The sequence below is a fragment of the Photinus pyralis genome, unplaced genomic scaffold (genome assembly GCF_008802855.1).
Source record: "Photinus pyralis isolate 1611_PpyrPB1 unplaced genomic scaffold, Ppyr1.3 Ppyr1.4_LG3a, whole genome shotgun sequence".
In the NCBI taxonomy this organism is placed as follows: domain Eukaryota; kingdom Metazoa; phylum Arthropoda; class Insecta; order Coleoptera; family Lampyridae; genus Photinus; species Photinus pyralis.
Window position 1 is genome coordinate 9,537,537 of NW_022170509.1, and position 60,193 is coordinate 9,597,729.

Here is a 60,193-nt window from a genome sequence, read left to right on the forward strand (position 1 = left end):
AGCACAATAAACACACGTATGCAACATAAAAATAATAAGTGCAGGGGTTTACAAAGGCGTGAGAGAAGTTTGATGCAGGTATACGGGTCGTAGAAAAGAACTTTTTTTACTATCGTCCGAAAGGTATCCACTAAAGAGGTTGCGATGAGAGAGAATAAGATGAGAAGTTCGAAAAAACGAGATGTCTAAGGAATCAAGACCGTGATTCGAGATCTAAGAAGCTTTTGAGCGCTCAAAGTCGACAACCCCTCGAAGACGCGCGCCTTGCAATAAAGGCGGTTAATTTCACCCCTAGGAAAAAAAACAAAATTCCGTCACGTAGGATTTATGTGCGTTTATAAGATCTTTCCGACGCCACCAATTTGAAAACAATCGGACCAAAAATGTAGAAGGTAAGAATACATTGAAGAATGGCACGCTTGGGGATGGCGCCCAGATGTCGCCGAAACCACACCATGTAGCTCCGTTGTTAATTACACGTCCCCAGTATGTACATACATGTATACTCCTCGTCTTTCTACAAGCGTTCTTTTAAGGACCCGCATTGCTGCCAGCCAGCCAGCCACAACTGGCCAAAGTGAAATTAAAAGCTACCTTTTTACAAATAAATTTGTAAAAATGCGCTAAAAACTGGACAGTTGATCCAGACGCGAAACGAACGCCAAAGCTAAAAAGAAGTTTCAATTAAACCTAAAAAAAACTAGAACCGGAACCGAGAAGCCACAGAACCGGAACCATTAAAAAATAATTTTAGCTAAAGTAGTGCGGAACTGGAACCTCTATTCCATATGGGTCCCTGAAAAAGGCCACAAAATTGTGACAAAGAACGAGAAGAAGCGCCCGCAGTGGGGTGGGAACAACACCGCTTTTGAGGGAGCAATTGCAAATCTTTTGCGGGAAAGGGGCAGGGGGTGTCGACCATGAAGACCAAGGGGGCTTCTTAAGAAGAAAGGATGGAGAGTACTCGCCGACGTGAAACAAAAACCTACTGGTTCTAATCGCCAATAGCCGATTTGGCTATTAGGTTTCGCCGATAAATTGGCGAAGAAAGCGATGAAAGGTAGGTGCTGTGCGGTGTGTAAATTTGAAGCACGGCAATGAAGTGGGGAACAGCAGACTTGAGGCTTCTGGCAATTAAAGTAACTTGTGCTTATGGAGCGGTCCAGCTGGAAGACCTAGTGGTGATCGCAGATGTTCCTCCAGGACAGCGCATCATTAGAGCCACGACCGAGAGATGGGATACTGCGAAACTGAGACTGAAGTACCAGGCCAGGGGAAATCGCAGGGTATCTAGACCTAAGAAATTAATTCCAGATCGCGCACGATGGACCAATAGGAATAGGGGCGAGGTGGAGTATCATTTGACCCAGTTCTTAACAGGTCATGGGAAAAATGAGGCTTTACTTACACAAGAAACACAATGCGATGGATGTGGAGATTGCGGTGAAGACCACTAGGAGCACGCAGTGTTCGAATGAATAAGGTTGGTAAGACTGAGTGCAAGACGGGAAGGAGGATGGCACCGGAAGGTTGAGTGTAACATGAACTGGAAGAAGTTATCAGGATTTTTGGTGAGGGTAATCGCGACAAGAGGGAGATGGAAGGCTGCGAACAGTAACACTAAGATGGAAAGGTTGGCAACGGCAGTGGGTTAATTGGGCTGTTCCTATCCTGAAGGGAATGAGAGACGACAGAACCCACTTCCTGAAAAAGGTATAACGGATCGACGTTAAGAAAAAGAATTGTGGGGATGGGTACCCGGGAGAGGATTAAAAAATCCCTATAGACTGCAATCCCTGAAATTGTTTTTTTGGTATTTAAAATATAGACCTCTTGCATCAGAAAATGAAATTTTGATCTCGGTCATCAGGTGTAATTTCGCAGTTGCACATGTAGCTGGGTAGTCACTAACAAAAATTCTTTGAATTTGATTGTTTTGTTCAGTTGAGATTTGAAGCAGGATGATGTCAGATACACGTCAAGAATTGTCTCCCAAACGGCCTGATCCTGTTTCCAGTGTTGCCAACACTATTATACTTTATGTTGCAATTCCAGATTTGTGTAGCAAACTCTCTTTATAATTTTTCTAGTTGAGCATCAAAAAATATATTTTCTCTATCGTTGACGTAGTAAGTTAATTCAAAGAAAGGTCTATGTCTAAATATGTATGTAAATGCATTCTCACCATAAAGAATATTATCATCATTACAATAGAAAGGAAAGACGACATTGATCCATCACTTTGATTCATCTTTGGTGTATGCATCACAATTTCAATTACTATGTGGGAATTCAAATATGAACTTTAATTATTAGTCTTATTTTTAAACAAAATTCATAAGGTATTATTATTCAAGAAACATTATTTTTGATTTTCCGCGTCATTTACATTGATCAAGATATTATATGCTAATACAATTTTTGTATGTCATCTCTGAAATGTTAATTTCTCTATTAAGCGTCCTTACTTAAGAATTTGTAAGTACTTACCTTGCCTTTGAAGGGCATGACAGACTTACTGTCACTTTTTGTGTAGAGTGATCTTACCATGGTTTTGTACAGAATATTCTCATAGGCTTAAGGATAACAAATTAATGGAAGATCGCCAATATACTCAAATACACAAGGCATTATAATCATTGTAATTGATTGAAATAAAATTATTAGATACAATTGAACTGTTTAAAGAAGTAAACAGTAAGTAAAATCCCGAAATGTATACATCTTTAAAATTACACGCATAATAAGAATTGCGGCAAACATGATAAGATTAAAATCAAAATCGAATAGATTCACAATATTATACACCTCGTTTTTAAATTGGCAATACTTAATGCTCCTTCTTCTCACGTTTTTTCCGTTTTTTCTTTTTGTCCATTTGTAGGACTTCTTCTTTTTTACTAAGACATATGCGGCAATACCAATTCTCGTTTTCGTCTGGAGGAATTTGTATTCCAACACAAACCCTGTAAATATATGGCACTTAAATTTCGAACAAATCAATACACCTTGCAATTAAATTCAAACATCAGTTTTCTATTGGTGGCCCAAGATTTTCATTTAAAACAGAATCGCCAAGAATAAAAAGGAAATATACGATCATCGACAAAAATACTGATAAAGTGAAGCTTACTGCCACTTAGACAACCAACCATACACTATCTACAATGGCAACATTGAAAGGTAAATTTGACCTATTTTGGATTTGTCTTTATGGAGGACGTAAATTTTCTCGCGGCATCGTTTAAAGTAGTATTTATACAATACTCGCGGGGAATCGTGTGGGAGGAGCCGCACGGCGTCGCGCATTGTCGTCTTTGTTTCGGCGTTTCTTCGTCACTGCCTGGAATCTTGATATACACACTAGAGCAGGTACCTAATTACAAGAATTGGAAAAACCGAATTTTATGCATTTAGGCCAGTCATTGGGGATCAAAAATAGGGCTGACCTGGAAATAAGTCCGGAAGTTTTGAAACTGCAGATTTGTATGTCCAGAACTAAAATTCACAATCCGAGACATGCCGCCACGCCGCCATCTTGCCAAGATGGCGCCCAAAAACGGTTTTATTAAAAAAACGGGCTATTCAATTGGTTTCTCGTTATATTTATAATTTACTGACTAAGCGGCACATTCCTAGCATAAGTGAAGATGCCGATGTGCACACCTGCAATAAAGCGCCACCAGAAGGCGCTGGCTATTTACCCGTCATCTCGCTACAAGGCGCCTCGAAGCAGATCGTTTGTCGTCTCGCTTAACAGTTGTACTGATTCGGTAATAAGCGTGTTTGGAAATAGATTCGAAAAAGTGTTACGTTTCGCAACGTATTTAGCGTTTACGTGTTGATTTTACTTGACAATAGTGCAAGTGCAAGTGTAATAAATTGATTGCGTTATTTCTTTTATTATGGTTTCGATTGAAAAGTGTTTTGTTTGTGACGAAAGTCTTTCGGAGAGTAAAACTGTGAAGGTGAAAGAACGGGGTTTGAATACTTTTAGACGATTAAGTTTGAAGAGAAAAGACGGGAAAATAACCTATTTAATTTAAGATATGGAACTCAACGGACAAGGTCCGTCTGATAATTTTAGTACCTAAGTGGATTGGGCCTACAGGGGAAACCTCGTTAAAAAAAACGCGCCGTGTACTTTACCTCTTGGGTGGTGTGGAAACAAGTATATCATTTTAAATCGATATTAACTGATCATAAATTATTAACATGAATTAATTAATGAATTAATCGATTAATTGAATAAAACTACTAGGAACATATTGCGTAGGAAACTTCCAGCCTCTTCAATTTTACGCTCTACATACTTTTCCGAAAAACGCATAGTTTTGGAGATATTTGCAAAAAACCGTTTTTGAGCGCCATCTTGGCAAGATGGCGGCATGTCTCGGATTGTGAATTTTAGTTCTAGATCCCAAAACCTATAAACCTACAAAGTTTCAAAACTTCTGGACTTATTTCCAGGCAAAAATCCCCAATGACTGGCCTAATTATATTCTGGACAAATTTAAGAGACTTTAATACATTACACATTGGTATCTTCAACTTAAGTTTTCTCTTGATATTGTTGCTAGTATTTTTGAACGGCCCCCTAACAATCTAACCTGGAAACATCAATAAATATCTTGTTAATGACTTATTAGATAAGCAGTGTGATATTATGAATCTTCCATTGAAACGTACTGTGATCTTAAATGCATTTCCACTTCATCAGTTTCTTGTTATGGATAAAGTTCGCTGAAGTTGTTACTCTATTTTTTCAATTTAGAGTAAAAAGAAAAGGATTCATGGACAATAATTTTCTCACTTGCGGTTTGGCTGGAAACAACCAATTTTTTTTAAAAACACAACATAGTGTTTTTTATTACTGAATACGCAATCAAAAAACACAAGTACTATTTAAATCTTTCAGTTTTATTTTTTTACTGCGTTTACGTGAGCCTATTTTGTCACTGTGCAACAAAACTGGATCATTTAAACTTAAGAGTATTTATTTAAAAAAAGAAAATTAACCTTAAAAACCAGTTTTTATTTTAAAGGAAAACAAGATTGAAGATATCAATGTGTCCCTTAGGTTTACCAAAATATAATTCGTAAATCTAGGATTTACCAATTTTTGTAATTTTACCTACTGTAGCGTGTGTCTCAAGGTAACAACGAAGAAATATCGAAGCAAAGACGACAATGCGCGATGCCGTGCGGCCCATCCTACACCAACAACTTACACCTCAACGTTGCCATTTTAGATAGTGTATGGTTGGTTGCCTAAGTGGCAGTAAGCTTCATTTTATCATTATTTTTGTCGGTGATCTTAGAAATGTGTATACTACTTTACCAACAGGAAGTAAACTGCAATGGTAGTAAAACAATATTAAGCACATTGTTGACATATTCAGTATTTCCTGCATACTAACATAATTCCCGACCGAATTTTATTTTATGTAATTTGCTAGGGGTGAGCATTAGGATTTACAACCCTAACGTTACAATTTGAAATTTTTTTTCCTTTTGTTCTTTACCGTGTTTATTTATTTATTTATTATCCCTCTCTTGTTCTGGGCCCTCAACAGGCTTGCGCCCAATTACAGAGTAACCCGCATAATGCTTTTTAGAGGTGCCTCTGCAGAAGGTCTTAAGTTGTTGTATACTACTCCGGTATTTACCTTACGAATTAGGAAAACTGCAGGAAAACCTAATTCGGAGTAACCGGCAGAATGCTCGAAACTGGTCTAAGGTAATTCCCATCTCTGCCACAGATGAAAAATTCACCTCAACCCAGGTTCGAACACCCGACCTCAGGATTTATAGCCCAGCGCTCTACCACTGAACCATAAAGCCGGCGGTGTTGTTTGGAAATAAACTTTATTGTTAATATTAAAGCTTTTTTCGGTACCTTGTATATTGTTTTCAAACATATCAGGGACCTTGTATATCCGCCATATACTAATATAGGGAATGTGACAAAATAGTGACTGATTTGACTAGATATAAATTCATCACTACAAATTAATAAACTTCAACGTCACTTACCAATGGTACCAAGCATCACAATCGTCACATCCGATCATGGGACTACCATCGTCTTGCTTTCCGCATGCTGGACAATACCATACGGTATTCCCCACTGCGTCCTGTTATCATTTAAAAGAAACAAAACTCAGTTAATAGGCAAACCTTAGTAATCTTACGGCACAAGGCCAGTATACACGTAATGGTTTTTGCAGTACTGTTTTCAAAAGATATATCAAACTATTTCAAATTTACATTACAACATAGGTACGCATTATAGTCACCGAAATACACGTTTTACACTTTTCCAATGAAGATGGGTGAACAAGTTAAAAGTTCGATTCACTAAAAACAACTGTTTTTTCAATATATTTACTCACTAAATAACTAACAATTACAACTCGCTTTATCACCTGGAAAGTGAAGGTAAATAAATTTAACGATCAAACGAACTTACCTCAAGGTTCGATCATAATTTTATAAACCTTCAATATAAAATATCACTTGTCCTCAACTCATATTCAGTTTGATTAATCACGACCAACCAATCAGTAAGTACCAGCACCATGACAGCATCTACACGTTATCCTCTGGCGATCTTTCGAATCCCACATGTTTGTTTGCTAAATCACCAGTCGTACTTCCAGATATCTCGCCAAATGTTCTGCTTACATTCGAAGTGATCGTTTCAGTCAACCCTTTATGGCATTTCGGTTTCAAGAATTGAACTTATTAGATCCAAGTGTATTTCTGGCAAAATATTTCGAGTTTGTTCTATGACATGGGCATTGAATTTCATCCCTCAAGGTTGGCGGCCCTTCAACGATAGCTCCAACAGAAAATCTAGGGAATATGTGTCGGCTGCTAAGTCAAGCAAGGCATTTTTATATACACTGCGCAGTGTGGCGATTGTCAATAAACAAGTGCACTAAAAATTAGTGGTTTTTTCTTCTAACACAGGTAGGTTTATACTGTATTTATTTCACTTCAACACTACTACATTGTTTATAAATCTTCGACACTGATTTAACTACATTTAATTTTTTGTCGTACAACTTAACAACAGTTTAATGAGGTACCTATCTACGGATCACCATTTCATTAGAGGTTATGTTAGTTTACGCAACCATGTTATCCTTTTTAGTTCTTTTTGTGTACTTAAATGGCGACTGGGAAAATAAGCAAATCTGAAAGCAGTAGTACTATGTAACGATAAAGTTTTCCCGTCACTACTGCTGACACATACTGTACATGTTAAAGAAGCACACACAAACATAACATTTTACAAAGTTTTTGAACTTTACATAATTAGTGCTGGGAAAGTGGACATTTTAAAATCGTTGGTTTACAAGCTTTGTGCATAAAGCAAGCGGACAAACAATGACCTTAAGAAACACAGCATTAGTGTTTTTTGTAAAAAAAAATAAGAAATCATTTTTCGAATTTATGTTTTTGAAGAAGAAATACAAAAAAAACTCAGCATCCTGGTCACAAAAACAACATTTAAGACTCATACTGATCTTTCCTCTTCTTCAGATCCAATGGAAAAGAAACCGAAACCAAATTATATTAACCCTACACCTGGCCATTAATTTTTCAAAAAACTGCGCGTCAAATTAAGATGAATTTGGTTTTTAGTTTTCTTTTTTTCTAATTTCAGACTTTCATTTTGAAAGAAGAGACGCCCCTAAATTTAATGGTGCGTACAAGAAAAGTTAAAAACGCAGAGAAGTATCCAATTAGAAGCAGATATAGCCTATAAAGCGCCACAAGCCACAAGCATAATTTTAACAAAACCAAGAATACTTTTTGTTTCTAATTTCTTGATTTATCACTTCACATTTGGTGAGATTAGGACCCCGTAGTTAAAAAATTGCTTTGATTAAGTCGAATGTCTTCTACTTCTTTGTCCATAGTATCTCGATTTTGACTCCAAACCGTATCAAAGTTGCTGTGTTTTCTTTCACTATCGTACCACTGCCTATTAAGATATTCTCAAGTTGGCAATAGTGATTTATACATTTCTTTCATCCATTGTACAGCTCGCAACACACAGAGTTGTTCAGAATAACACAGGTGGTCCAGCTCAGAATAAACTGCAACATAATTCTGCAAAACGTTATCCTTGAGTTCCGATCCAATATTATCTATTATATCTTATGAAAACAGTAGATATGTATGATATCATAATATGCGAAGGTGCTTACATTAGAGAATCTATTAAATGCAACTAATAGACTTTCCCTTTCAAACCTGACCAATACAAATGTTTTAACCATGTCATGCTTAATTAGTTAGTTATGTTCATGAAATGTTTATTAGTAACATAGAGGGCGTTGCATAAAACTAAGCTGATACCATACACATAGAGAAGAAAGTTCACTACAAGAACTTTAGTAGTTCTTGTAATGCTCACCTTTACCATTGGGTGCTGCTGTTGTTTATTGAGTTTGGTGGGTTTTGGTTTGATTGGATGTATGCGCGGCCTACCTGGACCGGGTCCCGTTCTAGCTGTAGTTTGAGTGTGAATGACCACTTCTTCTTTAGCCAATTCCTCCTCTAGTTACAAACTCATAAACTTAGATCGAATAGATAAATTACACTTTACAAATTTGGCAAAGAAAATCCTTATCCAATGCTTACCTTGCAACTACATGCACGGCATGCACAGTGAACCTAAAGTAATACGTACCATATTGTCACTAAAAGTAACAGCCTAACAGCACACTAAGCCCGAAAGCGGGGGAAAAGGATTATGTACAATGGCTACATGCGAAATCATTATGAATGTTGCACAATAAGATGACGATATTGTTGGATGGGAAGTATCACCGATACTTTGTGCAAGCAGAGATGTTAGAAGAAAATACCCAAAATAAAAAGACAATGAGATGTAGTTTTTGTATGAACAGTATGAAAGGAATAGGTAAAAAATGCAGTTTGGTCAGATTTGATAAGTTCTTCTCGTGTAGTTGATTAAAACCACTCCCATGATTCTCTTTACTTACAGTATAACAGGAGGAAGTATTATACGGATCAATGGCGTGTGTTGTTTCAGGTTCCTTTTGAATTTCTTTCGATCGTAATTTTGGGATAGGTTTGAACATAGGCTTCTTCACATTAAAAGAATCATTGGAAGAAGTAGGATAAGTGTCTGCTGCCAGCAAAAAATATTTAAAGTAGAAGAGGTAACTTAATGAAGCTGTTAATAAATAATAGTAATATTCCACACATATTCTACGTTAAGTTCCTCTATTAATCAAACATGCTCAAAACATACAATACTTCTACTTGTTATGAATCTGCAAATCTAGAGGGCATACTCAGACCAAATTACTTCCATATGTCAAGTGTAATTCAGTAAAACCAGCCATTTCGCATTCTTAGTCTAGATTTGTTCCTGAATTCCTAAATTGATCACAACGTTCTTTTAGGCATCTTCTGTTAGCTTCGGATTTATTCAACAAAATTGTTACGTACTTTAGTGATAATTTAACAGTATCCTTATATTTGGACTTTTTGTATAGTGTTTGTATACAGTCTTTAGTCGCCAACTACAGTTAATCCAGTGAATACTTGGGACTGACTTGAATATGCTTCAACATGATTATATTTATCGAATGCACTCATACCCTTACTTGTGTTCGACAAGACGATTTGCCTATTGAGGTTGTGGCTAGACAGTGCATTGTGGTATGTTTCACATGAAACGTCCAGTATACAGTTAGGTCAATAGCCGCTATAATACATTAATTATGAGCTAGAGTAGAGTGAGGTATACAGGGTGGCTTATTTGCCATACAGTTTCATTATTATGGAAGATATAAAAGATAAAGCAATAAAAAAAGTACTTGATTTTCCATTTAACCAACATTGTGACTCCAAAAATTCCAATGCACGACAACAAACAAACCTTGCTGTACTGCATCACAAATCTCCATGCCATAACAAAGTAAAGTTAGGATAGTGATGTCTACTCTTGAAAGGTGAACATACTTCTTAAAACAAGTATAAATTGTGCACAGATAAAACGCATTTTTTTTAACCGAATGGCTTTTGTTTTGACATCACCAATGGATATATTTGTTGCAGACGTCTCAAGGACGAGGGCTATGGTTGGTAGAAATTAAATCCTTTCGTTGAAACCTTTCATTAGAGCACCATGAAGGATAAAACTAGTTCCCCCCCCCCCCTTCGCCCTGTACTTTGATAAGAGGACAGAAAGAAGAGCAGTAGTTGGTAGAAAACGGTTCCTTTCGTTGAAAAATTAATTTTTAATCCCCCCCCTCCCCCCTCGGGCCCCGACGCTCACTGATCTTGAAATAGAGTCGCACGAGAAAGTTATAGTTTGTACAAACCAATTATTTTGATGAGACCTTTCATTAGAATACCATGAAGGGTAGAACATGTGTTTACCCCCCCCCCCCCCCAATTTTCTAAAGTTTAACTTGGCACCACTAAAGGCATGCGTATGCAAAATCTGAGACCAATTGGTTGTCGTGTGTGAAAGTTATGCACGTTTTACTTTCAAAAACAGCATCTCAGGAAATAATTCGTGGGGCCTAGACAGAGAAATTTGATGGCCGTCTGACACACCTTCAAGGTATAAGCTACCTACTGTAAAAAAATTCCAGGACTCTAGGACCATTCCCCTAGAAGTAGTTCAAAACGGCAGAAGTAGGTCCGGACGAACAAAACGCAAACAATAGCACATTTTTTTTAATTCTTAAAAAAGGCGCTAAAAATAGTATAGTAGCCAGTTATATTTAAAAAAGGCCTATTGAAAGGTTTCAAATAACCACTGCCAAAATGCAAATACTCAACATTTTTGCTGCCAGAAAAAATAGGCGTGAATGAATTAAGTTAGCTTTGTATAATTCTTCGCCGTTTTAAAAAAGTGTTTTATTCAACATGGGAAAGTCTCCACATGTACCGCTTCTAAACGAACGTGAACGCAAGTATGTCTGGCGATAACAAGAAACGTATTGCGGAAAGCGAGCGCGGTTGCCACGATCTCTTGGGACCTAAAAGTTTCGTTCCGTCCTGTTTAAAGCCGAGCACGTGACACAAATGCAAGTTTACTATTCGTCCCGTAAACATTATTTGCATCAAACAGGTTTTGTATTGATAAGCATCGAATCCAATTTGGGGTATTTTGGTACAATGAACAGGATTTGGACATGAATAAGTGAGTAAATTAACCATAGTTAATTAATTGTGTTACGGCAAAAGTCATAAAAATGGGATGTGTTTGATATTGTTGGTAGCGCGCTTAAATACCAGGAATTCTAAGACTGGTCCCAGAATTTAATGAACACAGAGGACTGAATAATTAATTAAAGAAGTTTTAATTTTGAAACTTTTGTTTTTCAAATGCAATGCGTATGTTTTTTAATATCTTTGAAAAGAGCAATCAATTTACTATACGACGACATAAAGTATAACAATGGTTGATATGCAAAAAATGAAGCAATTCAATATTTAGGACCCATGAAATCTAGCACACCGTATGTTGTCAGGATGCACAGTGTCTGGTTATGTTACAAGGGAAGATCGTATCGCGCAAAAGTAAATCTTCAAAACGGATCAAAGATATTAAAACAACATAAGCATTGCATTTGAAAACCAAAAGTTTCTTCCAATGGAAGTTTCAATTAGTGACGCTTCCGCTTCTGCGAGTGCGGCAATATTCTGCTTATTTTTCACTTTCGCTTCCGCTATTTTATAACGGATGTATACCGTAATTTTTGAAATATGGCAAGGCGCGCTGTGCGCTCTAATTGGTCGGACGGGTCGCGTGACGTCTCTGTTTACTTTCATTCATCTCATTAATTCGCTGCAACAATTCGTGCGTTTTATCGCATAGTTTAATAAACTAAATTTTTATGACTAATTATTCTAATCAAGTTTTAATAGTACTTACACTTCCGCTTCCGCAAAAAAAAACATATTTTGCCTTCTGTTTCCACTTCTGCCTTTATTCTCCGTTACAAACATCTCCTTGGAGAAAAACTTAGAGGGAGACGCCTCTCGGGTCCTGCTGACTTACAGGACAAAGTAGATCTTCTTACCATTTGAACAAGCATGTCCTTTGAGCACTGCCAAGACGCCCTATCACTGGTGGTACAGGGCGCTCGAAAAGCGAAAACCCAATTGGGCAAACTGATCAATAAAGCAAAGAAGAGCAAAGCTAATAGCCGATTGGGAGGCCTACAGGGCCCAACAACTTAAAAAAAAAGGCAATGAATATTTAAGGGAGTGCTTCCAGTGTGGTTCTGCAGACTTTTTATGGTAAACTAGCAGAACATAACAAAACTGTTTTTCCTTGGTCTGAGTATACCCCTACTTAGAAATTGCCATAATAGAACTGCGTTAAAAAATTATTTGTGCTTTAAGCATTCAGATCGATTTAGGTACGAGAGAGCATTCATTTGTAAACAAAATGGCATGCAAAACTTCTGCGGGAATGTCTTATTAAGTTTACATGATTTCTTCTTAGACCCACGAATTTATCAGCCTTAAATACGAGACCCGCATTTGTCAATTGATAATTTTTCATGTTCGAACTAACACTCAAGGATAACAGGCTGCTGTATTTTGGGCTGCTAACTTCTCACCAGCGTCACCAAACAAATTTTGCGCTTTCAGTCCTAAAACTGTCAGAAGTGTCCATAAAAATAACTTACCCAGGAACGGCGAACATAGTCAACCACAAGTGTCGCACGTTGCACTAGAAAAACAAACAACATGTGCCTCTGTGCACTCGGCTCATCCAAAAACACCGCCAAACATGACTTTCGAGAACTACATTCGATGTAGGAATTCAAAATTGTATTGGGAAGAAGCTAAGCGAATGGTTTTAATCGAAGAAGTGAAAATGTTGGGGTTTCAAAATCTTAGCCGCCACCACCAAACCGTAATGAGAATCTAAAGGCAGAGTGTACGTGATGAAAACTATAAAACTAAAAAATCTCAGAAAAAAGATTGCTCTCATGCAAGATATTCTTTTTGGACACTTCATGTAAACTTAATAATTATTCCAAAGATTGTTGTATAGCAGAAGTTAGATGTTCAAGTCTTTCAACAATACCTTCAAATTTAAAAAAAAAATGTCGCCAATCGTCAATAAAATTACAGAGACTTCGCGGTTTCTTAGCAACTAAGCAATCGATAATGTAACAATTGACTACAAAGTTAGAACTCTTACTTGTAGGTGGCGGCACATGATTCGTTGTCGTCTTGGGTTTCGGCTGGCCGGTAACCAAAGCCGATATTTTTGCCAGTTCGGGTGACATCTCCCTTTTAACTTCTTTGATTTCAACTGGTTCCTCTTCTTTCTTAACGATCGGTTTTATATTTCTAAAAGTAAATATTATTAATATCGATTAGCAACAAGATGAAAGGTATGGAATAGGTCTCCTATATTCCCCCCCGCCACTTTCAAATCAGTTATCTTTAAAGACGAGTACACAAGTGTGAACGAGGCTGTGCGCTGTGCCTCGTATGGGGAACTGTCCACATGTGAGCCCAGAGACACAGCTTAAGCAAACCACTAAATGCCCCCTAGCGGCGAACTGTTTTGAGATAACAGACTTCTGTTTAAACTTAAATGTGGGGCAATCAGTCTTTTTCTCTGACAGCAACATAATCATGGATCTGGTGGATGTCCAAGGATATCCATGAAAATCTGAGGATGGCCAAGAATATCCCATGGATTTCAGAGGATGTACGAAATTGTATCTAAGATTTTCCCTTATTGGCAGCGTTTAAAAGAATTATACACAAAATTTTAGTTTACAAGTTCCTCCTTGGCTCTTGCAATAAAAGCAAATAGAACACATATAACCAAAGTAACTGAGCACATGCAAACAATTTTACTATTTAACGAGCACTTTCTCAACTGATGGCGCTGCAAACAAAACATATACAACAATTGAACATGCGCATGCGCAGAAATAACTTTATTACGAACGAATTCAATTAAAGCTGAATGGACAGAATTAGGGTTGTCATTTCCAAAAGAGTTTCCTGAAATTTTAAGCCTTTGCCCTGCATCAAAAATCAAACGAGTGCGCATAGGGTCGGTCTGACCCTGACATGGTTATTTCGTGTCTGTGGCGGCGGATTAAAATCATAGTAAGATTTCACCCCCACCCCCCTTTTCACCCCGTTTCAGTCGTACGTCTTGGCAGCCGCACGCTTCGGCAGCCGTATAGCACATACAATTGCCGCCTGACTTTTAGCGACTCTAGTTTCCTCTTCAGATGACATTGAGGATGGATTTGGTACCGCTTTTAAGAGTTGTCTTTATTACCACCAACCGATTCGTCCGATCAAGCCAGGATCTTAGCTCGAGCTCATTTGCCAGAGCACTGACCGTGCGCACATGATGGAAACTCATCTCTTCTCGTTTTGGCCAGAAACTCCGTGCGACAGTCAGTCTGGAGTGTAAGGGAGCGGCCTTAGACCCTTTACACTGGCCTCAGCTCTTAATTAAACTCTCGACGACAAGAAGGAAAGTTCACGCACACCTCAATCGTCTTTTTATTAGTTGTAGTGGAAAAGCGGGACCTGCTTCAAGGGCCATTATCACAGGTTGGATAAAACGGCCCTTTCAGCAGCAGATATTTCGTTTCTGCAAGGAAGTACGCGGTTGGAGATAGCGTCCTCTAGATTTGAAAGTGAGCTTCCTTTCTATTTAATCCTGAAAATGGGCATGGCTTGGAGAGAAAAATTTTATTACAAGGATATTCATTCGGGCTACGCGGTTGGCCATAGCGTCCTCTAGGTTTGAAAATGAGCTTCCTTTCTACTTAATCCTGAAAATGGGCGTGGCTTGGAGAGAAAAATTTTATTACAAGGATATTCATTCGGGCTACGCGGTTGGCCATAGCGTCCTCTAGGTTTGAAAATGAGCTTCCTTTCTATTTAATCCTGAAAATGGGCATGGCTTGGAGAGAAAAATTTTATTATAAGGATATTCATCTGGCTACGCGGTTGGCCATAGCGTCCTCTAGGTTTGAAAATGAGCTTCCTCTCTATTTAATCCTGCAAATGGGCGTGGCGTGGATAGGAAAATGTTACTACAAAGATATTCATTAGGCTCCTACCATTCATCTGTGTAAACTGATGGAGGTCTCTTCCATGCCAATTTAAATTCTTTTGATTCAACACACAAGTGAATTTTTCTTTTCGTTGAACTAGTTCTCATTAAACCTACCTTACTTCAAAGTACTCCGTAGTCGTTAGAAACCATTCACGTCTCTCTATGGTCAAGCCGATGGCACAGACACGAAATAGCCAACGTTTTTGTCCCAAAGGGTCAAAATGATGTATTTCAGTTGCAACCTAGGCTTGACCAAACCGCGCGCTCGGTTAAAGTGCGCATTGACGGGACGCGGAAAGAGAGGGGGGGGGGGAAGAAAGGATGATTTGGAAACCTTAAACACACAAACGGGGGGTGAAATCTCACTATGGTCAAGACTAGGCAAGACCTGTAATATATCGATTTTTACCCTTCGGCGGAAAATCGTCGGGTAATACCTTTAAAAACACACCGACTATGCAGCCAATCAAATGCCTTAACCCTAGGATCAAAAATCCAAATTATTTTTTGTAAAGGGTGAGTGAACGATTGCGCGAAGTAACTTAATGCCTTGAAGATAAGATTTTTCGATGCTTTTGTATTATGATATGGTTGAATATTCTGCACATTTTAAAAATATTTGGAATTATACAGGGTGCGCCCAGAAAGTAGGGCGCCAAACTGGTACAGTTTTGTAAATAGAACCCCCTGTATTTGAATGCATTTTTGAATTCTATGTGTAATTGTCGTCCTTTTTTATTATATGGTTAATATCCAAAAAACTAGCATTTGCAGTATATTGTCAAAATTATTAAAATTTATCTTGGGTTAAGTAAAAGTCAAATAAATACATCTACTATGAAACATTAAAAAAATAGCTTACAGGGTGTTTTTTTGGTAGGTCCAAAGTTGCAAAACTTCATATTAAACAATCTCCCTTTTTTAATGGAACACCCTGTATATTTTTCATCTTTTAGCTCCTCCAAACACCTTCAACTTTTGATAATAATGTCCTACACCTATCTCTGATAGTTTTCGAAATATCCTGGTTTTTATATTCTAATCTTAGATAAGTTATATTTAATTTACATAATAGTGAGGTGGCCATGCAAAAAAAAGGCAATTTTTATCTATCTCGTCCAAAACGAAAATCATATCGGTTGATTTATTTTTCAAACAAGTTCAAAAACTGGAGAATAAGTAAAATGTCATCCAGTCAGTGATATAAGTTTCATTTTTTTTCATATTCACCTCGTTATTATGTAAATTAGAACTTATTTCAGATTAATATAAAAACTAGGAAAACCAAGATATTTGTTTATGTTGTTACTATTACATTTATTCTCCAGTTTTTAGACTTAAATGAATTATTCGAAAAATGAATTAATAAATATGATTTTAGCTTTGGACGAAGCAGATAAAAATTGTCTTTTTTTTGCATGGCCACCTCGTTATTATGTAAATTACATTATTATCAAAAGTTGAAGGTTTTTGGAAAAGCTAAAAGATGACAGAAAAATATACAGGGTGTTCCATTTCCATTTGAAAAAAGTGAAATTTTTTAATATGAAGTTTTGTAACTATAGAAAAAAAACACCCTGTAAGCTATATTTTTAATGTTTCATGGTAGATGTATTTATTTGACTTTTACTTAACCCAGGATAAAAAATATAAAACCTGGAATCAAAATTTATGTAATAATTTTGACAATATACTGACGCTTGCAAATGCTCAATTTTTCTTACAAATCGCATTATCTTTAAAACTACTAGCTTTTCGGATATTAACCATATAATAAAAAAGACCTACAAATTACACGTAGAATTCAAAAATGCATTCAAATACAAGGGGTTCTATTTAAAAAATGTACCATTTTGACGCCCTACTTTGTGGGCGCACCCTGTATAATTCCAAATATTTTTAAAATGTGGAGAATATTCTATCATATCATAATACAAAAGCACTCTATCGAAAAATCTTATCTTCAGGGCATTAAGTTACTCCGCGCAATCGTTGACTCACCCTGTACAAGCAGGTAGGATGCATCCAACCAATGAATAACATCCAACAAAGGAGATGGAGCGCATGCGTAGAATCAACTTTGTTATTTGTGTGATACACCATGCGCTTCTAATAAAAGAAAGTAGAAAGTCATGCGCAGAGTTAAGCACATGGAACACAATGTCTTCCCGGATGGACTGAACAAAAGAATTTATTAAAAACACACAAAATATCAGGCATGCGCAAAACCTATTTCCTTATTAGTGGAAGGATTTTACAGACATTTTAACGTTTCTAACGCGCATGACAGTCAAATATCCTCATTAGGAACTTTTGCAGTACGGTCCGTAAATAGGTCGCATGCATAGATTCAACTTGTGTCATTTGTGAAGCCTTTTCCTAAATTTGTAAAGGCAAATAGAACGTGTGCGCGCATGCGCAAAATCAACTTTCTTACTTGTGGAGTGCGCAATCTTGCATCTTCCCGCTGCATAAAATTGGACCCACCTCTATAGTATTACATAAAGAAACGCGCGCAACTATACTTACAATTTCCGTGTTTCAGGAGAATCAGGATGCGGAGATCCCAGTTTTAAAGTCAACTTCGGGACGATGCTGTCGTTATCACGCAGCTGAAATTGATCGTCAAAATTGAAACGAACAACTTACAAAGCTTACTGTATCTTTTTCCTTCCTTTTCTCACGTTTCTCCTTTTTGATCTTATCCTTTTTGTCTTCCTTTAGCTTCTTCTTTTCGGCCTTATTTTTAACTTTATCTTTCTTATTCTTCTTTTTAAGCTTATCCTTCTTCTCTTTCTTGTGCTCTTTATTCTTCTTGTCCCCCTTCGGAGTCGGTGGATCATCCGTGACTGTAGCAGACATGGCCGGAGCGGGAGCGGGTTTGTCAGCTGAAGGGGACTTCTGGGGTGGTTCCTCGTGTTTGATAGATTGCATAAAGTTCATTGGTAAGTTCGGATGAACGGGCGGAATGTACGGAGGATGACCGAAACTGGGAATTCCCAATGGCGGAATGGAAAGATGAGAAAACAACGGATTTCCCAGAGGTGGTGGAATTAAACCGGGACCTGTAAGAACAATCGTCACATTTTGTCATTGAGCTGGATTTTACAAACCGGCAAACGATGGAAAAAATGGAAATGGTAAAGTCGAGGCAGATATTTCTGGTTTTTCCGGTTTAATAACTACATGAGCTTCTGGAGTTTTCGGCCGTTCCATTTCCATGTCGATTATATCTGTGTCTAACCGTGCCGGGCTACTAATTTTTTGGATCTAAAAATACAAATAGTAACAAGCTACAATGCGATTATCTTACTTTTTTAATCTTCGACTTGTCCTTGCGTTTGCGTTTCTCCACCTTATTTAGAGGTGGACTTTGGGAAATCATTTCGGGTGTTTTGGGCGTCGAGGGCGTACCTGGTGGTGAGTCGTCGTAAAAATATAGACGTTCAGTCTTATCTTTCACCAATGGAATTGAATCTATGAGTTCAATTGTAATGTCACTCGATAGATGATGAACCTTATTAGTAGCTTCGTTTATAGATTCGTCAATGACTAAATCAGGTGAACTCTCTCTTGATTCTTGCTTAATGTCGTCTTTAACTTTGGCCATTTTTTCGTTTTTGACCGATATCTTCTTCAGGATGTTAATTTTCCTTTTATCTGGTTCGGTAAATAATTTATCGACATTCGGTTCTGGTTTAATTATAGGTATAGGGGGTGCGATAACAGGTTTTGTCGGTATCGGTGTTATGGTAGTGTTCAATTTTTCTGTTTTCAATCTTGCTGCGGCTAATGCTTTGTTTATTTTCTGTGGTGGATTCATTGCCATCTTATTGGGTATTAGTGAGATGTTCAAGTCGCCCATTATTGGAAAGTTGGGTGCGGAACTCATCTGTGGAGGGACCTGATACTTTGTTTTGCTTTTTGAATTATCCTTGGATGGGGTTCCTAATTTTTTCGGTACTTTTTGGCCTGGATCGTCGAGCGGTTTGAATAACTCCTTCCCTATCCTTTCCTTTTTCTTTTCAATTTTTTTCGTTGTCTTAGGCAACTTCTTAGTTACAGGCACCTCAGGCTGTTCAGCAGGCAAGGCTGGTGGTAAAATAATGGGTTCCAATGCGGGCATTGGAGTACGTGCTTCGGGTAGTTTTCCTTCACGTGCTGGTGATAGAAACCCGGATGTAGTCATCATTACACTGCTTATTTCTCTTGTCGGACGTCCTTCGTCTTCAAGAAGCAGTCTAAAAATAATGAAGCTCAGTCAGCTCTTTATAGGGAATTGAAAGCTGTACAAAAAATTAACTAAGGGACTTTAATACAACTTACTCATTTTGCACACTGACTGAATAAGTGGCTCCCCCTGGTTTAGAAATGTAATGAGACAGTGCAATTCAATATATTACCTTGGTCTTTTAAAAGAATCTCCTTGAGAAATTTCCTGTGGCCGTTTAAACACAGGACTTGTATTTTCGACAACATCAATTTCCTCTGTAGTGTCATTATTACTATTTGATTCAGTCGGCATTTGAGCAGCTACAAACCAAACATGAATCGCTCAATTTGCGACTCAAACCTCCTACCTTCTAACAATGGATGCATCGGAGGTAAATGTTCATGAATGTGCACTTGTCGTGTAACAACCTCTTTGCTTCCCGGCTTTAAAAAATTTAAATGATCTTCCTTAGGTATCGGATATTTCGGAATGGCTGTACCCGATTCGGCACAGTCCACATTTTTAACATACTCCTGTAATTCTGACAAATTGATGTGAAAATCACGAAAGGTCAATCCCAAGTGATCCAAATTCGGGTCTGTCATGCCAACTGCAACATTAAATACGAATATATACGTAGATCTTTACAGTTACCTTACGTACAGCCGTTGGCATATTCGTTTGTCGAGCGGCCCAACTGATGTAAGTAATTTGATAAAATGTCGGTGAGGATTTCGATAGGGGTCGTCATGCTGGAATGCCATCCTATAGTGATGCACATTTTAGCAACACACAGCTTCAGTTGGTCTCTTGTGTACTGTGAAGTCATTGTTGAGGCTTTATATATGTATTTCGGTCCGAAAGTTACGAACGAGTCTTATGGACTACATAACGCTATCGAACAATGGCCTTCGTATTTGGAAGGCAAGAAAATTTCTTTTAGTAACGTATTGCTTCCTAAACACAATGAAGCAATACTCTACTCTTACAAGTGACACAAATAATATAACTTAAAAGTTTGGTTAGGTTTTCTATTTAGGCGGCGACCAGGGTTGCCAAGTCACCAAACGTATAGGGTGTATAAGAAAAAATACATCCAGTAAAAGCCCCCGGTCGTGTGATAGTGCACGATTCTAAACTTGCTTATATTACGGACAATCACATTTTATAGCTTATTTATAATCGAATAGAAGTTCATCGCCATTTTACAATTGATGGCTCGAGGTGCACAACATTTATTAATTACGTCCGTTTCTTATCAAAAATTCAAAACCGCGTTTATTGAAAGTGTCATAAACGCCATTCCGTAACTGCGATCATCTTTCAGAAATTGAAAAAAAATTGAAAAGTCTATTTGGCGAACGTGTTGGAACCCCCTCCATTATAATGTTAGTAGAAATAGACTTTTTTTGACTTATCATAATCGAGTTAATAATGAATGCCATTTGATCACCGCGATGCAGTATAGGTAGGCCGTCCTGTGTGGCGAAGTGGAGTTAAAACTCGACGCGATGAATATTTGAAAAGAAGCACGAAAGAAATGCAAAGAACGTGAGAATCATGTGAGGAAAGCGTAAATGAGACGTAATGGAAGCGTGGTGGAAATGTGTGAACCATATAATAGGGCCAGGGGTTGGTTATGAAAAAGACACAACGCAATCGCGATACTGGCTTGATGGAATAATGTAATGTATGCTTGAAAAAGGAATAGCAAAGATCGATGTGAAGGAGCGATATAGAGATAAGGAAATGTAAAAGATAAATAAAATAAATAAACAAAAAATTTGCTGTGGTACCATCTGCACACCTGCGCATGCGCGATCCTGCTCCACAGCTTTTCAGCTCTTCCTTTACCAAATGTTGTTCCAATTGGTTTGGTTCAGCCGTTTAGCCGGAAATGAGACCGACATTCCTCAAGATTTTGTTTGATTCGGATCCTGCCTGGGTACTTCAAAACGTGCATTTCCGTTAAAAAATGGAGAGGGTGGGGTCATTTTTTACCCCGCTGCGATACCTCCCTTATTCTAACGTGCAGGTGGTAAAATAAGCCTCGAAAAAGAGGAAAAAATTTAATGAGACATGTAGGAGACGGTAAGGAAGCGTGAACAAGAAAATAATGCAGTGTATAATTATTGAAGGATAGACGCGCAGAAGGGGATAAAGAAGACGCATGAGAAAGTCAGGGATAAAGAATAGGAGCTGCATAAGAGGCGTGAATAAGGCTCAAAAAAGGAGCAAAGAAGGACCTTTTCCTCAAAAACATACTGTATGTGAATATATTTTTATAGGCAACTGGTTTCTTTGGTATTTTCACGAGCCTATATCTGCACAAACGCAGGGCTCAATAAAATTTGAAAAACCTGGTCGTTTTTTTGGAATTTTAAATGCGCTTCCCTTCAAGAATTAAGTGGTCTTCTTCGCCTTACCCCCTCTCATTATGCTTCCATTTCATTTTTCCAACACACCTAATCTTGATCAAAGTGATCGAGACCAATTTATTTGAACATGGAAAATGTTTCTGCAAATCAGAAGGGAGCAATCTCAGAAAGTGCATTTAGCTGAAGGCCGTCCCCAAGAAAGGTAACTTGCGATGAGTTTAACAAAAATTCATTGTTCAAATTTATTTATTAAGAATGCAATGATAGAATAGCTGCAGATTGGTAAGAACACCTACCGTTGGAAGACTTGGAAAATTTGATTACAATAAAAATCGTATAAATGTTTTACATAAATAACATAAGCTAAAAGTTAAAACTTAAACAAAATCACAGTCAATGGTGATATATAAAATAGACATAAACAAACTGTTATAAACACGCTTTCACTTTCATATCTAACTTCTCGCATATAACTTTCTTAAAGTTTTTTAATATGTGAACAAGAGGCACACTTTGTTGATCGTCCAACTCGATGGTCGGTATGAAGGTAATCGCTGGTTTTACTGCGTCCGTCCGAATGCCGTACTCCTTCAGAAGTAGAGATGACTGATCACTATGTGCACATTCCGATATTGGATCGTATGCAATTCCCAACTGTTTGGCGCACTACAAACACGTCAGTTACACACAAACAAAAATCTGTCGATACTGCTTTACCTTTTCCCCAATTTCGTGCGGAAGCATATTATCCTTAATCATACAACTCAGATATTTAAGCTGTAGCCCTTGATCTTTTACATGCAAAATACTGCAAGCGTGAACTTTATTCGCTACACACTCGACAGCGGCATGCTGACATTTAAAAGTGATGACACCGTTCTTCTCAATGGTCTAAAACAAGGAACACTAAGTGCAGTTTTTGGATAAGTGCCACTTACCTTAGCTTTTCCATATGGAACAAAGTCTAGGTCTAAATAACTATGGAAGTCATTATACATTGGCTCTAACTGGTTGATAAAAAAATTACGTGAATCCGAACAAAGTGCTTCGTAATATATCGAGACTTTTATTTTACCATCGAGCAAGTCTTTTTTGATGCTGTCTAGAGACACCTGATTCGATTTCTTGACCAGTATCCAATACTGATAAATTTTCACTAAGAATATAATCACAACTAGAAGCAGTAGAAGAAATAGTATTTTGCGTTTTCCGGTCATATTTGAAAAACAGGTCGGAAACTATAAAATGATAACATGCCTTTTTATTCCTCAAGTGTCAGGTAAAAAACCAAGTACAAGTATTTCTACAGAAATCAGAGGTGTGAGGTGTAACAAAATAAAATAAAAAATAGAGGTTAGGATCATAGTAACGGGTAAACAGAAGTGAAATATTTTTGTTGCTCATGTGTATCTGTGGTTTAGCTCCAATCGCTCGCAGCGCCATCTAAATAATTTGAGCTTAATCGGCGCCCACCTATGACATGAGTCGATTGCCAGAGTTCAAATAAGCAACACCTCCCTTAGCAGAGAAACACTTATTGCCGGTATTATACAGCCGTACTTTTAACTATGTTGTCAGCTGATGTGTTTTTTGCAAAAACATCCTCTCACATACCTTAACAACACCGTTAGCCGACAACAAAGTTAAATATGGCTTTATAATATCGGCTATTAGTCTATTTGCTAACACTCTCCCTTGTTTCTAACGAGGCACTTGTTTTCAGCCCTGAAGTTTCATACCCGAAGTTATGACCATACCGTATATTTGTAGAGTCGACCAGTTTTTCTGAACACCCAGTATCTAGAAGCGTTTTTAATTTGGGCGCTTTGTTACTAAGCAGTTTCTCAATTTACTTAGTTGCTCTAAGAGACGAAGAGTGAGATTTGTGTTTGCATTTTGTAGGATTGAAACTGGCAGGGTAGTGCAGTTATATCAACGTGAAAACCGACTGCACCGCTTGACCTCACATTTCAAGGAACAAAAGGACATTGCTGGACTGCTGTATTTGGAGATTTCGTTTCGACTAATTGGATAAGTATAATTAAGTTAAGGATTACCATTTAAATGTTACAGATTGAATTGAATGATACGATTGAACTGGGCCTTAACTGAAAAGAACGCTCTTAAAAAACGTAAAGTTTGACATCGGTCCCGTATTTTTCCGATGTCGAGGAAAGACAGAATTAATTAAGGTTTAATTGATCGCAACGATACGCCGACCGATTTGGAATTTCCTACGTTCCCTCCCTGCGAGAGTCGAATTTTATAACGTAAAGCCCTTGTTTAGGGGAGATCTTTTCACTTTTGCTGATTCGCAAGCTACATTTTGTAAGTACCGAAATTTTTGAGCTTGATTTAAATCATCGATCTTCTGCATTTTAGTGGTTAACCGAAACGTAAACTTTTTTGCCTTTGGTGTTTTAACCTTGTTTCAATCTTTTGCCTGTTTGCACTTTCGTCCATTACATTTCGTTGTTTCCGTACCGTTTCATTTTGCTTTGCAATTAAATTACCGCACTGTATTTATTGGAATTTGCGACCCATCTTTTGAACCCCTCCGATGAGTTCGGTCCGCCGACTGTCGTTACGTTCATCCGCTCCCAAGATTTCATTATTAGCGCATTTCCACAAAAATGAAAAAAAAATGCGCTATTGTGGCCTCTTTGTCCGTCCGTCCGCTCGTTTTGCGACGCTACTAGTTCTTTATCTTAAGAGCTATTGTTCTACTTTTTTCGCTATTTGGTTCGTTATGGTGTCGAGTCTTGTACCAAGGAAGGAATTTTTTTTGTACCGCTTACAAAAAAAGTTATTGTAAAAAAAACAAAAAACCGTTTTTTTACATGTTCCATAATTTTACACTTTTGCCGTTTATTAACGATCCTAGAGATCGTTTATAATTTTGCATTGCTATCTGTCGTCTGCCTGTTGGTCTGTCCGTCTGTTCCTTTGTCTGTCTGTTCATCTATCTGTCCGTGTGAACGATAACTTTGTTTAGAAATGTTCCATCGCTTTTACATCTCCGTTAGTTATGAACTGAATTGCATGAAATTCAATATGGGCATAGCTTTAGCCATATAATACTCAATGCCAAAAGTTGAATCGAATCGATTCAAAATTCACAGTGCCCTTTTCGCATCTCGACCATTTATAAACCGAATTGCAAACTTTTTTATTTATAAAAGTATTTGAATGAAATTTGATACATAGGCACTTGGAATAAAGGAAAATCAAACGCAAATTTCAAAATTTGGTTTTGCGCATGCGCAGTGCCAACTTTTTTATTTATGGAAGAATTTAAACGAAATTTGATACATAGGCACTTGGGATAAAGGGAAATCAAACGCCAATTTCAAAATTTGGTTTTGCGCATGCGCAGTGCCAACTTTTTTATTTATGGAAGAATTTAAACGAAATTTGATACATAGGCACTTCGAATAAAGGAAAATCAAACGACAATTTCAAGATTTGGTTTTGCGCATGCGCAGTGCCAACTTTTTTACTTATGGAAGAATTCAAACGAAATTTGGTACATAGGCACTTGGGATAAAGGAAAATCAAACGCCAGTTTCAAAATTTGGCTTTGCGCATGCGCAGTGGCAACTTTTGTATTTATGGAAGAATTTAAACGAAATGTGATACATAGGCACTTGGAATAAAGGAACATCTAGCACCAGTTTCAAAATTTTATTTTGCGCATGCGCAGTGCCAACTTTTTTATCTATGAAACCATTTAAGTGAAATTTGATACTTAGGCGCTTGGAACAAAGGAAAATCTAACATTAGTTTTAAAATTTAGGTTTGCGCATGCGCAATTCCAACTTATTTAGAAAAGCATTGAAATTAAATTCTTCTCATAAACTGAAATTGAAGTAGCACGTCAACAATGGATTGCCCATGTGCAACGCTATCTTTCATATTTGTGGCCGGACAACAAAAGTTGCATCTTACAAATGGGAAATGAATGCAAGTGGAAATGCGCTTTATGTAAATCGTTTACGATTACTTTTTAACTTTTTATAACTTGTATTCTTTTAAATATTAAACCGCAATAAATAATTGTTATTATTTCGCTAAATTTATTTAATTTCAAAAGCTCACCGATTGTGCGCGAGTTACCCCAAGTACGTCGCACGTTCCCAAAATGCAGCCAAACCATTCCTTTCTTTTATCTTGTTAGTGGAACTCAACGAGGTAAAAAAAATACTAATAAATATAATATATATAATATATAATAAAAATACTGACTATTTTAAACCTTGCGAGGCGTTTTTGGCGAGAACTTTGTTCGTTTGAATATTAGTACCAAATTTTTGAGGATTGTTTGTTTGGTCAGCTTTATGGTTCAGTGGTAGTGTTGGATTATAAATCCGTAGGTCGGGTGTTCGAACCTGGATTGAAGTGAATTTTTCAGCTGTGGCAGAGATGGAAATTGCCTTAGACCAGTTTCGAGCATTCTGCCGGCTACTCCGAATTAGGTTTTCCTGCAGTCTTCCTAGTTCATAAGGTAAATAATGGAGTAGTATAAAACAACTTAAGACCTTCTGCAGAGGCACCTCTAAATAGCATTATGCGGTTCGCTCTGTAATTGGGCGCAAGCCTGTTGGGGGCCCAGAACAAGAGAGAGATAATAATAATAACAAGTGACTTCTATTGTTCTATCTACGTGTCCTTCGTATTTTTCTCCTAATAATATGCTAATGCGTGGTCCGGAAAATACGCATCGTTCTATTTTAAATGAATATTGTAGAATTTAGTTTCGCGCAAGTATCAAATTTCATTTAAATGCTTTCGCAAATAAGAAAGTAGGCATTGCGCATGCCCAGAACCACATTTTGAAACTGGTTCTATTGCTTTTATTCAAAGTACCTGTGTGTCAAATTTCATTTAAATGGTTTCGTAAATAAGAAAGTCGGCAATGCGCATGCGCAAAATCAAATTTTAAAACTGGGGTTAGAATTGCTTTTATTCCAAAGACCTATGTATCAAATTTCATTTAACAGTCATCTAGAAATAGTACGTGTGACGGACGACAAAGTGCCGCCAATAATAATTTTTCACTTTGAGGAAAATGCGCTAAAAACATACAAATACCCTATTTCCGCGCCTTGCTTTAAAACCGCCGGGAGCACGGAAAATGCGCTTGGTATGTTTGTCGTCACTAGAAGCATCTATGGTTAAAATATCTATAAATATGTTAGTACTGTGCAGTCTGCGCATGGGCATGTTTACAATACATGTTTGCGTTTACTAGAAGTATGTGATTAAAATTTCAAAAAAATATTTCAATAAATTATGAAGATTTTTCTCGCCTCAGGTGCCAGAGCTATTCAAAAATACCGCCCCAAAACTAAATATATTGAGAATTGCAGAAGTAGTTACAAGGGCTCAAATGGATGGAAAAATAGAGAAAGTGGCTGCAATAGCACACCCAACTTAGTTGGAAAATGCGCTAAAAACCAAACCTTACCCTTAGTGTACTGCAGTCTGTGATATAACACTAAAACTAAAAAGTCGCAAATTGGGAAGGTATGGTGTGATTAGTAGATTATTTTTGCGTAAGTAGCATATTTATTCATGAAAACGTTAACATATGAATATATGGACAAACTTTTTCGTACTTTGAAATACTGAATTTCTGATAACATCAATTAATTAATCAACTACCTACAAACTGTATGCATTTAGGAATGTTGATGTTACAATAGAAAATACTATATAATGACCTTGAAGTAAGGTAATCCATTGTGATAGTTTTATTGCAAAAAAAGATTCTCCCTCTTATTTAATCTATCAATGCATTACTCATAAATAAGTGTCATATGTATCTAGTTTACACCTAAGCAAACTCTGTAGCGCAACAAACATTTTTCGATATAACTATTTAGCAACTAATCAATGAAATGTTAATGATTGCCATGAAAACCGCACACACATATAACAAACACTGCACCTTCATCGTTTAACTTATGTAAATATTTTTACAAGAAGGTGGAGACGTTGTTAATATATCTGCGTAAACATAGTAAGGTTAACTGTGGAGTGAGAGGTCTGAAATCTAACTGCTATGAATTAAAGACAAGTAGGTACCACAAATGATGATGCAGATATGTTTTGCATTATCTACACTCTAAATTTCACAGTGATTTAAATTAATATCCAAATATAGCCTAGTCGTAACAAGATGTAAACTACATAAATACTAGCTACAGTACACGAAAAGCGGCTGGAAAAATGTTCTTACACTTTCGTGTGAATGCAGTACATAAAGTTTGTGTACATTTTTACTTCTCCTTTTCAAGTAGGTGTTTTGGCACATTACTAATAGGTTTTCAATATTTAATACAAATGTGGAAAGTAAAAATGCGACAAAGGATTTACAAAAAATAGCAATCAGCAGTAGTCGATTTTAATTTCAGTCATCTAAAAATGATATGCTACAAACTAATTTCATTGCTATTCGGTGCAATGCTAGTGAGATCAAGTTCCGGGTGACTATATATAATAAAAACGTATGACAAATTTGAAACGCACAGAAACTAAACATAGTTATTTGGCAGTGTTTTAGATCAATTCTTCTGCCAGACCATACTTAACTTAATTGCGTAGAATATCCGCTGGTAACAATAAGGGCTAATGGTGAACCAAGGAAATACTGACGTAAACTTTATATACAAAGAGAACCAGATCGAGTGAAATTGCACAAGGTGCTATTTTCAAAATGGATTGGGTCAAATTGGCAAAGGAAATTCAAGCACAAAAAAATCGAAAACGACAAATTTTCAAAAAATGATATATTCCCTTAATCTAAAAAAAATGTCAAAATAATATTAAAAAAGGCAGTTAAGAGGTACGTTTTTGGATAAGTGCCACTTACCTTAGCTTTTCCATATGGAACAAAGTCTAGGTCTAAATAACTATGGAAGTCATTATACATTGGCTCTAACTGGTTGATAAAAAAATTACGTGAATCCGAACAAAGTGCTTCGTAATATATCGAGACTTTTATTTTACCATCGAGCAAGTCTTTTTTGATGCTGTCTAGAGACACCTGATTCGATTTCTTGACCAGTATCCAATACTGATAAATTTTCACTAAGAATATAATCACAACTAGAAGCAGTAGAAGAAATAGTATTTTGCGTTTTCCGGTCATATTTGAAAAACAGGTCGGAAACTATAAAATGATAACATGCCTTTTTATTCCTCAAGTGTCAGGTAAAAAACCAAGTACAAGTATTTCTACAGAAATCAGAGGTGTGAGGTGTAACAAAATAAAATAAAAAATAGAGGTTAGGATCATAGTAACGGGTAAACAGAAGTGAAATATTTTTGTTGCTCATGTGTATCTGTGGTTTAGCTCCAATCGCTCGCAGCGCCATCTAAATAATTTGAGCTTAATCGGCGCCCACCTATGACATGAGTCGATTGCCAGAGTTCAAATAAGCAACACCTCCCTTAGCAGAGAAACACTTATTGCCGGTATTATACAGCCGTACTTTTAACTATGTTGTCAGCTGATGTGTTTTTTGCAAAAACATCCACTCACATACCTTAACAACACCGTTAGCCGACAACAAAGTTAAATATGGCTTTATAATATCGGCTATTAGTCTATTTGCTAACACTCTCCCTTGTTTCTAAGGCACTTGTTTTCAGCCCTGAAGTTTCATACCCGAAGTTATGACCATACCGTATATTTGTAGAGTCGACCAGTTTTTCTGAACACCCAGTATCTAGAAGCGTTTTTAATTTGGGCGCTTTGTTACTAAGCAGTTTCTCAATTTACTTAGTTGCTCTAAGAGACGAAGAGTGAGATTTGTGTTTGCATTTTGTAGGATTGAAACTGGCAGGGTAGTGCAGTTATATCAACGTGAAAACCGACTGCACCGCTTGACCTCACATTTCAAGGAACAAAAGGACATTGCTGGACTGCTGTATTTGGAGATTTCGTTTCGACTAATTGGATAAGTATAATTAAGTTAAGGATTACCATTTAAATGTTACAGATTGAATTGAATGATACGATTGAACTGGGCCTTAACTGAAAAGAACGCTCTTAAAAAACGTAAAGTTTGACATCGGTCCCGTATTTTTCCGATGTCGAGGAAAGACAGAATTAATTAAGGTTTAATTGATCGCAACGATACGCCGACCGATTTGGAATTTCCTACGTTCCCTCCCTGCGAGAGTCGAATTTTATAACGTAAAGCCCTTGTTTAGGGGAGATCTTTTTACTTTTGCTGCTCCGCAAGCTACATTTTGTAAATACCGAAATTTTTGAGCTTTATTTAATAATCATCGATCTTCTGCATTTTAGTGGTTAACCGAAATGTTAACTCTTTTGCCTTTGGTGTTTTAACCATATTTCAATCTTTTGCCTGTTTGCACTTTCGTCCATTACATTTCGTTGTTTCCGTACCGTTTCATTTTGCTTTGCAATTAAATTACCGCACTGTATATATTGGAATTTGCTTTTAGTCAACTTTTGCTGCCGCTTCGTGAATTTCTAGGTTACTTTCCGTTTGAGGGGGGGGGGGGGGTGTATCTTTCCCGTAATTGCTTTTCCGCTGCTGCTTCCGCCGCTTTGCATTTACCGTACTTTTGTTTTAAGCCATCTTCTGAACCCCTCCGATGAGGTTACTCCCACGGAAGCTTCCGAGACCCCCCCCCCCTGCTGCCGTCAACCACAACGCCGTTCGCTTGGTGCTGCTCAAGTCCGTCCGCCCTTTTGTTTCGGTCCGCCGACTGTCGTTACGTTCATCCGCTCCCAAGATTTAATTATTATAACTTGTATTCTTTTAAATATTAAACTGCAATAAATAATTATTATTATTTCGCTAAATTTATTTAATTTCAAAAGCTCACCGATTGTGCGCGAGTTACCCCAAGTACGTCGCACGTTCCCAAAATGCAGCCAAAGCATTCCTTTCTTTTATCTTGTTAGTGGAACTCAACGAGGTAAAAAAAATACTAATATATATAATAAAAATACTGACTATTTTAAACCTTGCGAGGCGTTTTTGGCGAGAACTTTGTTCGTTTGAATATTAGTACCAAATTTTTGAGGATTATTTGTTTGTTTGGTCGGCTTTATGGTTCAGTGGTAGTGTTGGATTATAAATCCGTAGGTCGGGTGTTCGAACCTGGATTGAAGTGCTGTGGCAGAGATGGAAATAGCCTTAGACCAGTTTCGAGCATTCTGCCGGCTACTCCCAATTAGGTTTTCCTGCAGTCTTCCTAGTTCGTAAGGTAAATACTGGAGTAGTATAGAACAACTTAAGACCTTCTGCAGAGGCACCTCTAAATAGCATTATGCGGTTCGCTCTGTAATTGGGCGCAAGCCTGTTGGGGGCCCAGAACAAGAGAGAGATAATAATAATAACAAGTGACTTCTATTGTTCTATCTACGTGTCCTTCGTATTTTCCTCCTAATAATATGCTAATGCGTGGTCCGGAAAATACGCATCGTTCTATTTTAAATGAATATTGTAGAATTTAGTTTCGCGCAAGTATCAAATTTCATTTAAATGCTTTCGTAAATAAGAAAGTCGGCAATGCGCATGCGCAAAATCAAATTTTAAAACTGGGGTTAGAGTTGCTTTTATTCCAAGGACCTATGTACCTATCAAATTTCATTTAACAGTCATCTAGAAATAGTACGTGTGACGGACGACAAAGTGCCGCCAATAATAATTTTTCACTTTGAGGAAAATGCGCTAAAAACATACAAATACCCTATTTCCGCGCCTTGCTTTAAAACCGCCGGGAGCACGGAAAATGCGCTTGGTATGTTTGTCGTCACTAGAAGCATCTATGGTTAAAATATCTATAAATATGTTAGTACTGTGCAGTCTGCGCATGGGCATGTTTACAATACATGTTTGCGTTTACTAGAAGTATGTGATTAAAATTTCAAAAAAATATTTCAATAAATTATGAAGATTTTTCTCGCCTCAGGTGCCAGAGCTATTCAAAAATACCGCCCCAAAACTAAATATATTGAGAATTGCAGAAGTAGTTACAAGGGCTCAAATGGATGGAAAAATAGAGAAAGTGGCTGCAATAGCACACCCAACTTAGTTGGAAAATGCGCTAAAAACCAAACCTTACCCTTAGTGTACTGCAGTCTGTGATATAACACTAAAACTAAAAAGTCGCAAATTGGGAAGGTATGGTGTGATTAGTAGATTATTTTTGCGTAAGTAGCATATTTATTCATGAAAACGTTAACATATGAATATATGGACAAACTTTTTCGTACTTTGAAATACTGAATTTCTGATAACATCAATTAATTAATCAACTACCTACAAACTGTATGCATTTAGGAATGTTGATGTTACAATAGAAAATACTATATAATGACCTTGAAGTAAGGTAATCCATTGTGATAGTTTTATTGCAAAAAAAGATTCTCCCTCTTATTTAATCTATCAATGCATTACTCATAAATAAGTGTCATATGTATCTAGTTTACACCTAAGCAAACTCTGTAGCGCAACAAACATTTTTCGATATAACTATTTAGCAACTAATCAATGAAATGTTAATGATTGCCATGAAAACCGCACACACATATAACAAACACTGCACCTTCATCGTTTAACTTATGTAAATATTTTTACAAGAAGGTGGAGACGTTGTTAATATATCTGCGTAAACATAGTAAGGTTAACTGTGGAGTGAGAGGTCTGAAATCTAACTGCTATGAATTAAAGACAAGTAGGTACCACAAATGATGATGCAGATATGTTTTGCATTATCTACACTCTAAATTTCACAGTGATTTAAATTAATATCCAAATATAGCCTAGTCGTAACAAGATGTAAACTACATAAATACTAGCTACAGTACACGAAAAGCGGCTGGAAAAATGTTCTTACACTTTCGTGTGAATGCAGTACATAAAGTTTGTGTACATTTTTACTTCTCCTTTTCAAGTAGGTGTTTTGGCACATTACTAATAGGTTTTCAATATTTAATACAAATGTGGAAAGTAAAAATGCGACAAAGGATTTACAAAAAATAGCAATCAGCAGTAGTCGATTTTAATTTCAGTCATCTAAAAATGATATGCTACAAACTAATTTCATTGCTATTCGGTGCAATGCTAGTGAGATCAAGTTCCGGGTGACTATATATAATAAAAACGTATGACAAATTTGAAACGCACAGAAACTAAACATAGTTATTTGGCAGTGTTTTAGATCAATTCTTCTGCCAGACCATACTTAACTTAATTGCGTAGAATATCCGCTGGTAACAATAAGGGCTAATGGTGAACCAAGGAAATACTGACGTAAACTTTATATACAAAGAGAACCAGATCGAGTGAAATTGCACAAGGTGCTATTTTCAAAATGGATTGGGTCAAATTGGCAAAGGAAATTCAAGCACAAAAAAATCGAAAACGACAAATTTTCAAAAAATGATATATTCCCTTAATCTAAAAAAAATGTCAAAATAATATTAAAAAAGGCAGTTAAGAGGTACGTTCGATTTTCCGTTTCAGGTGTAAGCAGAGTGTAGGGCACGAACTTATAAATTAAGATGGACTGCTAATGCTGATTTGACAAATGACATCTACATGAGGGCAGCCATGATGTGCACTCACTTGGCGCGAAATTCAAATCAACTAATAAACAAACATTAACCTCACGTTTTCTAATAGCGTTTTCGATTGGCAAAACTCGTGCTGCACGAGTGCAATTTTTACGTTCTATTGGTAATTTTAGGGCAATTTTCTGTGTTCCATTGGCAAATGTGATGAAACAATTACGCACTTAGTGCAAATTTCGACGCACGAGGTCCGAGAGCTCGTGGAGCTGCTAGTTAACAAATTTTCAAAACAAACGTGCGAAAATTTGAATTTGTTTCTTGCGTTGGGAAAGTTTTTTGTCGTCATCTAGCGATAACGAAGATGATGAACTAGCCATAACTTCTATTTTACAAAAAGTTGCACTTACTCATTAAACTGAACGCCAAAAATTGGTCCTTAAACAGGAATTTCAAATTTATATTCCTCATCGTTTATCATAAATAATACTGAAATCGTTTGTCATTTTTTAGAATAGAGATTTGTCGATTACCTAAATCTAAAATGAGGTTATGGACAAATGACAACAAATATTTATGAATATTTATGTTCCATTGAGAGCAATTTTCACATGGATTTCTTCAGTTTCTCGTGCAACACTCGTGCAGTACAAGTTTTGCCAATCGAAAACGCTATAAATAAATTACTATGATACATGTCATTTTCCAAGGCTGCAATAGTCTCAAAACTTGATCACTAGGAAAATTCCCCTAGAAAATAACTAAAACGTGCACATCATGCCCATGCTAGGGCCATTTCTACCTCTATGCAACTGTTTGATCAGCAGTCCATCTTAATTTATAAGTTCGTGGTGTAGGGTGTAAAAGGTCAAATGAAAAATAAAGGCAAAAATAAACGAACGCACCCATGATACCAATTTTGTTAAATGGACGCTATATTGGATTTTTACACGATTAAAGAACACTTTCAAACCATTTAAACATTAAAATTGGCGCAAAATTGAATTTTTTTACAGAAAGTGTTTTTTTAGCAATAAAAGGGAGCTTATGAGCGAGTAAATAATTAAAACTTTTCTCATGCGATTCCACCAGATCAGGGACACCCTGTAAAAAGGCGCTGTATTCTCAAACTGGTGCTCACGTGCTTGTTAGTGGATTGTTTTAGGTGTGGCAGACGGAGTGACTAAGTTATTGCTTAAATACATGGGTCTGGGGTTTTTAAGATTGTATTGTTTTGTAAGCACTAAAGCACCTACACTGTTTACGCCTATACAATGACAGTATTTAGCTACAAAATAATATCTATTTAATGCAAATGGGAGTATTCAACTTGTTTATTGAGCAGTCAGTCAGTAGCTACCGATTGAAGGTTTGATTGCAAACATTTTCATTAGATGGACAGACAAAGTGATCAAACCAAGACTGTCATTTTACAGTGAAATAGAAAAAAGTATAAAATTTGCTGATGAAAACCGGGCAAAGATAAATAATATTGTGTTAAAATGGTACTTCTCTCAATGCATGTATCGTCTATGAACAGACAATTAAAACAAATACCGCGTAACCTCATCAGATTGTCTAATAGTAGATCACAGATTTTCTTAAAGTAACAGTTTCGAAGTTAAAATCATTAGTCCACAAAAACCAAAAATTCTGTGGTTTTGTTCTATTGCGTTTTACTCCCGTGGTCAAAGGTGATTCCAAGATCGTTGTTGTTCAGTCCTTGTCAACCTATCATCTAACCTTAATCGGTCGACTTTCGATTGAACAACACAGATACATTGGTTTGCATCTTTCTAATTAAGTTAATATCTGACAGGAGTTGAAATTAAAATTGCTGTTAATATCCTTGGTGCGTGAAGTAACTAATTATGATATGATTTTCAGTATCACGTATGTTGCACAACATAACAAAATGAATATGATAGCTCTTGTATTGCCTGGCATGTTTATCGTAAGTATTTACAGAGAAAAATGAAACCGGTATCATGCACATGCCTGGGAATGTTGTTTACATACAACACTAAACTTTGTCAAATGGTAACAAAATGGACATCTAGGGTGTTCTGTTACACAAACCATTAAACAAATTTCGTCTAATGATGCCTTAAAAAATTTTCATAATATAACATTACACTCCACCGAACGATGTTGGCGATGTTTGTATTGTCAAAGATGACCTTATCATGAACGATAAGAATAATATTACATTTACACTAAGTGCTAACTAGCGATGACTAGGTAATGGTCTCTTTACGTGCTGAAAATGACACTATGGAACGTATGCCCTTCACAGATGTCTGAAACAAGTCGTATTAAAAACAAATGACACGGCGCATGCTCCTACCTTCTTCTTCGATACATTCAAATATTCTTTGTACATCTCGGAACGAAGATATCTCGAATAACTATCACTTTTCATAAGTTGATACACATGAGCCTAATAAATGTAATTTTTATTATAATAATCGACAGCACTCAAAACCGCCAACATACCGCAGCCGTATCAAAACTCCAACGATCCCCATTCCCCATATTTTTCTTAGTGACCTCGTATGAGTGTGAATCAACATTTATAGGACAACTTGCATCCTGTGCTAGAAATTCACTCCATATCTCCGCCACTTTATTTTGAACTTCACTTTGTGGTAAGGCTTTTAGTTCTTGAACCGCTTCCCAAAATCTAAAAATGAATATAGACGTTATTTCAATGTGAACAGCAAAAATAACGTCGGGACATCCTGTATGTGAGATTATTTCAATTTATTAAGTAGATCTTGAGGATTATTTACGAAATAAACACAAAGTTAGTTCGTTTCATTTGAATTTGTTTCTCAGTGTTTGTGTTTCCTCTTAGAAATTTGTTACATGTTTGCGTTATTTAAAAAAAGGTAATTAATTTCAAGGAAATATACATCTGGTGCTGAGAACGAAGATGAAGGTGTTGCGAAGAATTATGCGTTTCATGTTGGAGAAGTGGGGACCGTTAGTGCGTTCCGTCGTGATTGGCGATTTATTTGAAAATTCTTAAAGAAGTAGCGTGTTTTATTGCGGAAGTTGTGTTTTCTTAAATACTGGAGTACTGGAGTGCTGCGAGTGTCGCGACGGTTGAACAGCGTGTAAATTATGTTTACGCTAAATTCTGGGGCCGTCAGTCCTATTTGTTTTGTTGAAGACGCAGTTCATCATTTTTATAATAAATTCGTGCAGAAACAAGTTAACTGAAGTGATGTAAGAAGTTTAACGTGTGTTGTTCGATTACGGAAAGCTTGGACGGGTTAAAAAGCAAGCAGTTTGTGATGGAACCAGACTGCGGTGAGAGTGGTTATGTGTAACGAAGCGGGGAGGAGGAGAACGCCATTGCTCAAATGCAAAGAATGCAATTTTGCTTTGCGTCTTTTGAATCAAGTGGGTGACTCGTGCTTCAACCATTAATTAAGCAGTTTTCTATTTGCTTTAGTTTGTTTGATACTGAGTAGCAGCATAGAGGAAATACAATAAGAGTTACAAACAAATAGGATAAACTGGCATTGCTAATTTTCGCTCAGATGCTGTCATCTGCTTTTTAAAGGGGTGTAACTAACTGTAAAAATAGAAAATCGTACGTTCATTAGTGTGCCGATATGCGGTCCCTCGTTCTGAGATGGTGCTATAGTTAGTCAAGGAGCGCCTAGTTACGAAATGCGTTCTCGTAAATCTAGTTTAGAAAAACGTACGTAGTTCCTTCACTCTCACACTTTAGACTCTTTCGAGTTTCATTAAAATTTTTCTCTACGTTTTAAGACATAAATACAATTTCAACCGAAATACAGTTCAACAAACGCCCAACGTACTTATTTGGTTACAGCAATGAAGCAATTTATGACATTTACTGTAATGATCAACACTCAACTGCAAGTGTACAATCTAATCTACTACGAAATGTAACACTTTCTATACAATGTGTAAAAGATAATTCGCTTAATTCGAAGAAATATGACAAAACAAAAGGTTGGCAATATGGAATGATCATGACCTTATTCTTGTGTTTACATTTTCCCAATTGTTAGACTCGGTCGTTTACTTACCTTTAAAGTTAAGTAATCAGTGTTTCGATATAAGAGTCGATATGCTTACGTAATGCGCATAAGGTCAGTATAAGCCCGTAAAGAGGACCTATTTAAAAGTGATACTTAATGTATGGGGCGATAGGGGTCAATATCGACAGTAAAACAGCTAAGTCCAGCATTTCGAATTTCCCGCTGAAATTTGACGTCACACTAATAGAGTCTGATACCATTTTACATGCGCATGCCTTTAGTGGCAAGTAAAACTTTTGAAAATGGGAAAGGCGAGGGGAGGGGGCAACCACACGTTTTACCCATTCATGGTATTCTAATTAAAGGTCTCAACAAAAGGAACCGTTTTCTACGAACTATCGCCCTTTTTTCTGACACTGAAAAAATTAGAAATTACTACAAACGAATTTTTTAATTTTTAAGAAATCTTTTTTGAACCTTTTTGAATCGATATTGAATTTTTTCAATGTTATATTTAAAAAAACAGAATTTAATATGCTATTTTTAGATTGAAATATCCGGCCACAAATATGAAAGATAGCGTTTATGCAATCCGTTTTGATGTCCTACTTCAATTTCAGTTTATAAGAATTTCATTTCAATGCTTTCATAAATAAGAAAGTTGACACTGCGCATGCGCAAACCTAAATTTTGAAATTAACGTTAGATTTTCCTTTGTTTCAAGTGGCTATGTATCAAATTTCATTTAAATGCTTCCATAAACAAAAGTTTGCAATTCAGTTTATAATTAGTCAAGATGCGAAAAGGGCACTGTGAATTTTGAATCGATTCGACTCAACTTTTGGCATTGCGTATTATATGGCTACAGCTATGCCCATATTGAAATTGAAGTTGGACGACAATTTTACGACCGTCTAGGCCATTGTTTAGCAGCAAACAGTGATTTAACTTTTTTGTCATTATCTCTTTTTTTAACGCATTTTTTGCAAATTTATTTGTAAAACGGCGGCTTACAAACGTGGTGATTTTTCAGTTTTTCCTGCAGAAGAAGATAGGAAAAAACTAAAAAATCACCACGTTAGTAAACCACGCTAGGGGATGGCGCCCGGATGTCGCCGACCCCACATCATGTAGCCCAGTCCCTAAAGAATTGTTAATTATGCGGCCTGGTAGGTACAAGTACACTCCTCATCTTTCTACAACTGCAGAAGAAGACTAAAAAATCAGTACGCGGTTACCTTTTGAAAAAGTTAAATTGCGACTTTCATGTTGCAATATAACAGGCTAATAGAAACTGGTCTACCACACAAAAATGCGCTGAAGTCCATTCGATCTCACACGATTTTTTTCTCATAACGTCATATTTAAATTCTGTTTACGTAGTTTCAAAATTTGGAAAATGGATATCAATAGTACCAACGAATGACGACAGAGTACAATGTATTTTTTTTACGGAATCCATCCTCTTGAAGGGCCGGGCAGTAAAGACAAGGGAAAAATTCTTTGATTTATTTAAAGAGAATGTATGTAAATTTATCAGTTCAAGGTCGGACATTATAAATTAATTCGTAAAGCCCCGGCTTTGAGTGGTTCATAAACGCGCTAATTCAGCTACCCAATTTAGTGATCTATCCTACATAATAGGGGGCGCTGAATGAAAATTTTCCCACGCTTACATTGCCATCTATTTATGAGGTGTGTGAAAGGTGACCACAAATTAATAAGCGTCTGGAACTCTTATTGAATTTACTCTATGGTTTAGTCAACAACCATGAAGACCTTAGTGACATTTACTTTAGACAATAGCCACGATCGAATTGAGTTTAGACAACAACCTCGCTCGGAGTTGGCGCATGCGCAGCACACAAGGTCAGAGTGCTCCAAAATTGTTGTTACTTACCTACTCACAATCGCGCAGTCCACACGTAAAAGAATGTCTAAACGGTTGAGCAGAGGCTTTACGTCTCTTTCGTAAACCCCTCTATAATATCACAGTGTAATGAATATCAAAAGCGTGGTACGGAATTTATAGTCTGGAGTCTACAACTTAGGGCCAGTTGTACCACAATAGCTAAAGTTCGGTTGAGATTTGATTGGTAAAATTCAATAATTGCCCAATCAATTTTCCTAACTACTGAAGTGACATTGAACGACCACGGTACAAAAGTGCTAACAACCACAATTTTTTATCCCATCTGAATTTTGGATGTACCATTTTGTTTTTGCCACCAACTTCTGGTTTTCTGTGCGTTGATTAACGGAGACAGAATTTTTAGTCTGGAGTTGACTCTTCAAACTAAGAATATCATTTGAACAATTCGAAAAGGAGATTGAGTTCAAAATAGGTAGTAGAGGGAGCCAAAATAAACTTTATTGTCAAATAAATCAAGTGCCCAGAATGTTCGTTTGGAAACTATAACAAGTACCCAAAATTGCGTTTCTCCTATTTGCTTGTTCGCAACCTTAACACATTTTCCTGTTCGATTTTGTAAATTTTTTTTCCAAAATACCCACTGCAAGATCTGATCTGAAATTAGAGGATCTTCGAACATGAACAATAAATGAGTTTGGCAAGTTTGGAAAAACAATTTGTAAATGAAAATCTTCCGACAGACAACGAAAAATGGTAAAATTTGAAATATTTTCAAAATGCAGAACAGATCTCAAGAAAATGTTGGTTTCCAATTTATAAATTTGCCAGTATAGCACATTTTATACGTGTACCGCTTGATAGTGAAAATGAACAGAACTAAAATGTGATAGAATGAAGTGCTTTCAGATAAGAAGCGAGTGTGCAAGATTAAAAACACCACAGCGTTGCCTATTCTACAGAGCGTTCTTACGGGACGAATTTTCTGCTATCCCCTTACATGTATAAAAGCCTCAGAGTCGATCTCTCTCATTACAGATCTCTTTTATTATAGACATTTTCAGACCCGAACGTCACATTAGGATCAATGGATGCCGCCCGCAGCATTTTGGTTAGCGTTAGAGTATTTGAGCGGAGGCCCGCGCCTTGGATAAAGACAATATCTTAAGAAATTAAAAAAAAAACGGATTGCGCATGCGCAAAACAAATTTTTTCATTCTCCATTACGATGAAATTTTGCAGGTGAATTCTTTTCAAATTTGTAGATCGGAGTTCGTGAATTGGCAATGTAAGCCAAAAAACAAGGAAAGCCCTTTTGACATCTCTATTAGTTATAAAGCGAATTGCATGAAATGTTGTATGTAAAAAGTAAAACTAATGCTGAATAAAAAAATTGTTTTGCGCATGCGCAATCCGACTCACCGCTAACTAAGATGCCGCCATTGAACTTAATATCACCTTTGATTCTGAAAATGTCTGTAATAACAGAGGTCTGTAATGAGAGAGATTGGCCTCCACGGTGCCTACATACAAAATTTCATTTAAATATCTTAACAAATAAAAAACGGATTGAGCATGCGCAAAATACATTTTTTGATTCGGCATTAGTTTTACTTTTATTCAAGGTGCCTACATACAAAATTTCATGCAATTCGGTTCATAACTAACGGAGATGTCAAAAGAGACCTGCAACATTTCATCGTAATCGGTCTATCCGTTCTCTTTTAAATCGATGGACATGAAGCCATTGAGCGACAGACGATTGGGACAAAGCATAGCTCGTTTAAAACTCAACCCTAAAAAAGTTATCAAGGCTTGGTTTGCGTTGGGTCCGTTTCGGTTTTTGGATTTGGCGACTGCATTAGAAAAAATTGGGTGGGAGAGAGAGAGATTCTTCGCTGAACCTTCAAGGCGAACCTATCTAAGTCATGAGCGGAATTTTAGATATTTTCAACTAAGAGTTTAATCTGTATAATCGAGGTATATGGAAGATTTGCCACCGCGTAATCGTACGTGATACTTTTATTGGGAAAGTTGAACTTAATTTCCAAATTACAAGGAAAAATTGTCCCAACCAATTCGACGAAGTATTGTCGGGTGTGCTTTTTCATTGCGAATTGCTATCACGAGTAAAATTAATATAAAGTGGCGTATTTTCGTTTTGTTGCATTATTTGATCAGCGTGATCACGTCTAAATAAAATCGTTGTGGTCAAAAGTACAAAACGTTTTATAGCGTTTATACTTGAAGTAATTAGTCACGATAAGATGCCCATTTATTAACCAAATTTGTGCGCCTGTGATGTTTATCCGGAACGATAATAAGATACTGGATTAAACGGCAACTGACAAACAGTTTGGAGAATTAATCAGTGCATTTGCTGGGTGTTAAAACCCTAAGTATACAAGGGGAAAATTGACCTTTTCATACTGCGTAATATTGGTAAATTATTCCAGTGATTAAACAAAATTACAATGACCAGATTTTGAAAAATTGGGAGCCAAGTTTGTTCCTGATTCAAATCGTGAACCATTTTTTAAAATTCACTTTCGACGAGTAGTCGATATAAAAGGTCCAATTGTATTGCAGAAGGCGTTCCCCTATCAAATTTTCCAAATTGCTGCTACCTTTTAAAAGGAGAAAGGAGAGGGGGGAGGGAGTCGTCTCGTCCAGACCTTCCATTTCCCCATTGAGAGTACCACTTCTGACGCTTCACTTTCGAGATATTCGAATTTAAAGCTTTAACAACACCAACAGATACGTCACGTTCACACCTCCTATTTTCCTTTTGAGAGTACCTCTTCTGAAACTCCATTTTTGAGATATCCCAATCTGAAGTTTTGACCCCACTGACGTCTTGTATACTCAGTCAAGTTTAAGCAATAAACATCAAGCAATTTTCGCGTAATCGAGAACCCGGACGAGACGGGCGGCCGTTTCAGACTAGGCATATGCATTTATTTTATCACTTATTGTAAATTTAATTGTCTTAAGCAAAATGCGCGTGATCGCCGTCAAAGATTAATCAAATTCGTCCATACAATGCCAATTCCACACAACACAAAAGAGTAATCTTATCAAACCCTCAAAAGACACATCTACAACATTATAGCTTTCCGTCCAAAGCGTTAAAGGTCAATTATTGGTAGAAAAGATATGGAGGTTTCAGTATTATAGGACAATTCATTCGTTGAATAATTAAGTAAACTCAAATATGTAATTGATTATTTAAAAAAGTAAAACTAAAGAAGACAATAAATCAATAAATACTTACTTCAAATTTTCTCCACTAAACTCCTTATCTAGAAACTTAACAAACTGGTCGCGGCCAATGGGATCTTGAAGAAGTTCCTTCAAACTAAACGCCCACCGCTTCACGCGCCGAGCTGATATGTCCTTTGCTTGCTTTTCCTGCTCCCACAATTCAGGGCTATCGGATATCCAGGGGTTCGGGTACTCGGGTGACACGAAAAAACAGTCGTATTCCAAATATTGCTCATAGTATGTGATGTACCTAGGAAGAAAATAAAATAACGTCACAAAAAGATGATGAAAGGAATCTTACACGTCAGCCACCTTTGACACTTTTGTGTTAGTACGTTCGAATCTAGATTTTAAGTTATTTATTTGTTCTTTATAAAATTCTATAGAGGTTTTGTACGTAGTATCAGAACCAGATGACATACCGATCTGTAGGTTTTTATTATGGCGCAACGTTTTATTCATCCTACACGCTTTTTTAATATCAATTTCTGTAGTATTTACACAGCCAGGCTAAAATGATTTCTTATTTAATACAATTAATGGCATTGTAGCAATTCGTTTATAGTTATGCCACCTAATGCCACAAAGGAATAAACAAAGATTATACGTACCATAGGTCGATGAACATCCCAAAAAGCCCGTTCTTGACTATCGAGTACTTTCCTTTCTAATTTATCGCGTTTCTTGTCAACCTTGCTCTGGGCTTCCGCTTGCATGAAAATAAACTCCCATTTTCGAGAAAACATCTTTTGTAACCGCGCCAAATTTTCCGCTTCATAATCTGCCAATTCTAGTCGCGTTTTATTTTGCATTGTTCTCTTACATAAATACACGGCTAAAGTAACCAGTCTTACATACACAAAATGACAAACTTCCCCTTACCGTAATCCGTATTTTCCGGTTCCCAACAATTTGATGGCCAAAAATATGGTGTCTGAAACCTGTAAAAGGTGTTGTCGTTCTTTAAAGTTAGAATGTGATCGTCGATAGGAAAAATATATCCGTGCGCCGCCATCAGATGTGCCATGTGTAACGCTTCGGTTTGATCTTCTATGTCCAAATTTTTGAGCATCCACATTATCAGATCTGACCCGGTGAATACTGATGGTATTTTCGATATAAAACTCTTAACTGTACGAACTGGAACGCCTATAGTTTCGTCTTGCATTTTCTCTACTATCTTCTCCATCTAAAAAACATACAGAATAATTAACAACAATTCAAGGTGTAATGCCTTGTAATCACTGGGGCAAAAAGCCACCGTCTTTCACGCAGAGGTCTTTGCCATAAGCCTTTATAAAATGTATTGTTGTGGTAACTACGTCATGCGGACGTTTTATTTGATATGAGCACCTACAATAATGATAGATCACCCTGTATGTGTGAATTTCAATTTTATTTGAACATAAATGTGGTAGTTAATTTGAGATTGAACACACTTTCGATCATGCTATTTGAATTTGAAATCAAAATTATTTGTTGCTTATTGTACTTATTTTGATTGTTCATTTAGAAATATTAGGCAATTTGGAAATCATGTTTTGTTAAAGCTATCTCATTTAAATCTGGTGGTTGCGATATGAAATTTGTTATCGCTGCGTAAGTTAATTAGTTTGAAGATAAGCAGTTTCGCGGACACGAAAACAGAAATTCAAGTAGAGGAGATGCAGAAACTGAAAGAGAGAAGAATGTTTTAAACAGTACAGGAAGACGTGAAAGTTTTGTGGCTTCCACAGTTTTCAAGCTAATTGAACTCTGTGACCCTGAAAATCAGAAGAGTAGATTAAAAGTAAATACTGTATAGTCGCACACTATTGATGCGTAGATAACACTTTTCAATGACATTTTTGCTTTCGGATTGTGTAATTTTGTGTAATCGCGTAGGATTTGAAAAATCAAAGGTTCAGGATTTTTCATCGATTTTATAATTTGTTTTGTTAGTAAATAAATAAATAAAATAAATTATAATCAACCTCTTAGAATCAACTAAGCAGACTATCTAGTATTTCTAGTTGTACGAACCTGTACCATTTTCCTTTAAGGGTGTTAAATATTAGTCTCTACACTACAAATCCGACTTTCGCCAAATTTGTCGCTTACGATGTTTTGTCAAAACCCCATAGATATACTGTGCCATTTTGAGGCATATAATACTGACACAGGTTGGAGAGAACGAAGACGCATCTAGGAATGATTAAAAATGCTCCTCTCACTCCCAATTAGGCAATTACCTCAAGATTTACTGTAATATAAAGCATATGACCAAACCCAAGGATAACAACAAAGTCAATAACTCTTACTTTTTCGGGTACTGCTTTGACCTAACTATGTTTATATGCATTAAGTTTGCCGGTAAGTTGCAAAAGTTCTCAATACAAAAAAGAGATAAAAATACACAACACACCTGACACCAGGGTAATGTAAATTTAATTATGTAATTTATTTATATACAATTAGTTATTTATATTCACAGAAACTAACAGTATTAACACCAAAATGTGAGGTTAATATAAATTCAAATTTCAAATGTACAAATTTCAAAATATTTTAACTTTTTTCGTAAAAGATAATTCGTAACACCTTCATCTGAGACAACTACGTGATGAGATACATATTTCGCATTAATACAAAAGAAAAAAAAATATTACGTAACCTTTAAAAGTACACCACTAAATAAATATGAAATATTGTAGCAAACTATTAGTGTCTTGTCACAAGTAGTACCCTGAAGAATGATGTAGTATTTTGGTTTCGGATGAAACTCACTTATTTTTCAAGTTTTGTACATTTTAGTGCCTGATCGCTAAAATGTGAGTTACCGCCATCAAATTCCACGTTTTTCCTGTAATTTAATTTGTGGATTTCGTGTAAGATGGCGCTGTTAGCGTGTAGCTAAAGTCTGTATACAGTGTGGACGTTTAGGTAACGCAGTGACCTATTAACGAAGAATAGCAACCTGTAATATACTTACATCAATTTATCACATGGATATTATCGCCAAAGACTGACCTTGTTCTTAGAGATAAAGGTGGTGTTTTGTTTGTTATCGTAATTAGATACGTCCTACATTATGCTACAAACAGGATTGTAATTTATTCCACAGACCTATTCTTGCTCTGTCAAATTTTGAGGTATACAATACATCACCTGAACTGGCTTTGTGTTTGAATTATGATCTATTTTGGGATTCTTATCAATACACTTGATTTATAGTGTGTATAATCAATGTCAATACTTATAGTTATATTATATATACATAATATATTGGTCAACTTTTAATGTGCTGGTTTTATCAAGGTCCTTGAGTTTTATAGAAATATTTTATTATTAACGACCCTCGCGATCGTTTATAATTTTGTATTGCTGTCCGTCTGTCTGTCCCTGTGCACGATAACTTTGTGTAGAAACGTCCGATCGCTTTGAAAATAGACACACATGTTCTTCAGGATATAAGAAAGGTCCCTATTGTTTTTCGGCTATGTAGACTAACGGGCCAAAAAGTTACAACCCAAAAACTGCCCAAACCTACAAAAAAGGGTTCTGTTATAATTCTTGTTACAAAGAACATATGAATATCCGGTTTTCTGTGTTAGTAGATGAATTTTTAAAAAATTGCGCATGTGCAACCCAACTTTTGTATTTGAGCAATCCCAATTTTTTTATTTGTTATATTTAAATGAAATTTTGTATGTATATGCACCTCCCACCTCGTATAAAAGTAAAAGTAATGCTAATTCAAAAATTTGTTTTACAAGCTATGCTGATCTGGTGGAACAGAATCAATCCCTGCGTTGTAAAAAAGATGCATGTGCGAAGATCTCAAGAATCGTTCGGTATTCAGTTGTATCGGATTGTTTGGTCTAATATTGAGGCTAGAGTGGGGCTCTGATATGTACCACAATAGCGATAATCGGATCTCATAAAACACTTGTTTTTTACCTCTTAATAATGCCACAGATAAAATGTCAATCCCCTAGGAACTTGATTAAGGGTGGTTAATGGGAGTGGGGCTGGAAACAAATTTTTAATTAAAAAAGAGGGACATTTTTTAAATTGCAACCAGTACTTGCACGACGCAGATAAAATGTGTCACTTTGGACATAGATTTTTTAATCTATGTCTTGGGCGAGCTACACCCCCGAACGGTACCAAATTTGCGTTTTTAGTTACATTTTCTTCTTATGAACACAACAAGTAAGACTATCTGGGATTTTGAATGTATTCTTTCTAATTTTGTATTTCCAAAGATGCACCCTTAAACGGGCGTGTGAAAAGTCTGGTCCCCACAAAATGTTATATTTGGAACTGCAATTGCGGACAGTTTCTTCATGTGACTTTAAAAAAAATTATGCGCACTTCATCGTTGAAATAACCTAAACATATTGCACCAAATGTTCGTCTTACAAAAAAGTGGTGCGCATAGCGAATATGGCAGAGGGCAGTTCTAGCGCATTTTCCAATACATGTTGGAAGGCGCTATTATTGCCACTTTCTCCGTCGGTCCACTCGAAGCTGCATCTACTCTTACAGTTTTCAAGATATTTAGTTCGTTCTGTTTGCATTCGGTAGCTTTAGTATAGTAACAACCAAGAACCAAGAAAATTTACACCAATTGCTTGCTCCTGCGCCTGACCAGCGGCTGGTAAAGTTAAAACCAGTTATGTAGGTATTATTATTCATCATCCTTTATATCTCTTTTCTTGTTAGAAACAATACCTACTAACCTGGTACCTACATTTAAAACATAATATGCGCATGGTCTGCGCGTACAGAAGACAACTGTTGATTTATTAAGATATTACCAATGGACACACAACTAGTAGAATCGTTACCAAGAATATGTTTTCCGCTTGGCGACATATCGCATATATGGTAAATATCAGATGCGCGCATACGCATACTGCGCAATGTGCCAACTTTATAGTCATTTCTTTGAAATTAGTAAAGAAAAACAAGGCACATAGTAAAAATTAAATGTGTCATGCGGAAGCTGAGCGATATCATCTTTCTTAATCGGCTATTTTTTTGAAATTTTAACCATATGTGCTTCTAGTAAAGGCAAACTTATCGCAGCATTTACCTATACTACCGGCATATCTGCACATGCGTGATTCTACCCAAAAGCTTTCTGCTCTTTCTTTTATGTATGTCTAAACATATATGTACCAAATTTGGTTCCAATCGGTTCAGTCGTTTACCTGAAAATGATAATACCGACAGATAGACAGATAGAGATAATCCAGATTTTGTTTGATTTGGCTTCGTGGTGCTTCAAAACGTGTATTTTTTATTATTTATGCTTCTCAGGTATAAATATTGAGAAAGGTACCTACACCATATGATGACCAATATATATTATAAGTCTTAAATCAAATGTCATTTATAGCGCAACGGATGTTGTATTGAGAACCGCTGACTCCGTACGGCTGGTTTTGAGAAACTTTCACTCGTAGGGAAACGGATTTTTACATTGCATTTCAGGTGCATATTATTAAATACAACTATTGGTCGCGTTATAAATGACGTTTCATTTACGATTTAATAATTTATGTTACATTGCTGCGCATATGGACTATAGTTTACTAACGATATGTACTATATCTTGTCATAGAGTAGTATACTTTAAAAGTTGTGCTGCGTAAGGCGGACGTGAGATTACAAATTGTGCTGTGTAAAACTGGCTACGTAAATACTTGTACACGTGCTGCCATCCAGTGATGTATAACTTCATTTATTGGGTAACAAAACAACCTTAAAGAGATTGATTTAAAGTTAATTATTATCACTTACTTGTTCTCAAATTTGTAACACACATGCGCAAATTTCACTATTTATCACTTCGGCATGGATGTTGAGACCAAAACTAAACACAATTCAATTTGCTTATATAACAAACTTCACGAAAAATCTAGAAGGCATAACAGAAAGAATGAGTCACATCCGCTTACATTCCCCTTTGTCAGTGGCTAATGCTCTGGCGACTTGATATTGCTCTAGAATCTCTACAATTCATACATGATATAAAGATTGCAATGTATAAATAACAGGATAAATCACAACACAATTATTGTAGTTTAATGCTGCTGATAAGTCATGCATTTGTACCTCAATTTCAAGTGTGATCAAGTCAAAGCAGGTTTTAAATAAATTGAATTTCATCACGACTTCAGAAATGTCACCCTTTGAATTCTTCCGACAACTTATGATTTCAATAGCATATGCTGCAGATTCACGAATGTGCTATTTCACATTTTCAAATGTTGTTAACAAATAGTTACCTTTTTATATAAAAGATGGTTCGGAGAATCGTCTGATGCCAGCAATTGGTGGGGTCCCCCCATGGTGTTATCCGTACTACTTCCAGCGCAGACCTCATTACTCGGTTCAGGCTTACGCTTTGCCTGAGCCTTGTCCGAATTCATCGTGACCATGTCAATACTTTAGGAGGTGCAAATAGAGCCCTCCACATTCTGCAAACAAGCCCCTTAGATACAAATGGTCGCAGCAACCGACACTTACTCTTAAATTGCTATTATTTGTCTCCCAAAAGTGAATATGGACATCCCAGTTCCTTAAAATCATATCATGTATTCAAGTATTTCATTTTTCAAGAGCAGCAAACTGTTGTACTTGTATCAATAAGACATTATTATCAAATATGAGTGCGTTTATTAAGTCTTGTTTATTTATATACAAAGAATACTTTTAAGTGCCATAACATTCCTTTCCGTTTGACTAGAGATCATTTTTTTGGCAAATTCACCAATGTGAAATTAACCGCAGTAGTTGCACCACCGCCAACTGTTAAAGTTGGGTTACATCCCAACGCTTTATACACCCACTTGTATAATTATTGTCCATTTAATCAAAGTAAATTACATTGCAAGAACAAACATTCGCAATAGTAGTTCCCCGAGTAAAAATTCAGCCATTCACCCAACTTTAGAACCAGCTCTATCCACTAGTTATAAATCACAGAAATCAGACTGTGTCAACATTGTTTACGAATAAAGAATCAGCTACTCGTTTACCTACAGACGATAACTGTAAATTATGAAGCAGGTATTTACGTAGGAAAATACAATATAATCTTGGGGTAAAGAAATAAATCACCTAAAATATAACTCGAGATAAGGCACCCCCGCTTCCTTTTGTGAGTATCCACCTCCAACACTCCGCTCTCGAGATATTACGATTTGAAGCTCCATTAGTCCCGTTTGATTTTCGGAAATGGGTTTGCTTTTATCAGAAGGACAATATCAACATTTCAAAAAAATCGCCCCCAAAAATAAATAGTTAGCTCAATAGTTTGGCTCTACACATGCGCCCATGCGCAAATCCTTAAGCTTGAAGCACACTTGTCCGGACGCAATACGCTCGGGCCGGTCGGAAAAATGCCCTAGCGCGGTACTACCATACGCACACTTATCCGGCCTGGAATGGAGTTTCAATACCGATCTGCCGTCGGACAAGCGTGCTTTATTCAACATTAATTTTGCTTTTCGCCCAGCTTACATGTTGAGGTCTATTAAACACAAAAAAACGTCAGCCTTCTACGAGGTCCCAGTGCTGAGATCTCAAACCCTAAGACGGACGGACAGGCGGAATTCATAGATAAGCTGTTTTTCATGAAAAATAAGGGTACAATCAATTTCAACCATGACGTAAACCAGCAATTTCAAGGTGTGCAAACACCCTTAGCGCCACACTTCTGGGTCCAGTTATCCTGAACACGAATGTTTCCTCGGGAGAGTAAGATCCTAATGAGCGAGTGTTACGGAGGGGGCGGATTTTCTTAGAGGCGTATTCCATGAGGGAAGGCGAAAATTCTGGTAGAAAATTTGAGATAGAAGAAGGTTATAGAATCTGGGAAGGAACCTGATGCATACCATATCGAGTTCGGAGTAAGAAAATCGGCCGTTTAATTTTTTCCTAACAAAATTGGTACCTACATCAGCAACGACTTTGACAGCTTTCCGTTGCACTACACATGCTTATTTATGGGGTCAATATCGACCTTGTGGGATAAAATGGGCTTGAAAAGGACTGGACGTCGTAATTACGTATATTATTAGTAAATATATTTAACTACAATTAATAGTAGAATTTAACTAGTTTTCATACATTATTCATGCAGCATCTCTAATACATTCTATTCAAACGGTGGTTTCTTCAGTTTCACTATCTTCAGAAATCAAGTTTAAACGATCCGGGGACGGATTGGGATGGATGTAACTACAACTTCTGATGTCCCAGCGATACATCAGCAAAAACCAGCAGGTAGCAATTTTTTTGTGGATCTTATAGTGAGTCATCAGTTTTAGCATGCTTCCTATGAATATAAGAGCAAATATCCCTTCAGACAAGTAAAAGATGACTTCTACCAAAATGTGCCCCATTTTATCGCTCACTGAAAACCTATTTGTTTAATAAAACAATGAAAGGATGGTATAATTACCGGTAGTGTCATCCTGTGATCCTAACCCAGTAGCGTTAAGCAACTCACTTTTGTTGGACAAGTCGAACACCAAAAAACTCGTAAAAATAACCAACATTTTTGGAAAATTCGAAAATTGCTTGGATATTCAAACAAACTGATCTATAAAGATTTAAATCAAAACTGCAGGTGATTGAATAAACGTATAGGTAGGAGGGATACTTTCTGCTTTCTCATTGGCTCATTTAATCTTATATGGTAACCTGAGACAAAAGGACAATCCAGTATACGACATAAACGAATCATTTACCGAGTACCTATGTGTAAAAAATGCAGTCGCAGGTTATCGAAAACACGGCGTTTGTTTGTGTTATACAACGCCGACGGAGATAGTGTGTTTTAGGAATCATTGTTTATATAAATTAATGCGATTATGTAAAATCGAAGAAGTAGGTATATTACACTCTGATAACAACAGACACTCGATCTCGAAATAGATATCTGATTGAATATCTTTGTAATGTTAGCGGACACCCGGTGGGAGGGAAGGAAAACAAAACCAGGAGGGACTCTCTTCGTCGTAGCTTTAGCCTCTGGTACATGGTGCAGAGGCAGAAGGAAAAGAGAATAAAAAGACAAAGAACAATAGCAAAATAGAACGAAACGCAAGATGGGAGGAAAAAAAATATGTAACTGCAGAGTGCAGTCACCACCAACTCCTTACGTAAATAAAGATCCCCAGTATTGAAGCAGAAAAATTGCGGAGGATTTTAAGAAAGTTTCCGTGAAGAATTTCTAGGTTGATTTCGAAGAAGGCTGCTAAGAAGACTCCTGAGGATTTTTACAAAAAAACACTTTTCAAAATACAATACGGAATACAAAAATATATACCGCGAGTTTCAAGTGTACTTTTTCAGTCCCGCATGGCCTCCAGAGAGGTAGGGAGATGGCGCGAGGTCATTTTTTTTTGTAAAGTCACTAGTTTGAAAATTCGTATTTCGAGAGTCAAAATGAGCTTTTTGGGGGTGAAACGGATTTTCCGTATGATTTTATTTATTTATTTATTTATTGTCCCTCTTGTTCTAGGATGATAAAATAAAAAAAATGGTAAAATAGGAAATTGTGTTTTGGGAAGACCAAGGTGGCGAACCGGACCGGGGCGTCACGACCAGAGTTGGACTGGGACACTGGGTCAACTGGGTTACTGAATTAAACTGGGTCACTGGGTCACGTCATACTCTTTTCAGTTAGACCCAATGACCCAGTTTGACCCAGTGACCCAGTTTGACCCAGTGACCCAACTTGACCCAGTGACCCAGTTTGACCCGGGGACCCAATTCGACCCAGTAACCTAGTTTGATCGAACAACGCAGTTAAGTCAGTGCCCTCGGTTCAAGTGTACAGATTATGAAATAAATGAAATGCTGGTTTGTTGAAAATAATACTCGATTGCTTGACAACTGCCATTTCTGTGATGTTTGCTTTAATACTGCCGTAAAAAACTTTCCATGTCCCGAATTGTATTAGAGTAATGTTATTTCTAAACAGTTCCCTCCTTCATTTCTTTGCTTCAGGGCTTACCAGTTTGCTTACAGGTATTCATTCACATTTAATTTTTTTCAGCTTAATCCAAATAAATCTTTTCTCTAAATACTTTCATTGACTACTTGACTACAAACTATAAACAAATGCATTTGATTTTTTAGGTATTAGTTCTCTTGAATGAAATTGGGCTACGTGCTTGTTGGCGAATATTATTGAGGAAGTTTTTTTTTAAATTAAAAGTTACTTGAAATTGTTTTGGATGATACCTAACAATAATTTAATTACTGGGGCACCGGGTCAAGATGAGTCACTGAGTAAAGCTGGGTCCAGCTGGGTCACCGGGTCAAGCTGGGCCACAGGGTCAAACTGGGTCACCGGGTCAAACTGGGTCAAGCCGGGTCACCGGGTCAAGCTGGGTCATCGGGTCAACTGGGTCACCGGGTCAGTAAACTAACTGGGTCACCGGGTCACTCTATGCTTGACCCAGTCCAACTCTGGTCACGACGCGATGTTTCGAATTTCAAGTTAGGGCGCCGTCACGGGGAAACGGAGGGTTGCGGTTTTTTGGGTTAGGTTCGTCAAGTTTTCTCGAGGGGCGGCGGGGGACATGGAGAGAACGAGAAGGCGCAAGGGACGTTTCGAGACACCTTTTCAGGAATATCTCGAATGATTTCCTCAAAAACATTTTGAAAAAACTCTTCGCGCAGGTATCGAAAAATAAATCTCGGAAGTCCAACGGTTTGAGCAGGGAGGGGGCAAAATTTTTATAAGAGATGCGCGGTAGAATGAACAATCAGTCCCGCACCATCAAGGGGCCGTCGGCCTCCTCCGCCGAAAGGGCTGAAATTTCCATCTTCGGGGCGCTTATATGATAGAAAAATAATTTAACGTGTTCTTCCGCATAAAATGCACTCCGATAGGGAACAACAACGGTACCACTGCTAAGGTGGGTGTGCTCATCGAACAAAATGCTGCTATAGGAATCGAAAACAATTTTTGAAGTGACTACTTCTTATGGCTCGGTATGCACTCTATGTTTTGCACGGGAGTAAAATCATCGCTCATTCATCACTCCGTTTGAAGTAGCGAGACCTGAAATTTGAGCAGATAGTTACTTCCGAGGCGGGAGTTCGTAGAACTATGAATCCCCCCTCCTTCACTCCAACTGCGGAGTACGCTTGCGCAACGTTTCGAACAAAAAATTCGTACGAGGTAGTGGGTTGAGTTCAGCCTTCGCAAATTGGGTATAGTTGATTTGAGGGTGCCGCGCGGGTCAAAAAATCCCGTGCCACGGGAGAGTTAACTGCCGTAAGGGGTAGTGAAAATCCGTTTTCGCAGGTTTCCCGCCGTACCTTTTAAGATTTTTATCTTACTTAATCGAATTCACTTTTGGAGGTGGAAGTCGAGCTCATCGTCGAACCCTTTTTTTTTAATCTAATTGCGTGATGACACTACATTGACAGGCGTTATTTATTGTCACTATCTATAAGTAGTTGACATTTGCACAAATGATTTTTTTAACTGGTATAAGCTACGAAACACCGACACACAGTTGCAGGACTCTGTATATAAAATACTATAAGATTAAATCGAAAATGTTTAGTATGTTAAAACTGGGAAAATTAAATTGTGACTTTTGGCTCTTCCCTTTCAATAGGTTATCGACCCAAAACATTCAAATAAACAGTGGTACCGAATATCGCATTGCACATGCGTAGAAACCATTTTTCTCATTTGTAAATTTCCAAAAATCGTCCCTTTTTCGATTGTATCTTATGCATTCGAACATTGGCATTTCAACAATATTCCCATCATCTTATGCAAAAATGCAGTTTGGCCGTATATACCGTCCAATTTTCATTTTTCTAATTTTGGATAGGTACCTTTATAATAAAAAATTAAAATTGAGGTTTCAAAGGTTGATACTACCTAAAAGTTGCGTTAATTTTTAAGCAATTGAAGATTGACGGCTGATTGACGTAAATAATCAATCGAGTTACATCGAAGATATTTATGTGCAGAACCGGAGACCACCATTTGCATCAAAATTTTAAAAGTCACTTTATATAGTACGTGATATTCCCAAAAAGCCTCATACAAATTTTTTTAAAATGTCAATTTGATAGACGGACGTTGTAAGTGCCTTATTACACGAGGACACCTATCGCGTCAAGTGTCGCCATCTGTTATAATGGAAGCCAATCACGCCACTGACAGTGCAGAGAGAGATTGTTGATTCAATACCAAGGGACAATTCTTGGCCACCATTGGTCTTCAGTCTGGGCCCTTATTATTCTTGAGTTCATAGGAATAGTATTAGCAAAGAGTACCCATGGCATAAACGCGTGTTGGCTATAAGAACTCGCCCGCTACGATTCCAAAAGCGGGTCCTCGCGTAGAGGTGGCCAGAACTAACCGCCCCTTTAAATTTTGCCGCGCAATTGGAATTTGCAGAATTCTTTATAGAATAGCGTTTTAAAATATTTGCGCGGTTGTCACATTTAATTTTCTTTCTTATTGGCTGTATAAAATGTGGACATGATATAATTAGAAAACCATTATGCTTAATATAAAAGAAATAAGCAACGGAGGTTTAGTACATTGTTAATTAGATTAATATCTTCCTGTTTAGTTGGCATTTATTGAATAGAAAGTAATTACCATAATTCAATTGAGTAACTGGTACAATGACAAAAATGTCATTAAATGTTTCATTTGTTACTCACCTGGACTTTCCACCCTTTGTACGTACAGTTAGTTCCCTTCAAGTGCTAAACAGTACCACATCCCAGGGTTTGTTAAAGTTATATTGTGTTTTGATAACGTATCTTTAAAAGTTTAAACTTCATCAATGGTTCATTCGTGTGTATATATTAATTGCGATGCAAATCGCCGAAACGCTGACAATATAAGTTTTTTTCGATTTCCCCTAGAAAAAGAACGATGTGATGTCGATCCGATGATCACAAATTGTTTTTAATTCGGCATTTAATGAAATGTAAGTTATACAAAAATCTTAAACTGTTTTCACAAAATTTAAGAACATCAAAATCGCTAGGGCATGTAAACAACAAAAAATTAAAACATTTAAAGGGGAAATACGAGTAAAAAGTAAACAGTTTTGTTTGTTGAATGTTATTCATGGAACCTATCTATATGTGACTAATGGACTGTAAACATTTGTATTAATTCGCTCTTTTTGTTTTATTCTGAGGACCTATAGGTAATCACCTAACCACCAACTCAATATTTCCTACTCCTTACAATCCTACGTACATTATTATTATATTATCACATTGCGCGCAATGTTAAGCGTAAATATTTTGGATTTCGAAATTGGGCTACACAAGGTGTAGAAACTGTTTAAATGCTATAGTGCAATGCAAATTTCTTTATATAGAAATATTTTCTCCCCAAATTAATTTAGAGCAAAGTTGTAAATAGGTTTCTTGTAACTCGGAAAATTCTACGTCTGCTCATGTATTCATTTATGATTTTTCAATTCTGGAAACGGGAAAAATTAAATAAATTAGAATTTAGCATTTACGTAAAAATCTAATTTTTGTTTCAATAATTTCACGGCACGAGTGATTTTCACTAAAATGCTAACTTCTTTCGTTTCTTCGATTTATCATAACAAAAAAATACAAATAAGCAAATTGAATGAGATAATTATGGGAGAAAATATTTCAGTATAACGAAATTACGCATACAGGTACGGTAAGTACGAAATTCCTCGCATTAAATTCATTTAAATCATCTATTGTGATTTGAGTGCAATAGAAAATATATTCCAGTAAATTGCTTTCAAGGAATATTTCCCTGATATGTCATAAATGCCATATGAGGTGCGCAATTATCGCTCAATTACAGCGATAATTGCACTGTAGAAAGTGAAAGAGCCCTGCGGTAATTGCACTGTCCATATCCATGGCAACTGGCCACTCCTTTGGACAATTTCACAATACACCGACAATTTATAAGCAGATAACGTCAGTTTGACAAGTAATGCTTGTTCGGGAAATATTCCCCTAAATTACACTCGTGCATCAAAATAAACCTGATAATTTTTTATTCAAGCATGTTGTCAGTAAAAAACTGCATTCGGTCATTTTCATATTTTGTTAAAAGAGCCCTCCACCTTCGGTGTCGGGCTCTTTCGCCAAAATATAAAAATAAACTCATGCAGTTTTTAGACAACATGCTTTAAAAAAAATTATCGGTAATTTTGATGCACTTGTGCACTTACCTACGAAAATATGTAGGTAAGCAAACACAAAAAATTGGCAACGCTGGAACTTCTGCCATTTATATTTATAAATTTACAAACAAGTAGTCGCCTTAAAAATCTTGTTTAGCCCCTCAGGCGTAGCGTGCGGTACAATAAATCCGCGAAAAATCAGTAAAATTGGTTAGGCAACACACATTACACATACAATACTTTTCCCTATACCGTTGGATCTCTTACTATTGGTATGTACTCTTTGGTATTAGTGAGAAAAAGAGGGCGGAGTTATCCCTTGTAAAGCCAATCAAGAGTAGATTATTATGTTTAGGAAAGAATTTCGCCCCCTTTCTCTCAGTAATTCTATTCCTATGGTCGGACACCAAACTTTGGCGACGCCACTGGTGTCCCTAGTGTCATATAGTATAGGCACTGTAAGAACAAATGCCCAGTAAAAATTGTGGAATGGTATGGAAAAAATAACTCAAACTACAGTGGCCGACTTTTAATGGCGGAGCCGTTGCCACCAAGTTGTATACAACTCTGTGTATATTACGGATAACCCAAAAAAATTATTAAGAGATTCCATCGGAACGGGAGGTGGACATTGAATGTATAGCAAATTTATAACGCATGACGTTTGATGGCTGGTAGGATGTATATGTTTGTACATTTAATTTCTTGTTCAAAAAGAAACCAAAGACAAATGAAAGAGCCGCAAAAGAATAAATATTTGCATTGTAAATTTAAATACCTAAATAACAGTATAAATATATATAATTTCTCATGCAATTTCATTTTAAAATTTTCCTTCTCAAGAGCGTAGTCTTGTTTAGAACCTAAACGATGTGATTTTTAAAACTCAAACCTGTGCTTCAAAAAAACCTTTCCAATCAAATCAAACTTTTTTTCGTTGCCACCGTTTAACTAAAATGTGAAACGAAATTTCAAGACAAATAGATTTACTTCAAAGGGACAGCTTCAAGATATTGGTCCATTGAACCAAATCAAATTCCATTTTTCGTCTATCCCCCAATGGTAAACCAATAAAAAACAGTGTGTGAAAAGTTGGGATAGGGTCGTAACACTAGTACCGCCGTTTACCTATTTCATAATTTCAAGAAACTAAATAAAGCAAAATAATATGTTTATTTGTTTATATTTGTAATGTAAACATAATCCTTAAATTAGATGCATCACATTACTAAGGGCATTTGGAGCAATTTGAGTTGTTCAATTGCCAAAACATAATGCTGTTTGTAAAATTTAACGAAAAACAATGAATCGCAATAGAAAATTTCACTGCATGTAAAAAATTGATTTTTACATAGACGTTATGATAAACAAATCACTTATTTAAATAACATCGTAAAAAGCGTTTCATAATGTAATTGTTGGTAATTACGAACTGAAACTGTATAGTAAATGAAATAAAACGTTTTTAAGTGTAAAAATCGGTACAAAATCTGCAAACATGAAAAGTTTACGAAATACTTAATATTATTGTGCATTCATTTACATAGGATTTTCATTTCAGTCAAAAAACTTAAAATGCTAAAAAAATTATAATATAGAATCACTTAGCAGAGCAGTTATTCAACATCGCTCGATTTGCTTCTAGACTAAATCACCACAACGTCAATTAAGTAGCCTTTACTCATTTTACCTTAGAAGTTTTAGATATTAGTATTCCACATGTGACAAGACTAATACTAACTTAATATATATGTACAACAATATTGAAACCTAAAATACAAATTCATCGCTATAGGCACTAGTAAAAATTCAGTTGCAAGTGAAACAAATGCTGTCAACCACATCAAACTTTCATTTGTGTGGCTCAATTCAAATTTTAAAAGCAACATTAACAACATTTGTTACTACATACACTGATACACTCATTTCCGAAACATAGATTACAATACGTTTAAACAATTCAAGAGCAACAGGAGCATGTTTCAAACAATAACCTAAGCAATATTGCACAAAACACGAAGTTTAAGTAAAGCTCCCAAGTAAATGATAAACGTTTTGTATGTTTTGTGATCGGAAATGAACTTAGTGGCTATGTTACGTTACAAATTGGCAGCTATGACTTCAAACAGAAATGCATTAGTGTAATGAATGTTGAGCCATTCTCTTGCTTACCCAATACCTGATGAGAGGGCGTGGCAATTTCATACACTAACCGAGTATATGTTGGGTAAATGAAAAGATCGCTCAAAGAAGGTTTCATGCAGCCTGTGAAATATCCCTGTACAGTGGTGCTATTCGATACTTAAGACATTTAAAAAAAACACCTACACTAACAAAAGTACAAAATAGTTACACTCGAATACTAAATAGCTCCCATTCCTCGTTAAGATGAATTTGACTTTATAACACCACTATAGTTACATTATACGAAATGAAAGCTATAAGAGATAAGGACAAAAGATGCAATACTTTTGAAAAGTTATCACGCTCACATATTGTCGCACTATTAAGTACCACTGAGATCTTTCCTAACGCTAAAGTATGCGAGAAAAAATTGTCTATCAATCCTAAACACCCCTTACCCATTGTACCGTGAAATGATTTGTATGGTCGCCTTCGTTTCCACCTCGATTAGATTTAGTACCGTGAGAACTACAACTAAAATGCGAAAGTCGAAGAGGTGACACGTCACGCTTTTCAGTCTTCATACGAAACAAGGATTAAAACTAAGGGTAAATGCAAGTTATAAAATAGTTTGAACTAAAGACTAGCGGGCTTGAGCAGATGGGAAAAGTTCGAGTATAAGATTCAATTGATTTTAGATAATACCAACGGATAATACAAAAAATTAGGCCTATTATTCCCCAGATTCGACTCTTTTGCGATTTTGATGTTTGGGAATAATAATTGAAATTGAACGTATTCGAAAAAAATATGGCATGATACTGTAGAGAGCTCAAAGTGAATGCAAGACCAAATGTACCCACAAAACGATCACTTTGAAAAGAAGTGTTACGTAAAAAATAATTTGCATTAATCTTGCAGCATGTCTAGTTTTCGCTGTTAAAAATGTATCGCTATAAAATACTGATTGTCGGTTCATTGTTAGGTAGAATGATACCTTGCACACAACAAAAATGTGGCCAACTTTCAATTGATACAATACCGAGTTTTAAAGTGTTCATGATCTATTGTTTATTGTACAGTAATTAATATTTTTATTAATTATTAGGAAATAACCTCGGAAATAACCAATAGAGCATTTAAGCAGCAAATCTCAAAATTAATATATCCCAATGTGGACGTCATGAAAAAGAATCGAGCAAGAAAAATAATGTAATTTTGAGTTTCAAGCACACCAATAAAGTGAAAATTTATTTATTGGCAATGAGAGTGTAAATGGCAAGCCGAACATCGGCATTTTTTATTGTGATGTAGAAATAAATAATACTGCCTTACCTTGTATACGCCTATAGTTACATGTAAGTAGGAAAATACTTCCTTTTAATTTAATAGAATATTATTTTCCCTTTGTTGTCTTCTTGCATATCACTATTTTTACTGTTACAAAATTAAACCACTTGAAAG

General features: G+C 36.6%; 3 protein-coding genes across 11 annotated transcripts; all 3 read right to left on the minus strand.

Annotated features, from left to right (window-relative positions):
* Positions 1 to 2,650: 2,650 nt before the first annotated feature.
* On the minus strand, positions 2,651 to 20,362 carry LOC116165670 (transcription initiation factor TFIID subunit 3). Of its 8 annotated transcripts, none has more exons than XM_031480303.1 (12): positions 19,998 to 20,361; positions 19,702 to 19,944; positions 19,525 to 19,654; positions 18,435 to 19,362; positions 18,235 to 18,391; positions 17,780 to 18,186; positions 17,651 to 17,733; positions 17,559 to 17,588; positions 13,223 to 13,374; positions 8,438 to 8,574; positions 6,037 to 6,137; positions 2,651 to 2,966 (listed from the first exon to the last, which is right to left on the minus strand). In XM_031480303.1, the coding sequence occupies exons 1-12, from the start codon at positions 20,161 to 20,163 to the stop codon at positions 2,831 to 2,833; spliced, it is 2,670 nt and encodes an 889-aa protein (XP_031336163.1). In that variant the 5' UTR covers positions 20,164 to 20,361; the 3' UTR covers positions 2,651 to 2,830. The 8 variants fall into 8 exon arrangements, 7 of the variants coding, with proteins under 7 accessions (XP_031336163.1, XP_031336162.1, XP_031336161.1 ...); XM_031480302.1 differs by having other exon boundaries at positions 8,432 to 8,574; XM_031480301.1 differs by lacking the exon at positions 8,438 to 8,574 and adding an exon at positions 9,024 to 9,169 and having other exon boundaries at positions 2,652 to 2,966.
* A 1,578-nt stretch (positions 20,363 to 21,940) lies between these two features.
* On the minus strand, positions 21,941 to 23,083 carry LOC116165693 (GILT-like protein 1). Its single transcript, XM_031480348.1, has 3 exons — positions 22,651 to 23,083; positions 22,430 to 22,603; positions 21,941 to 22,378 (listed from the first exon to the last, which is right to left on the minus strand). Exons 1-3 carry the CDS (start codon positions 22,927 to 22,929, stop codon positions 22,142 to 22,144), a joined length of 690 nt encoding a protein of 229 aa, XP_031336208.1. The 5' UTR covers positions 22,930 to 23,083; the 3' UTR covers positions 21,941 to 22,141.
* A 12,267-nt stretch (positions 23,084 to 35,350) lies between these two features.
* On the minus strand, positions 35,351 to 49,202 carry LOC116165683 (regulator of G-protein signaling 7). 2 transcript variants are annotated; one of them, XM_031480334.1, is made up of 10 exons: positions 49,053 to 49,198; positions 48,942 to 48,993; positions 48,701 to 48,892; positions 43,305 to 43,611; positions 43,034 to 43,257; positions 42,724 to 42,932; positions 42,433 to 42,672; positions 35,766 to 35,952; positions 35,617 to 35,709; positions 35,351 to 35,569 (listed from the first exon to the last, which is right to left on the minus strand). In XM_031480334.1, exons 3-10 carry the CDS (start codon positions 48,851 to 48,853, stop codon positions 35,507 to 35,509), a joined length of 1,476 nt encoding a protein of 491 aa, XP_031336194.1. In that variant the 5' UTR covers positions 48,854 to 48,892; positions 48,942 to 48,993; positions 49,053 to 49,198; the 3' UTR covers positions 35,351 to 35,506. The 2 variants fall into 2 exon arrangements, with proteins under 2 accessions (XP_031336194.1, XP_031336193.1); XM_031480333.1 differs by having other exon boundaries at positions 48,942 to 49,202.
* Positions 49,203 to 60,193: the final 10,991 nt, after the last annotated feature.

What these genes read in the sequence shown, in the direction of transcription:
- LOC116165670 (XM_031480300.1), bottom strand. Translation starts at nt 20,163, where the DNA reads ATGACTTCACAGTACACAAGAGACCAACTGAAGCTGTGTGTTGCTAAA. An exon ending in AAACGAATATGCCAACGGCT is followed by an intron (nt 19,945 to 19,997) that starts GTACGTAAGGTA and finishes TTAATGTTGCAG; the next exon opens with TTGGCATGACAGACCCGAAT. An exon ending in GATTCTTTTAAAAGACCAAG is followed by an intron (nt 19,363 to 19,524) that starts GTAATATATTGA and finishes CATTATTTTTAG; the next exon opens with ACTGCTTCTTGAAGACGAAG.
- LOC116165693 (XM_031480348.1), bottom strand. Translation starts at nt 22,929, where the DNA reads ATGACCGGAAAACGCAAAATACTATTTCTTCTACTGCTTCTAGTTGTG. An exon ending in TTCCATATGGAAAAGCTAAG is followed by an intron (nt 22,604 to 22,650) that starts GTAAGTGGCACT and finishes TCCTTGTTTTAG; the next exon opens with ACCATTGAGAAGAACGGTGT. An exon ending in CGCACGAAATTGGGGAAAAG is followed by an intron (nt 22,379 to 22,429) that starts GTAAAGCAGTAT and finishes ACGTGTTTGTAG; the next exon opens with TGCGCCAAACAGTTGGGAAT.
- LOC116165683 (XM_031480333.1), bottom strand. Translation starts at nt 48,853, where the DNA reads ATGGTCACGATGAATTCGGACAAGGCTCAGGCAAAGCGTAAGCCTGAA. An exon ending in ACCGGAAAATACGGATTACG is followed by an intron (nt 43,258 to 43,304) that starts GTAAGGGGAAGT and finishes TGGTTACTTTAG; the next exon opens with CCGTGTATTTATGTAAGAGA. An exon ending in GGGATGTTCATCGACCTATG is followed by an intron (nt 42,933 to 43,033) that starts GTACGTATAATC and finishes AAATCATTTTAG; the next exon opens with CCTGGCTGTGTAAATACTAC.